Source organism: Meriones unguiculatus, chromosome 1, assembly GCF_030254825.1.
Source record: "Meriones unguiculatus strain TT.TT164.6M chromosome 1, Bangor_MerUng_6.1, whole genome shotgun sequence".
Classification (NCBI taxonomy): domain Eukaryota; kingdom Metazoa; phylum Chordata; class Mammalia; order Rodentia; family Muridae; genus Meriones; species Meriones unguiculatus.
Genome location: NC_083349.1, coordinates 199093902 through 199165546, shown reverse-complemented (window position 1 = coordinate 199165546; position 71645 = coordinate 199093902). Strand labels below are relative to the sequence as shown.

The following is a 71645-nucleotide window of genomic DNA, read 5'->3' as shown; positions in this document are numbered from 1 at the left end:
TCATCCCCTGAGGCCAGGCCAGGCAGCCCTGCCAGGGAAATATGATCCAAAAACTGGCAATAGCGCCCATGTTAAAACACGCCCCTCCACTTGCAAGGCAAGCCACATGAAGACCAGGCCTCCCATTGGCAACATATGTGCAGGAGGGCTATTTAGACCATGAATGCTCTTTAGTTGATGTCTCAGTCTCAGTAAGCCCTCATCGGTCTGGGTTAGTTGTCTCCATTGGTCTTCTTGTGAGGTTCCTATCCCTTCCAGGTCCTTCCATCTTTCCCCCAACACTTCCTCAGGACCCCCAGAGTTCTGCCCCATGCTTGACTTCAAGTCTCAGCATCTGCCTTGATCTGCTGTTGTCTGGAGCCTTTCAGACGACAATCAAGTTAGGCTCCTCTCTACAAGCATAACAGAGTATCATAAATAGTGTTAGGGACTGGCTGTCTACCATAGGGTGGATTTCAGGTTGGGCCAATCATTGGTTGGACATTCCCTCAATTATTGTTCCCTCTTTATCCCTGAACTTCTTTTTAGGTAGGATAATTTTTGCATCAAAAGTTTTGTGGGTGGGTTGTTGTTCCCCTCCCTTCACTAATCTTGCCTGGCTAGGAGATAGTCACCAGTCTTCATGTCTCCCCATTAGGAGTCTCAGCTAGAGTCACACCCATATCCTCCCAGGAGCCTACCCTTAAGATGGAATCTTAGAGTTGTTTTGATTTGCATTTCTCTCATGGCTAAGGACATTGGAGATTCCTCTGTTGTGAATTCTCAGTTTAGCTCTGTACCCGATTTTAAAAATTGGATTATTTGATTTGTTGATGTTTAATTTATTAGGTTCTTTGTATATTTATATATTTTGGATAATAACCCTCTGTCTGATGTAGGGTTCATGAAGAACTTTTCACAATCTGTAAGCTGCCATTTTGTTCTATTGAGAGTGTTCTTTGACTTACAGTAGGTTTTCAGTTTCATGAGGTCCCATTTACTAACTGTTGATCTCAGAGCCTCTGCTTCTGGTGTTTTATTCAGTAAGTTGTCTCCCATGCCAATGAGTTTCAGACTTTTCCCCACTTTGTTTTCTAAAAGGTTTAGGGTCTCTGGTTTTATGTCGAGGCCTTCGATGACTTGGACCTGAGTTTCATGCAGGGTGATACAGGTCTGTTTTCACTTTTCTACATGCAGACATCCAGGTAGACAAGCACCATTTGTTGAATATGCTTTCTTTTTTCCATTGTATAGTTTTGGCTTCTTGTCAAAAATTAAGTGCCCATAGGAGTGTGGAATCATTTCTGGGTTTTCAGTTCGGTTCCATTGATCAAACAGTCTGTTTCTTTGCAGATGCTATGCAGTTTTATTTTATTTTATTTTATTTTTACTATTGCTCTGTAGTATAGCTTGAAATCAGTGATGTTGATATGGCCAGAAGTTCTTTTATTGTGTAGAATTGTTTTGGCTATTATAGGTCTTTTTTTTTTTTTTTTTTCATATGAAGTTAATAGTTGCTCTTTCCAGGTCTGTAAAGAATAGTGTTGGAATTTCAATGGGGATTGCTTTTGGCAGGATGGCCATTTTTACTTTGTTAGTCGTACAGATCCATGAGCATGGAGGTATTTCCATCTTCTAAAATCTTCTTCAATTTCTTTCTTCAAAGACTTGAAGTTCTTGTCATATAGGTCTTTCACTTGCTTGGTTAGAGTTACATCAAGATAGTTTATATTATTTGTTGCTATTGTGAAGGGTGTTGTTTCCCTAATTTCTTTCTCAGCTCTTTTGTTACTTGTATAAAGGAGGGCTACTGACTTTTTTGAGTTAATTTTGTATCTAGACACTTTGCTGAAAGTGTTTGTCAGCTGTAGGAGTTCTCTGATAGAATCTTGGAGGTAGGTCACTTATGTACACTATCATATCATCTATGAATATGAATACTTTGACTTCTTCTCTTCCAATTGTATCCCTTGATTTCCTTTACTTGTCTAATTGTTCTAGCTGGAACTTCAAGTAATATATTGAAGAGATATGGTGAAAGTGGGCAGCCTTATCTTGTCCCTGATTTTAGCTGGGTAGTCTGGGTTGACATATGTGTTCTCTTAGTGTCTGCATGACATCTGTCCAGGCCCTTCTGGCTTTCATAGTCTCTGTTGAGAAATCAGATTGGTGTAATTCTGATTGGTGTGCCTTTCTATGTGACATGGGCCTTTTTCCTGTGCACCTTTTAATATTTTTTTCTTTCTTTGTTCTGTACATTTAGTGTTTTGATTATTGTGTGACAGGAGGATTTTCTTTTCTGGTCCAATCTATTTGGTGTTCTGTAGGTTTCTTGTATGCTTATAGGCATTTCTTTCTTTAGGTTAGGGATGTTTTCTTCTATGATTTTTTTTTCAATTATTTTTTTAAATTTTTTATTTAACTTTTTTTTTCCATATGCAATTGTTCTTTATTTTCTTTTTTTTTTTTTTCAATGCAGTTTATTCAGGAACCTTGAACAATCATCTGACCCTGGGGAAAGCCAGCCCACAGCTTAAATAGCCTCTGGGTAGCCAACCCAGGCGTGCCACGTGGGCAATGCAGATAGGTCCACATACATGGAAGCAAGCCAGATCCTCAGCCTTAGCCAAATGTGGAATTGTTCGTGACAGAGAGCACTCACCATCGGGAAGGTGGAAGGCGGAAACCAGCTCCATCTTTAAGGCACAGCATTCCGCAGCTCTCTACAGTTCCCCCTTTTTGTTTTAGACGCATCAGGCAAGAGTAGAGGTCTGATCTCTGATATTAGAAATAAATTGGGACTTTGTACTGATGCTCGTTTAGGTGTCATCCACCATTAATGCTCAACTAAAAGGAAGCTTGATGGTGTTCAATCAGAGGATTGACCTCGTGCAGGAGCAAATTGATACCCTATGGCAAATCGCTCAACTTGGCTGTCAATGAAAATATGCTGGACTTTGAGTCACTAGCATATAACATGAGAATTTTTCCTGTGCTGCAAATCTGTCTAAACAATTGTCGAGCTATATTTTAGGTAATTGGACTGGAGAATTCGATACTACGATGGAACAGCTGAGAGTGGCCATTGTCACAGTAAATTCTACCAGAGTGGACGCAGGACTAGCCACAGGATTATCATCACAGTAAATTCTACCAGAGTGGACGCAGGACTAGCCACAGGATTATCATCATGGATTGCTGCAGCCATGAATCATCTGAAGGAATGGGCGGGCATGGGAGCGTTAAGCAGGCCTTCTGGTGTTGGTCTCCTTGGTTTGCCTGTGGTATATATGCAAGATTAGAGTCTCACAACAGTGTGATGCAGCCATGATCATTCAGGCCTTTACAGCCATTGAAGCAGGACATTCGCCCCAAGCATGGTTGGATACCATAAAAAGCTAAAATGTTACGCTCAGGATGCGAGGCTAAGCACTGCACTCAGGGTCAGCCGCTTTGGACCCAGAGAAGAACATGTCTGATTGCATGTGGGTTGATACCCCAGGTCCCGCCTCTTCTATGATTTTGTTGAAAGTATTTCTGGTCCTTGGAGTTTGGAGTCTTCTCTTTCTTGTATTCCTATTATTCTTAGGTTTTGTCTTTTCATATTGCCTCAGATTTCTTACATGTTTTATGTCAAGAACTTTTTATATTTAACATTTTCTTTGACTAATGTATCAATTTCTTCAATCTTATCTTCTATGCCTGATATTCTCTCTTCCATCTCTTGTATTCTGTTGTGTCTGAAGTTTTTGTTCTCTTCCCTAGGTTTTCCATCTCCAGGATTGCCTCTTTATTGCTTCTATTTCCATTTTTAGGTCTTACACAGTTTTATTCATGTCCTTCTCCCATTTGGTTGTATTTTCCTGTATTTCTTTAATGGATTTATTAAATTTTTTAACCTGTTTTATTGTATTTTTCTATATTTCTTTAAGAGTTTTTTTTCAATTCCTTCACCTGTTTGATTGTATTTTCCTGCAGTTTTTTTGAGAGATTTATTTTCTTCTTTTAAAGCCTCTATCATTTTCATAACCTCAGATTGAAGATCATTTTCTTGTGCTTCTGGTGTGATAGGATCCTCAGGGCTTAGTGTGGTAGGATATCTGGGGTTTGATAGTGTCATATGGCCCTGGGTTTTGTTACTGGTGTTCTTGTGATGATCTCTAGCCATTTGGTTGATTCTTATTTGCAGGGCTGGTGGTCTCTGAGGTTGTAGGTAAATCTCATGATCTCAGATGGCTGCAATCCTCTGGTCTTCCTGCTGCTCCCTGATCTGTGCTTGTCTCTGGCACTGTATATTGGAGTAGGTCCCGGGACAGGGCATAGGCCCATAGGAACTGGGGTGTGGGGCACGCAGGGGAAGTGGAGCACGGAGAGTCCTGGGTAGACCTTGCCACTGTTGCTGGCAGGCTGTGGCAGGTCAGTAGAGCAGCACTTGCTGCTCCTTGATCCATGCTGGTCTCTGGGCCCACAGATTGGGGTGGTCCTGGAAAATAGTGCAGGCTAGTATTACTGGTTTTTCAAGACAAAGTTTCTCTGTGTAGCCTTAGCTGTCCTAGAATTTGCTCTGTAGACCAGGCTGGTGTCAAACTCAGAGATCTTCCATTCTCTGCCTCCTGAATGCTGGGATTAAAAGCATGTGCCACCACTGCCCAGTTTTATAGCTTACTTTCTTAATATTAATTCTTTTGATATATGTTCTCATATAGCTGTGGCTGGCATGAAACGCTTTATGTGGCCAAAGCTTGAATTTTTCATCCTTCTGCCCTTTCTTCTCAAGTGCTGGCTTTACAGGCATGGACTACCATGCCTGGCTTATGCATTTAAAAAATATTTATTTTATTTTAAATATGTGTATATGTATGTGGGGGCAGACATTGGGCTGTGTGCACCTGAGTATAATGACCCAGTGAGGCAAAAAAGAATATTGGTTCTGCTGGAGCTGGAACTGCAAGCCACTGGGGTGAGTGCTGGGAATCCCGCTCAGGTCCTCTGCAAGTGGAGATTCATGGTGGAGAGTCATCTCTCCAGCCCCTTTTGTTTTTTAATTTTTATTTTATATGTATATAGGTTTTACCTAGTGCCAGAAGAGGATGTCAGATGCCCTGTGACTAGAGTTACAGATGGTGGGTGATGGGAATTGAACCCAGATCCTCTGCAAGGCACTTTTAATCAAAGAACCATCTCTCCAGCCCCCATTTTTAACTGATATAAGTGAAATCTTTTTATTGGGTACCATATGATACTTCAATGCATATGTACATTGCAGTGTTTAAAGCTATCTTCTCCAACATCTGTCATTTATAGTGGAGACTTTCAAAGACCTTTCTCCTGCTTTTGCATAGCAACAAATCAGAGTCTCTTCTCCCATCCAACCATGACTTAGTGCCCACTAAGGAATAAGATCTTCATTTACTGATCTGAGGACTTTATCTGTAAAATATTGATAACTCAACTTTTTTTCAAAAGCTAGCTATCTAACTAGATGGTATTCTCACAAAGCTCTGTAGCATGCAGTGATAAGATGAAAGAGAAAACCACTCAGAATAATCTATAGGGAAATTTGTGCTTTCTCATCAGTCTTGATTTCTGTCATTAGAAAGAGGAAAACTATTTGTATTTATATTTTTACATCTATTTATTTGTGTGTGTGTATCTTGTGCATACACAGATATATGGAGGGCAGAGGACAGCCCATTAGAGTTGGTCTCTCTTACCATCATTTGCGTCCTGGGATGAAACTCAGGCTATCATGACCTTGGGGAAGTGCCTTTCTCCTCTGAGCCATTGGGAAGATCCACTACTTGCATTTTAATTACAAGGTTTATTGATGATATTTAGTGAGTGGGGGAAAAAAAACACTCAAAACACTGTCTCCAAGCTCAAGAACCCACTGAGAGTACAGGGAGGAGAGTGGAAATAAAACTTGTCCTTGTGGAGGGGGCCACAGAGAAAAAGAAACTTCAGCTTGGACTCCTGTTGTCAGGCAAACAAGAAAGAATCCAAATGGCGAAACATCCTTGGTGCCCACAGGCAAGATGGCTAATTAGTCCCACAACCCTCCTCTTGTTATTTCAGAGTTTAACTTTCTTGAATTGGTTCCAATTGATTTATTCCCAAATCCTTCTGCCAAACCCAAGGCTATTTTTCTCTTTAGTGTTTGTGTGTGTGTGTCAGGACAAGACAGGTTGAATAAATTGGTCACAATCCCAGTGGTGAGAAGAGTTAAGCCCTGGGTATCACCTGTGTTCAGGGGCCCTGTGGGAGCTACTAACCCACTTTTAATGAGCCCTGGCATAGAGCTCAATTCCTGCCAGCAGCAGTTTTAAGTTAGTGTCAGAAAGTTAACTCTGAGAATCTGGAAAACATCGTCTGTCAATTACTGGCCTCAAGGGTGGCCTGCTTCTACTCAGGGTTCAGCAATTTAAAAACTGCTTGTTGCCTGTGTCTGATCATAAAGACAACACAGTATCCATCAAATCCACTTCGTAACACAGAGAAAAGACAATAGAGAGTGTTGAGATCACCCATAATCCCATTAATTGCGGTTATTTATTGTGAAATGAATCTAGATATGTCATAGTGTCCATGTGAAGGTCAGAGAAGACAACTTTCCAAGAGTCAGCTCTCTTTTTTTTACCATGTGGAGTCAGAGAATAGAATGCAGGTTGTCAGTTCTGGCAGCAAATGCCTTTACCTGCTGGACCATACCACTGGCCTACACTTTTTTTTTTTTAAGCCAGATCTCACAGATCCCAGATTGGCCTCTAACAGGCTAGGCCACTGAGTCTGGCTTTGAACTCCTGATTCTCCTACCTCTACCACCCAAGTGCTAGATTTATAGCCAGGCTCCACTATTCATAACTCTAGAGACAATTTTAATACCAATGTGGTTTTTAAAGATTATTGTGTGTCTATATAAATATCTACCTGTGTGTATATACAAATACACACACACACACACACACACACAACTGTTCCTTAGGATTCATGCGCAAGCAGTTCCAATACCTGCTTCTAAAAAATAAAATCAGTGGAGTTCAAGTTCCTTTTAAAAACATGTTCCAATTTGTAATAATCTATGCATCATCTCTCATACTAAATAATCTCAAATCATTTATAATATCTGCTGCACAAAATCTTATGCAAAAAACTATTATGCTGTATTGTTGAGGAAATGATGACAAGAGTCTGCAATACTCAATACAGATGTAACCGGGTTGTGTGTGTGCGTGTGTGTGTGTGTCAGGTGTCCTACTCATCACGCTCCACCTTATTTATTTATTTATTTATTTAGGCAGGATCGCTCATTGGACATGGTGCTAGATGGCAGTCAGCAAGTCCTAGCTATGCTCCTGTTTCCATCCATCCTTTACATTTCTGGGTGTTACAAGTGAACTTGACCACACCATTTTCTTTGGAAGGTTCTGGAGATTTGAACTTAGGCCCTCACATTTGTATACCAAGTGTTCTTATCCTCCCAGCCTCAATGCATTTCTTTTCTTCAAATAGTTTCTGTCTGAGGTTGGTTGGATCAGAGAATATGGAACTACAGACGTGAAATTCGTCAAGTGAGCATACATGAGCATATATGATGTGAACGTTATATATGTATATATGCACATACATTTGAAATTAATTTTTAAGTTAGCATACAAAGCAACAACTTTCATCGTGGCCTCTTCATACATATGTGTCATTATTCTTGGTTCTCCTTTGTTACCCTCCCCTCCACCTGAGGCAGGAAGCATAGGAAGCAGTTTAGTCTAGTGGTTCTCAACCTTTTAATGCTGCAACTGTTTAATACAGTTTCTCATGTTGTGGTGATCATAACGTTATTTTTGTTGCTCCTTCACAGCTATAAATTTACTACTGTTATGAATCATAATGTAAATATCTGTGTTTTCTGATGGTCTTAGGCAGCCCAGTGAAGAGGTTGTTTGATATCCCCACTCCCAAAGGGATCACGACCCACAGGTTGAGAATCACTAGTTTAACCTAAGACACAATTTAGTTTGTGTTACACACACTCCCCTTTGGCAGCCTCAGCCCTTTCCTTGCTCATACTATGCATGTACAAATACACCCCTTTCCAAACAATGTGCCCACCAGCCTCAAAACTCTTCAATCCCACATACTCTCAGCTTTGAATAATAAGTTTCCTTGGCCTCAGTAACAAACAAATTTAGAAAATTTCTACTTAAGTGTATTCCCAGCTGTATCAGATATGAAGAGTAGAAGGATCAATCTGGCCTGAATTGGTTTTGGATGCATGAGCAGAAACACAAAACTGTCCAGTCATAACCTTTTAGGGAGGATTCCTCTATTTTCCATCTTATGCGTATGCATAATTGAGCATGAGCACGATTAGAATCAGATGCATTATGGGAAGGGAGCACAGTAGGAAAAAATGACTAAATGAATTAATTTATCAATCAAAGTAGCGACCTACTTAAATTACATTACATTCCCTTAGTAACCAACTCTTTCTGTGGAACCCCATAAAGGGAACCCCAAACAATAATCACTCATGTGGCCTCCTGTCAGCCTTGACAGCATACTCCTCTATACCCTGCACTATTACACATTGTTGAGAAAAAAGACATCTTGCTTCTTTTGCAAACTCACATGAGCCCTTATTTCAGTTCTTTGAACTGAGGTCAAGAACCTGGAAATACTTGGCCCATCCCCCAGCCATCAGTGCCCTATCTTCTCCCTTACTCCTTGTCCATTTCCCAGTGGAGCTCTTTCCCCTCCAGTTAGCGTCCCTTTCTGGTTTTTTGCTACATATTCACCTTAAAATTCAAAGCTCAAGGTCCACTAAAGAGATTTAAACAAGGTTGGGGAAAGGGTGACATGACCCAGATTTCCTTTAAAAGTCATCCTAGGACTAGGGGTGTGGCTCAGTTGATAGAGTGGTTGCTTAGTGTGCACAAAGCCCTGAGTTCAATACCCAACACCACACAGACCACTCTTGGTCACACATATCTGCAATTCCAGCACTTATGAGGCAGAGGCAGAAGGATCCTTAAATACTACATGTTGAGTTCAAGGCTAGCTTCAGACACATGGGCAATTATGTCCCAGTTAAAAGTAAAATAAATCAGCCAGTTAGTGGTGGCACACACCTTTAATCCTTTCACAGACAGGCAGATCTCGGAGTTTGAGGCCAGCCTGGGCTACAGAGTAAGTTCCAGGACAGCCAGGGCTACACGGTGACACCCTGTGTTGAAAAAAAAAACAAAACAAAACCAGTGTGGTAGTTTATGCCTTTAATCCCAGCACTAAGGGAGGCAGAGGCAGGCAGATCGCTGTGAGTTCAAGGTCAGCCTGGTCTACAAAGTGAGTCCAGGACAGCCAAGGCTACACAGAGAAACCCTGTCTCAAAAAAACAAAACAGAAAAAAAGAAATGCAGGAAAAGAAGAGAAGAAGAAAAGAGGAGAGAGAAAAGAAAAGAAAAAGAAATTCTGGTGAGGACTGATGTGATGGGCCCTGGTTGCCAAGACCAGGAATGGCAGGGGACTCACCCTGAAAGGACACTGTGCACACAGCCATTGTCTTGATGCTGGTGTCCTGAGCATGGCAAGAGTAGTGGTGCAGAACAAGAATCTGATGTCACTGGAGAGATGGAAGATTAGAATTTGTGGTGGAGTTGCTATCTCAGATGGTGGCAAAGAAAAGCAAAGTGGTTGTGAGAAATCCCCTAGAACATCGGTTTTCAACCGGTGGATCTCAAACCCTTTGGGGGTTGCATATCAGATATCCTGCATGTCATAAATTTACCTTAAGATTCATAACAGTAACAAAATTACAGCTATGAAATAGCAACAAAAATAATTTTATGGTTGGGGGCAGTCACCACAACATGAGAAACTGTATTAAAGGGTTGCAGCATTAGGAAGGTTGAGAACCACTCCCCTAATTGGAGACTCAAAATGGAAAGGAGACCAGAGATGGATAGCTTGTCAGCAGAGGACATTAGATGTCCAGAGACATGTGAGGACAATGGGATACCCTGGTTTAGGGGTGAGGGAATGTCACTCAATCAGCAAATAGAGAGGTCTCTTCCTCTCCCTCTCTGCTTTCCTTCTTTTTCATCCTTCCTCATCCTGCCTTTCCATTCCCCCTATCCTCCCCCTTTCCTTCTCTTCTACCCTTCTCTCCCTTTCTGTCTCCCCTCTCTCTTCTTTTGAGACAGTGTCATGAACACCCTGGCCTGGCTTGGAGAGGATCTCATTAGCCCAATGTTCAGAGTATGGACTGAGCTTTGCCTCAGGTCAGGTGCTGGAAGAACTGATCTGTGAAAGGACTAAAGAAAGAAGGGGACAGGTTCCCAAGTTTGAACAGGGTGTCAGTAAATAGGAGTAAGGCATTGGAGAGGCATTAGAATTCCAAGAACAGAAGACTGCCTAGGGATGAAAGAACAAAGGGGTTGCTGGAGATGAACCCGAGGGAGGACACAGAACACTGACTTGCCAGACTGGGACCACAGTGTGCTGCCAGCACGACATGGATCAATGATAGCAGAACCTAGGCGCTCGTTCCCAATGGGTTGAAGGGCTTCTGCACCATTGACACCTGTCTCTTGCCTGCCATAACTGCCTGTTCTGAGACAGAGCCCCAGGGAGACTCTGTAAGCCCTTGGCAGCTTCCCAGAACTCCCTTTTCACTCGACCCTTAGCACTTGCGCTGGTTGGTTTTCTCGTCAACTGGACAAAAACTGGAGTTACCTGGGAAGGGAGACCCTCAGTTGTGAATGTCTCCATCAGATTGGCCTGTAGGCAAATCTATGAGGGACATTTTCTTGATTAGTGCTTGATGAGAGAGGAAGCAGGCCACTGTGGGCAGTGCTATTCCCGGGCATATGGTCTTGAGTGGATAAGAAAGCGGGCTGAGCAAGCCACAGGGAGCAAGCCAGTAAGTAGCGTTCCTTCACAGTCTCTGCTTCAGTTCCTGCCTCCAGGTTCCAGCCTTAAACTGCCGCCCTGTTTTCTCTCAGATCTTTGAGGTCCATAACCTGCAGGCCCAATAAACAGTTTCCTCATCAAGTTGTTTTCAGTCTGTTTTATCACAGCAACAGGAAGCAAACTTAACCAGTCCCATCCTAAGACAGGAAAACAGAGAGAATTTTAAATCAGTCAGTCCCACCTTTCCCACGACTAACATTTGGGACCCTCAGGGAGTTTTCTTTTGTGTAGCTGGTGTTGTGTTGGCATCAGGGGTAGAGAGAGAAAAGAGTCCTTGCCTTTGAAGACCTCACAGCTGGTGGGAATGACAGACAGGCGCCCCTGCTGAGGTCTCTTTCCTCATCTCTCTCTATTCCTCCTTCACTCCCTTCTTTCCTTCCTTATTTTTCATCTGATACATATTTCATGTAGCTCAAACTTATTATGTAGTCAAGGGTAACTTTCAACTTCTGATCCTTCTGAGTCCTTGGATTATACCTCTCCCCCCTCTCTCTTGGTTTTTTAGAGATAAGGTCTCAGTAAGTAGCTCTGGCTGTCCTGGAACTAATTATGTAGATCAGGCTGGCCTCAAACTCATAGATATCCTCCTGCCTCTGCCTCCTGAGTGCTGGGATTAAATGTATATGCCACTATGACAGACTACCACTCTCTCTCTCTCTCTCTCTCTCTCTCTCTCTCTCTCTCTCTCTCTCCTTCCCTCCTCCCTCTCCCAAGGTTCCCACTACATAGGTCTCATTGGTCTGGAACTTGGGAACTTGTGATCCTCCTGCCTTACCCTCCCGATTGATGGACTGCAAACATAAGCTCCCATGCTCAGTTCTGCTGTGGTTTTCAGAGATGCTTGCATCACCTCCCAGTCCATCTGACCTAAATGTATCTGTTCCTCATCAAGAGGATTCCCTTATAATTATTTTTCAGCCAGACATGGTGGTGTACACACATCATCTAAGAAAATGGGAGGCTGAGAAAGGAGAATCTTAAATTCAAGGTTAGGCTGGACTACAAAGCAAGGACCTGTTTTAAAAGTAAACCCAAACAAGAACCTAGAAGATGGCAAGGCAGGCAAAGGTGTTTGCTGCTAAGACTGATAACCTGAGTTTGATTACTGAGACACACATGGTAGGAGAGAACCAACTCCATCAAGTTGTCTCCTGACCTCCATCCATGTGCCTTTGCCAACATGTGCACACACCCACAACACCATTCAGAACAAGTAAACAAATAAATAAGTGTAAAACAGAAACAGAGGGCCAGGAGCAGTTTAGCTGACTGTGTGCTTAGTTGCTTGCCTGGGTGGGTGGTGACACTTGTCATTTCAACACTGGAGAGACATGGGCAGAAAGGCCAGAAGCTTAAGGTCATTCTCAATGACACAGTAAATTCCAGGCTAGGCTGTGCAATGTGATACTTGCCTCAATAAACAACAATAACAACAAAGGTTTTAGGTGTGGTAGCACATGACTATAATTCCAAAACTTGGGGCACTGAGACAGGAGGATCACTATGGATTCAAGTCTAGCCCAGAATACAAAATGAGACTCTGTCTCAAAACACCACCACCGCCAAACCTTTTTAGGGGCTGGAGAGATGGATCAGTGGTTAAGATCACTGGCTGCTCTTCCAGAGGATGAACTTTGATTCCCAGCACCCACATGGTGGCTCACAATCATCCAAACTCTGGTTCCAGGGGTCTGACACACTCTTCTGGCTTTTGAGGGCCCTGAATGTGCCAGATGCCTATATACATATAGGCAAGACACCCACACATATAAAATAAAAATATAAGAAAAAGCAAAAACAACATCAATAAGAGCTTGAGATTAGCAGAGCATTTATTGCTGTTACAGAGGACTGGAGTTCAGTTCCCAGGACCCATGCTGTGTGGCTATTAAATGTTCAGAACTTCAACTCCAGGACACACACACACACACTCACACACACACATACACACACACAAACACACAAAGAGACACATACATACATAGACACACAGAGAGGCAGAGAGAGACACACAAAGAGAAAGAGATTTTAAAACTAAAAAAAAAAAATTTAATTAAAATGCAAAAATCACTGTTAGCCATGGATTTCATCAAACAAGATGTTGTGTTTGAGTCACTGGAAAACAAGTAAGTGGGTATAGCATAATTACCATAGAGTGTTGCTAAAAAAAAAAAAAAAAAAAAAAGCAGGTGCCAGTGGGAAGGGGCAGTTGCCAGCAGCTGGTGGCGTGGGCATGGGCCTCACCAGATGGCTGCCTCCAGATAGCTGGAGGGCATATGTGGGCAGTGAAGTTTACCTTGAGAGCCTAGGAGAAGAGTGAATAGTCAGAGTGACTGAAGCTGGATAGAGAACAGCAGAGACACTGTCCGGGCCCCACTATGTCCAGCCTGGAGCCATTTCTGAAGAGGTCCCTGGTGATCCTCCTTTTCCTGGGCCTGACGGAGGCCTGTGTTCCTCGTCAAGGTAAAGCTTCCACCCACTCCTCATATCATTCTCCATGGCATCTTAGGAAGGGGAGGCCATGGAGGCTAGATTCGGTCAACAATTCAGAAGTATACCAGAGGCTTCCTTACATTGGGGGTAGACAGTCCATTATCTTTTCCCTTATGGAGATGGCTGCATGAGTCCTGGATTGTTGGTCCTGAATTTAGAGGTACCGGTGGCTTCATGAGTTTCTTGTTGGTGGCCTTTCCCTTGGAAGTACTAGTGGCTACATTAGTCTCATGCTGGTGGATTTGCCTTTGGAGATATTGATGTCTTAGTAAATCTTGTGTTGGTGGGCCTGCTCTGAAGACCCTAGTAGCTTCATCTGTCCCTTGTGAGTGACATTTCCAAGGAGATGGACATACTGTTTTTCAGCAGTGCCTTTTCACCATGAGAGAGAGAGAGACCACCTGTGTCAGTTAGCATCTCGTTCTCATCTGCTCCTCAGAGTCACAGAATTCCCTGAACTGCTTTGTGTCTTTGCAGAGGTCCCATTTGTGCACTTCTAGAAGTCACCATCCCTTTAGCCAGTGTGCTAATGAGATGGATGCCAGTCTTTTACAGTGTAAAGATGCCAAAGTCTACACTGGAATGACTTTAGTCTTGTCACGAAACTGCACTACTCTTCCCCCTATTAGATCTGCAATACTTTCAAGTTTTAGTTTGTACTCAGTGTTGGAAATAGAATCACAGAAAGGCAGGCATAGCTCCATTTTGATGTGATTCTCATGATAAAGAGATGATCACATCCCAGTAGTGGGCTTTAGGTAAGACCATTCTGGAAAGGTGACTTTTTGAGACCAGACCTTAATAAGAAGCAGGAGCTAGCCAGCTAAAGGATGAGAAATTGTTTCAGGTGGACTGGACTGCATTGCAAAAAGATATTGAGCTAAAAGACACTGAGTTCCTTCAAGGCTCTAAGGACAGTCAGTATGGCAGAAAGATGGCAGATAGAATGAGGGTAAAATGGTAGAATAGAGAGACTGTGGGAACCAGAATATACAGGTAATTGGAGTCATACGAAGGATATGGTTGCCTCCTCACCTTCTTCTCCTTCCTCCCTTTCCTCTTCCTTCCTTCTTTCCTTCCTTTCTATTATTTTCCTATTTTAAAAATTGTATTTTATTTATTTGTTTACTTTTTATTTGTGCATATATTGTGTGCATGTGAAGGTCAGAAGACAACAGCTAGGTGTTGGTTCTCTCCTTCCACCATATGAATCCAGAGATCAAGCTCAGATCATCAGACTTTGGTGGGGACGTAGCTTTACTTGCTGAGGCATCTTACCTTCCTGTGTTCTTCTGTATCATCAGTCTTTTCCTGTCTCTCATGAATTTAAATGAGTCTGGTCAGTTAGTCTCAGAATATCTCCTAGACTGAGTTTCTCTGAGCTTTCCCCATGATTAGACTGAGATTATGCATTTAGGGCAAGAATACATCAAAATCACACTGCTCCTTCACGGTGTTGTGCGCAATTCAAGAGACCCCAAAAGACCACTAGGAGTTGAGTCCATTGCAACTCACATGAAAATCTTTATTCAAGCTTAAGCTCAGGCCGCCAATCTTCCCTGACATAACAGGTTAGAAAGTGAGGCCCCGAGTCTCAGGGAGGCAGAGTTTTTAAAGGGAAAAACAGCAAGCAGGGAGTTCCAAGCCTTGGCATTACATGGAAGGGTAAGTTTGGGGTGGGGGGTTCAGCAATCGAGATGACCTTTAGGCTAATTGTTCCAAGCCACCTGGCCAAACCGACAGATATCTAAGATAGCCTGCTGGATGGAGTGGAGGATCCACTAACACATTTTGTGGCATTTATGACAACTTGACAACCTGTGGGGTGGAGGCCTGATTATAGTTATCTATTTACACATTCTGTGGTATCCACAACAACCTGCAGGGTAGAAGGCATGTGGCCCTTCTCAGAACCCAAAGGTAGGGGTCAAGTCAGTCCAAGGTCAGTCAACTTAAGATAGAGTCTGAGAAACAAAATGGAGCCACCCTTGCCACCCTCAGTTCCTTCAGTGAATGAATTATAACAAAGCAATTGATAATGGTTTGTCTCTTACCTATGATGTTATCTTACCTATAATGTTATGATGATCTCTTCATAAAGAATATTGTCTATCAGTTTTCTCCACTGCCTGTTTCTATTTCCCTTCTTGTAATTGATAAATATATGGGGGAGATAGTGAGACTATACATATGTACTCTTTTTCTTTTCACGTTGGCCAATCTATTTTAACAGCCATCTGTAGATCTTACCTTAAAAGAGACACTACAGTAGCAGTGCCTATCCAACAGAAATTTTCTGTTCTCTTTATCCCTTCTATACATACTAATTGAAATTCCTAAGTAAGAGATTCACTGGGCTTTGGAGATAGACCAGTCATTAAGAGTACGTACTGATCTTGCAGAGGAACTCTGGTTGGTTCCCAGCACTCACACTGGGCAGCTCACAAGGACCTGTAACTCTGGCAATCTGATAGCACTGGGCAATCTGATGGCTCTGACCTCTGCAAGCACCTTCACTCATGTGTACATACCCCTCCACAAGACACATGATTGAAAATTAAAAATGAAAAGAAGAGATTGATTTATTTGAATGTTTACATCGATGTGGATTCATATCTATCTATGTATCAATCATCTTTGGATGGGTGGGATGTGGACAATCACAGCTTCTATTCTAGACATACTAACACTGTAGTACCTGTAAATGTTTGAGGCATCCACATGTTGCTAGTTCCAGAAGAAAACCACATAGAATATTTTGTTTACTCCTCTATCAGTAACTCTTCTCCAATCAGCTTAGCATATGTCTATAGAACAGAGCAGAGCCCAGTTTATATGTGCCTCCTAATCCTTATGCATAGATCAGAGAATGAACCAAGTGAATGTTGGATGGGTAGATGGAGGGATGAATAGGTATATGATAGACAGGTAAATGATAGATGTGCAGTGGATAGATGGATGGAGGAAAGGAAAGAAGAATGAATGGGTATGTGGAAGGATGCATGGATGGATAATGAATAAGTTTATGGGTGGTTAAGTAGATGTACAGTTGTTTAAGTAGATAGTGGGTTAAGTAAATGGGTATAAGAATAAGTGGATGGATGATGGACAAGTATGTGGTGAATAGGTGGATGGATAGATGGATAAATGGGTAGATGAATGATGGACAAGTGTATGGTGAGTGGATGGATGAACAGATCTATGAACAGATGGGTGGGTAGAAATATATATCAATGGGTAATGGATATATTTATGGGTGGGTGAGCATATGGAAAGTTGATGAAATATATATGTGGGTAGATGGATCAAAGGATGGATGGATGAATGAACAGTTGTTGATGAATGGGTAGATATATGAATGGATGAATGAATGGAAATGAATACTGGATAGATTAAGGGTATATGAGTAGATGCAGATGAATAGACAGATGAGTGAATAAGTGGATAATAGAATGGGTGATGGATGATGGCTAGGTATACAATGTATGGGTAGAGGAGTAGGTGGGGAATTGATTGGTAGATGATAGGTACATTGATGGATAGATAAGCAGATGGGCGATAGACAGACAGATGACAATAGATGAATAGACAGGTGTGTGTGTATGAGCAAATTAATGAACCTGAGGAACTTTGACATAATCTGTGTGTATTAGCTAGACTCCAAGGACATGACAGCTGTGGTGGTCTAGATGATTGTAGTGATCTGAGTCTTTGTCTAATTCTCTCCTTGCACCTGCTTCCTGGTCCTGATGGAATCCACATGAATGATGCTTTTGTCTCCAGTTGCAATGGAAGAAAAAAGTAAGAACTGTAGATATCTCATGTTTGTGCTCTCATAGATAGTTCCTTTTAGATTTTGTTGGGTGTGGAGAATCCTGTGGGAATTCTGAGGAAGGGTGGAGCTTCAATCAGTTCTAAAATCTTGGCTTGAGGATCATAAAATAACAATTAAAAAGTAAGCAGCTGCTAGTCATGATGAAATATGTCTGTAATATCAGGTGGAGGCAGAATTTAGAGTTCAAGATCATCTTCAGCTACATAGTAAGTACAAGGCTAGTTTGTGCTACATGAGACCCTGTTTCAAAAAATAGGCTAGTTTAATAGTTTAATATTCTCACATCTGTACCTTCATCTAGTCTATTATGATGTGTTAATTTGACTAAAGTATTTTAAAGTGCAATCTCAAACAGAAGGAGTTGGAATGTTGTGACAACACTGTTTTATCCAGAATTCTCCAAAGAACCAAAAAGAATAGACTAGAGATGATAAATAGAACATAATAAAATGGAAGTAGACTATAATAAAAATAGAAATAAAGTATAATGGAAACATAACAGAAGTGGGTTAGTACCAGGTGACACTTTTAATTCCAGCATGTAGAGAAGAGAGGCAGATGAGTCTCTGTGAGTTCTAGGTCATCCTAGTCCACATAGTGAGATCCTACCTTTATGTAAGTTCCAGGCATCAAACTCAAGGTAAATAAAAAATAGGACAGAATAGGATAATATATGATATATTGGGAAATAGAATTTAAAAATAGATTAGAAATAGAAACAATATAACAGACTATAACTCACTATGATAAGAAATAAAATATATAGAATATTCTAAAATATTCTAGAATAGAATAGAAGACAGGTGGGAAAGGATTTATTGTGAAGGCTGGGAAGGCACACAACAGGCCATCCCAAGCTAGAGAACCAGGAAGGTAGTTTGGCTCAGTCTAAACCTGAAGCTTCAGAAACAAAGACACCAGTGATATAATTCTTAGTCCAAGGTGAAGGTCCATGGATCCAGGGAGCCACTGACATCAACCCTGGAGGCTCAAAGGTGCAGAACCTACTAGAGTTTTGATTTCCAAAGGTAGGAGATGAAGGACATTACAGTTGTAAGAGAGCAAGAATTTTCCCCCTTCCTTCTCCAGCCTGCTAAACAGCATACACCCCTTCTGACACTCTGGGGCCACATAATTATTTGAAGCAAGTGCCAAACCACATAAGCTTCTGTTTCAGAAGAAGAGGAAGGACTGGTGCTGCTGACACACCATGAGCCACTGATGCAATGATATGATTATGGTGGTTTGACCCCCATAGACTCATGTGTTTGAATGCTTGGCACTATTAGGATGTGTGGCCTTTTTGGAGTAGGTGTGGTCTTGTTGGAGGAAGTGTGTCACTGTTGGGGTGGGCTTTGAGGTCTTCTATGCTCAAGCTATGTCCAGTGTGGTACACAGTCTCCTTCTGCTGCCTGTGGATCAAGATGTAAGAGTCTAAGCTATCTCTCCTGCACCATGTCTGCCTGTACACCACCATTTCTCTTGCCATGATGATAATGGACTAAACCTCTGAAACTGTAAGCCAGACCCAATTAAATGCTTTCTTTTATAAAAGTTGCCATGGACATGGAGTCTCTTCACAGCAATGGAAACATTAAGACAGAGATTAAATAATGCTTTCCCAGCTACCCAAGTGTCCCTTAATTCAGTCAACCATCACATCTTTGAAAAGTCCCAGGAATGACTCAATGATCCTTGGCTGGTCCTTTGAGAATTATTTCTTGGTGACACATGGAAGAGAGAAAAGTCTCTGAGATTGTGAGTTCCCAGAGAGCCTGGACCCCTATCTTTATTCCTATGGCCTAGGAAAATTCCTAGTATTTAGCTGGACTGAGTAAATGGAAAGGACTTTTCTGTGCAAATATAAGGTAATGCTATTATTTTTGACTGAACATAGAGAAAAGGAACCAACAGGCATTAGGTACTTAGCATGCCTTGAGCACTTCAAACAAATCATGCAATTGCATTGTCAGATCCAGGTTCTGAAGCCCCACACTGAGCCATTCTTTCTCTGACTCTCTTGAGAAGAGGCCCATATATTTACTTCTGGACCCAGCATGATGGCTCAGTGGGCTAAGACCCTTGCCACCAAGCCTGGCAGCCTGAGTTCAAACCCCCCCCCCAAGGACCCACTGTGGAAGAAGAAAACCAACTTCTACAAGGTATCCTCTGCAATTTATTTTACCTTATTCATCATAATTGTGTGGGGAGCACATCTCCTGGCCTTCAAGGGCATGAGGTATACATGCAATGCACTTATATACATACCCGTAAAACACTTATACACAAAATAAGAATTAATACAGATTTCGCTAAAATGTAGAGGTTAGTGACTGGAGAGATGGCCCAGTGGTTATAAGTACTGACTGTTCCTTAAGACTCAGGTTTGGTTCCCAGCACCCACGTGGAGGCTATGACCATCTATAATTCCAGTTCCAGGGAATCTGATGTCCTCTTTTTGCATCTGAGGGCACTGCATCAAAGTGTGTATAGACAGACATACAGGCAAAGCACCCATATACATAAAATAAAAATAAATAAAAAGCAAAGTGTGGTGACACACACCTATAATCCCATCACTTTGGGAGGCAGAGAGAGGTGGATCTCCCTGAATTCTAGGCCAGCCTAGTCTACAAAGCAAGTCCAGGGCAGCCAAGGCTACACAGAGAAACCCTGTCTTGAAAAAAAAAAACCCAATAAATAAATAAATATCTCAAAAATGTGAGAAAAAAATGGAACAGAGGGCAACTCTGAACCAGCAGATTTGGTTCTCTTCTTCTACCTTTTATAGATTCCAGGCATCAAACTCTAGTCTTCAGGTTTGCAGTGCTTACCCACTAAGGCATCTCATCAGTCCATTATTTTTCAAAAGAAAGTCTTATTCTATAGCCTACACTGGCCTCGAAATTGTGGTAATCATCCTGCTTCAGCCTACCAAGTGCAGAGATTATAGATATAAATTACTATGGTTGGCACTCTTAAAAATATTTTTAAAATATTTATTGTAAGAACTAACTATTGATAATCAAACAGAGTTATAAAAGTGCAAGAAATTGTTTCTGGTTAGTCTAGTAAATGGATGCAGAGCCTGAGCAGCCTGATAATGAATGAATGATGCATACTGAGAGCCTGTGTGAATGTAGCTCTGTATCTACATAGTTATGTATCTGTTTGTCACTAGGCCACATATATGTATATACATATACCTATATATGTAAAGCTAATTTTAAAACCACAACACTAAAGAAGGCATCTTAGTCAGTGTTCTACTGCTGTGAAGAGACTCCATGAATGCAGTAACTCTTATATAGGAAATCATTTAATTGGGACAGGCTTACAGTTCAGAGGTTTAGCCCATTACCTACGTGGCAGGAAGCATGGCAGCACACAGGTGGACATGGTTGGAGAGGTAGCTGAGATTTCTACATTTAGATCAGCAGGCAGTAGGAGGAGCAAGACACTGGGCCTGGCTTGAGCATGTGAAACCTCAAAGCCCACCCCTTAGTGACACACACCCTCCAACAAAGCCACACCTCTTAATAGTACCACTCCTTGAGTGATCAAGTATTCAAATCTATTAGCTTGTAGGGTCATTCTTATTCAAACATCAGAGGATTCTGGACACTTTTGGCAGTGTTACCACTGCATAAAAGCCCCTTGCTCTATAACAATGGACACATAACCATGCCATGAGGAAACAAAAAATACTTGGGGAGACTGAGGTAGTTTGCATTTATATTAACCCTACCCTCTTCTTTGCCTCTATTTCCCATGCTGACTCACTGGGTCCTGGTTTTGGCTCCTCTTCCAGTCAAATGTAAGTCACAATTCTTCTCTATATAATGAACAAGAGTTGTAGTAGGGGTAGGTTCTACTCAGGGAGACAAAAGAAAGGGGCAAACATCAGACCAGGGAGCAGACTCAGAGAACACTCAACTTGAACATGGACATTCAATCTAGGTCTGAAGGTCATGAGGTGGGGATGGGATAGACTTCAAGGCCAGCCATCCTCTCAGATCCTATAGGAATGGTGCTTGCAAGAGAGGAAGAAAGGGTCTTTGTTGGTTTTCATGACTATGGTTTGATATTAATGTCAGTAAGATAATGAGCTGACCCAGTTGGGAACCCCACTCTGTATAGCCAGGGTGGACTCTGTCTTCACTGGTGAGCTTCAGGATAGAGAGGTTTTCTTCTTTGCTAAGAAGTGAGCATTCTGCCCTCCAGGTGAGAACAGAAGGTAACAGTTGGTTGTTATGGAGCCCATATTCTACTAATCTCCCAGAAGTCAAGCAGAACAGGGAGGGTTTACATTCCCCAGGTAACTTGTACCTATAAGCTCTCACTTCTGGAATAAATGTATCTTCAAAGAGATGGAGGAACCAGAGGCTATGTCAAAGCTCTCCATTCTCTTTCCTTACCCTATTTGGGGATCTTCGGAGTACACTGATGCATAAAGGACAACTTAATTGATTCCATATTCCTTCTCAACTTTGGTTGGACAAACGCTCCCATTGGTCCTGGCTCATCCTTCCTGATGCTTGTGTGCCTACAGTGCTGAAAGGTAAAAATCTCTCTGTAGTTTCTTCCCCATCTATATAAGTTGCCTAGAACTGTTCTAGAAACAATATCAGCTGACTTTAAATCAGCATTTCTTTTCCTGTGTCCATAGCCCAGCTTCTAATCTAGGTACTGAAGAGAAATCAAGTAGCTAGTGTTATGAAATATAATGTGTCAAGGGGGTGCCATGCCAAGTTGTGCCCCTAAGAAATTATGCCATGCAGTAGATCTGTCATAAAGGAGATTTATTGGGGGAAGGGAAAGGAATGAGGACCTGGGAAAGAGTAGAGGCAGCCCATGAGGAGGGAAGAAAGGGAGGAGAGAGAGGGAAAGGGAATGAATATGAGAGAGAGAGAGAGAGAGAGAGAGAGAGAGAGAGAGAGAGAGAGAGAGAGAGCATAGGAACAGAGAAAAAGGAGCTGGGGGTGGCTGGAGGTCCTTTTATTGGTCCACACACACACCTGAGCAAGGCTGGCAGGTGAGGGCATAAGCAATTACTAGGTCCCTGAGGGCAGGCCAGCAGAATCACCTGCACACTATAAACATCTAGACTACCTCTTTTGATAGAACTCAAGCACTACTCTTCCACCCATTCCCCAGAATTTAACGTTTTGGTTTTTTTTTTTTTCCGTTAGTCCATATATAACTGGCTTTCATCTTGGTGAGAGTGATTCAAAGCAAACTCAGCTGAGAAACAAAAGAGTAGAGAAAGAATTATTACCTGCAGTAGGCAAGGAGAGCCAATAGTGATTTCCTGAGTGGTGCCCTCCTCCAACAAAGAAGTCCATGCATAGTCAAATAGAAAAGCACTTAATGGAAGGTATAATCCCCAGAATGCTTAGTTGAAGGTCCTTTCTAAGGAAGGGACCATGAAAGACCATTTTGGGCATGTTTAGCTTAAGGTCATGTTAGAAAAGTTAAAGATGGCAGCCAAGGATACATCTGTGCATGTCCATTTTGAGTAACAAACATGGTAGAAAGAAATCTTAAAAACACAAGCAGGCTCAGCTTGTGCTTTTAAGATTACTGATAGGAACATCTCTGCACATGTTCTGTTTGCATCATAAAGACAGTAGACTGGAAGCCTTCTATAGTTCATCTTTAATAATGAAATTTTCTTTGCTTTGTTTTGTTTTTTGAGACAGGGTCTCAGTATATAGCCCTGACTGGCCTGGAGCTCACTATATAGCTCAAGCTGGCTTTGAACTCACAGAGATCCACCTGTCTCTGCCAAGTATTGAGATTAATGGTGTGCACTACCATGTCTGACTAATTACAAAATTTTCACTGAAAAGAAAAGTGAAAGAACACTTTGTAAGTGTTTGTCCCTAAAAATGCCTTCCTTGTTTAATGGCTTATACAAGCTTCAGAATGAGAAAGAAACAAAAGCAAATTGACCAAAGAGAAAACTTTAGATAAACCCTGGATCTAATTTGACCAGACACATTCAGATAGAAAAAGTCACACGGGCTGGAAAGATTGCTCAGTGGTTAGTGCACTTGTTTACCGGAAGCATTAGAAGATGAGCTCGGATTCCCAAAGCCCATAATAAATGCTAGTGAGCATGGTATCCCACATGTAATCTTGACCTCAGAAGATGGAGATTAGGGAGACCCAGATCAAACTGAAACAAGCCTGGTACCTCTGTCCAGTGTCAACAAAGAGCAGCCTTTCTTCTCCTTCCAGCATAGCTATGGACAAGCTGTTTGACTGCCATTCTCAGCTCACTGAATCCTCCCCCAAATCTGTTGCAAAGGGACTCTTGGGAATCTCATGAGACCTGGGGCTTCATCCCCAACTATGCATCACAAACCATTATAAATTTTATTTTCCAACATGTTCCCAGACCCCCAAAGTCTGACCTTGTTTTTGGTTTTCTAATTATGGCTTTGTGTCTATGATGCATCTGACTCAACATTCTGTGCTTCATCTGTAATCTCGATCTCCACGTCACCTCGTCTGGTTCTGATGCCATCAGGAATTGTGGGTAAGTGTCTGAGTCACACTGACAGATGTCATGGACTGGGAAGTTCGATGGAGAACATTGAGCAAGAATGAAGACAGTTGTAATATGGCGCACACCTGGAATCCCAGCACTCGGGAGGCAGACACAGGGTCTCTTTGAGTTCTGGGCCTGCCATACTGGGTTATCTTCTGGCCTCAGGGCATCCAGACACCATTGCACACTGGTGCTGGAAGGAAAGAAGCCTAACCAGACAGGTGAGTTAGCAGGATCTTGGTCCTTGCTGACTGGGAGAAACAGCCTTTTCTGGGAGGTTTTTAGTGAAATAGCTCTCTTTATTTGGGGGAATAAGGGCTATATAAACCTTGGGGAAGTGAGTAGGAGTTTTTTGTGTGACTGTACACCATTGGCTGGAGCTGAGGTGCTGGAAATGCTTCATTTGCATGAAGAGAAATGCCAGTGTGCCAGCTGGACATGTCCTGAAACCTGTCTTCCAGGCTATGTGACTACCTCAAGGTTGGCAGAGGTAGGGGTCGAAAGGCTTTATGCAAGGCATGCATGCTCAGAACAGGAATGAAGTGATCTTACTCCTGCTCGTCTCAAAAAGAGATTTTTCAGGAGTGGGACACAATCTCACTCTTGCTCCAGGTCAGTTCCCAGACTCCCACAGCTCATGGCTCACTTGCTCCACAGAGGCCAGCCTCATCTAAATAGGTTCCAGGACTACAGGCTTGAGAAACTCTCTCTCAAAACAATTAAAAATTATGGACTGCACTCAAGGTTGTCTTTTGATCTCCACACATGCACCATGGTATGTGTACACACATACACACACACGAACACAAACACATGCATATTTTAAAATTTTTTATACTCATCTCATACATTATATCCTACCTGAGTTTCCCCTTCCTCCATTTGTCCCAGTCCCCCCTCCTTCCCCTTCTCCCAGATAACCCCTCCTCTGTTCCCTTAAAAAAAAAAAAGAGCAAGATATCCATTCAACATGGCCTAACAAGAAACAATAAGACTGGACACAAACCCTCATATCAAGGTGTGGTAACCCAGTAGGAGAAAAAGGTCCCAAGTACACAAAGGAGTCAGAGAAAGCTCTCCCACCTCATTTCCATTGTTAGGGGTCTTACAGGAACACCAAGCTACACAACAATAACATACACAAAGGACCTAGCTCAGACCCATGCAGACTCCATGCTTGTCTCTCCAGTCTCTGTGAGCCCCTATGAGCCCAGGTTAATTGATTCTTTGGGCTGTGTTCTTTGGTGTCCTTGACCCCTCTGGTTCCTATAACCCTTCCTCCCCCTCTTCTATGGGATTACCTTGTCTCTGCCTAATGTTGGACTGTGGGTCTCTGCATTTGCTCTTACCAGTTTCTGGATAATGCCTCTCCGGGATTGAACTGTACCAATCTATGAGTGTAGAAGAATATTATTAGGGACCAGTTCACTGACATTTTTTTGCCAGTCATATTTGGTTCTACTGTAGGTCTCTGGGCTAACCAGCCTCTTGTTCTTGGCCACCCAGGCAGTGTGAAACATGGGCTGCATTTCATGGCGTGGGCCATAAGTTGGACCAGTCATGGGTTGGCCACTCCCACTGTACCACCATTGCCCCAGCACATCTTGCAGGCAGACAGGTTGTAGGTTCAAGGTTTTGTGCCTGGGTTGATGTCCCAGTCCCACTGGTAGGATCCTTGTCTGATTATAGAAGAGAACAAATTTGGGCTCTGTATCTCCCATTACTAGGAGGCTTCTCTAGGGTCACCGCCATGGACTGCAGAGGGCTTCCACTGCACTAGGTTTCTACGTCACCCCAAAATGCTTTCTCTCCTTCCGGACCTTCTACCGTATCCCGCCTGACCCCTCCAGTTCTCATCCCCACTTGCCCCAAGTCCACCTGTAAAATCTTTTCTATTTTCTCTTTCCAGGGGGATCCATGTTTATCTTTCTGGGTCTGGGTTACCTCACTCAGGATGATTGTTTCTAGTTTCATTAATTTGCCTGCAAATTTCATGATGTCGTTGTTTTTAATAGTTGAGTAATATCCCATTGTGTAATTTTTTTTATTTATTTACCACATTTCCTTTATCTATTCTTTGGTTAGGGGACATCTAGGTTGTTTCCAGTTTATGGCTATTTAAAATAAGGCTGAAATATGGTGGTCCCTCAGAAAATTGGGAATCAATCTACATCAAGACCAGCTATATATACCACTCTTGGGAATGTACCCAGAGGTTACCCCATCCTACCACGAGGGCCCTTTCTCAACCATGATCATTGCAGCTTTATTTGTAATAGTCACATGTGCAGTTTTAAACGGGGCTGAAAAGAGGGTTCAGGAGGTAGGTGTTTGCTGTTTGATGACCTGACTTCATTTCTGAGACACACAGGGTAAAAGGAGAGAACCAACACCAACAAGTTATTATCTACCCTCCATGCATGCCCTGTGGTACAAGTAACTCCTCACTTTTAAGAAAAAGAACAGGGCAGGGGCTAGAGAGCTGGCTCCGTGGCTCGGAACATCTACTGCTCTTCCAAAGGATCAGAGCTCAGTTCCCAGCAGCCATATCCAGTTGCCCATACTGTCCAGCTTCAAGGGATCTGCCTCCCTCTTCTGGTCTCTGAAGGCACTGCAGTCACATGTGCCTACCCACACTCATACACATAATTAAAAATTAAATCTTAGAGGAAAAAAACCCAAAAGATAGTGGCTTCTCAAACAACATTTGAGGTTGACATTCCACCCCAACACATACACATGTGCATCTACATACAACTGAGCATACACATAGAAAATTGCTAAGTTTTTAGCATGATGATGGAACCCCAAAGATGGAACAAATTCAGAATCTAGTGGGATCATGTACTGCATAACAGCTAGTTGTTGGGTCACATACTCTTTCAGTGATTAGTTGGACACACTCTGGCAGACCCTAATTCTACATACTGATTGCCATAAGCATATCAGTTTGAGGAAGTCCATTCTATGTCTGCACAATGATGAAATTGCTTACTGACTTGATAGTCATACCACACTGAAGGCAAACGATGCTTTATATGACTGATCTAGGACAAAGGGTTGAGAGACTGTTAAGGAAACTCTAAATAAATCAGTGGTTCTCAACCTTTCTAATGCTGCAACTCTTTAAAACAGTTCCTCATGCTGTAGTGACCCGCAACCATAAAATTATTTCATTGCTACTTCATAACTGTAACTTTGCTACTATTATAAATCAAATGTAAATATATGATTTGCAGGATATATGATATGTGACCCTTGTGGGATCATGACCTACACATTGAGAGCCGCTGCTGCAAGTGCTGGTGATACTGCTTGGTGGGTGGGTTCCTTTCTCTATTAGTTAGAGAAGGAAAACAGCTTGGCACATTGTGAAAGTTTAATGGCAAATATTGCAGATTTGTTAGGTAGATAAGTTACCCTGAGGTGCCCACCATCTCTAAGAAGGTTTGGGGTTTTGTTTGGGTTTAGGGTGTCTCACCTGGTGATTCTCCTTCTGTCCTCCTGTTTTCCATTGGTCTGAAGTTGTCTATGTGTCCCCTCTGTAGCAGGAGTTTCTGTCTATGTCCACAAGTGCAGAAATATCTGACTGGCTGACTGGCTGGGGTTAAAGCGTGTGTCCCAACTTCCTTTGCTCTTGGGGTGTTACAGACTCAGAGAGATCCACCTGGTGTGAGGGAAAATGGGTTACATATCAGAGAAATGGAAACTGTTGGGGACAAAAAGCCACCAAGAAATGGAAACCTACTGCCTATTGTTGGGGACAAAAAGCCATTAAGAAAACCAAACTTGGGGCTGGAGAGAAGAGCTCTCGCTGCTCTTCCAAAGGTCCTGAATTCCCAGCAACCACATAATGGCTCATCTATGTATTGAGATCTGGTGCCCTCTTCTGGCAGGCAGGCAGAACACTGTATATATAAAAAAAATAAATCAAAGAAAGAAAGAAGGAAGGAAGGAAGGAAGGAAGGAAGGAAGGAAGGAAGGAAGGAAGGAAGGGAGGAAGGAAGGAAAAAAGAAAGAAAGAAAGAAAGAAAGAAAGAAAGAAAGAAAGAAAGAAAGAAAGAAAGAAAGAAAGAAAGAAAGAAAGAAAGAGAAGAAAAACAAACTGAATTTATTATGGCCCCCTTGTGCCATCATAAATAGCCTTGGCCTCAGTACTAAGGTACCATAGCCATGCTTCCCCCAGAAATGGTTAAGTCTAATGGACTTGGAAAGTCTATTCATTGTGGATTTTCTTTATGTTGTGATTTCTGTGGGTTGACATCATTTGTTTTTTGTCTCCTTCCTCAGGGTTGATGAGCAGACTGTCCCCGGATGGTAAGTGTGAATCTATGTTCTCAGCTCACAAGCAGGGATAAAGACTGGGTGAGGCTAGAAGATGTCTCACATACTGCCCAGTCCCATGCTTTATTTGCTTTTAAATTTAAAGTTAAAAAACCATTTATGCTGGGCGGTGGTGGCACACCCTTCTATTCCCAGCACTCGGGAGGCAAAGGTAGGTGGATCTCTGAATTCAAGACCAGTTTGGTCTATAGAAAGAGCTCACCACAGCCAGGGCTACACAAAGAAACCCTGTCTCAAAAAATAAAACAAAATACTTGCTGACCTGATCCAACCTACAAACAGCGAGCTCCAGGTTTAGTGAGAGACTGTCTCGTGGAAGTAAGATTGAAGATTGAAAAAAATAGAACAGGACACCAATGTCCTCCTCTGGCCTTTGCATGCATGCACACACACACACACACACACACACACACACACACACACACAGAGAGAGAGAGAGAGAGAGAGAGAGAGAGAGAAATTTGGGACAGCGAGATGGGTCAGAATGTGAGAGTGCCTGCCAGCAAGTCTGAAGATCTGAGTTCTGTTCCTGCAACCCACATGGTGGAAAGAGGGAACCAACTCTTGCAAGGTATCATGTGACTTCCACATGCATGCATTGGTACATGTGCCCTTTCAATATAAATTTTGTATCTGTTACTTTTCTCATAGCTGTGACAGAATACCCTAAGCTTAGGAAAGGAAAGGTTTGTTTAGCTTACAGATGGAAGAGTAGCATGGTGGGGAAACCATGGTGTCAGGAAGTCGAAGCAGCTGGTCACATTACATCTACAGCCAGGAAGCAGAGAGTGGTGGCTACAGGCGTTCTGCTCGCTTACTTCTTTTCACTCAGCGTGGGACCCCAGCACACGACATGATACTGCCCAAATTTAGAGTGGGTCTTCCAGCATCAATTAAGCTTATCTAGAAAATTCCTCGCAGACATGCCAGGAAATTCATCTCTAAAGAGTTCCCAGGTCCCATGCATCAGACAATATGAAACCATTACAAATCAAGCTGGGATATGAAATGCTGTCTCAAAAGACCAAGATAAAAACTTATTAAGCTCACTAAATGAGCTAATGGATTTTCATATCTTCCTCTGATTTTTCCTTCTCTCTTGACATCTCTAAGAGGGGGAGCAGATGATGCCATGCTATTATGTATTTTTGTGCTGTGCTGTACTGTGTTGTGCTGTGTGTGTGTGTGTGTGTGTGTGTGTGTGTGTGTGTGTGTGATTGCCCAAGACAGCTTCAGTTTTTAACAGTGATCTCTCATTCTGGAAGCCTGTTTATGAAGGCTGGCTGGTTGTTCTACTTTGGTTCCTTTTTTTTTTTTTTTTTTTTGAGACAAGATCTCTCCAGATGCGATGGGGGTCACCTTTAATACCAATGGTTGGAAAGCAGAAGCAGGTAGATCTCTGAGAGTCACCCTGATCTACAAAGTGAGTTCCAGGACAGTCAGGGCTATGAGAGAGAAAGAGAGAGAAATTCCCAAGCTGGTCTTGAACTTCCAGTGCATCTGCCTCTGCTCCAGAGTCATGAGTGATCTCATATCTGAATATGATTCCTTGTGTGTATGTGAATATATGCACAAAATCATGGGTGTGCACATTAGTGGGTGCATGGTTGTATCAATGCATACAACTGTGGAGTCCAGAGGTCAGTGCTGGATGTCTTCTTCAATCACTGTTTCTTCTCTTCCTCCTTCTTCTTTTGAATGTATTTATTCTTATTTTATGTGTACAGGGTGTTTTGCCAGCATATATGTCTGCGAACCACATGCATGCAGTGCCCACAGGGACCAGAAGAGGGTATCAGATCCTCTGGAGCTGGAGTTACGGGAAATTGTGAGCTGCCCTGTGGGTGCTGGGAATCAGAACTTCAGTGTATGGCAAAAGCAGCCAGTGTTCTCAACTGCTGAGCCATCTCTCCAAATCTTCCTGATTTTGTTTTTATGATAAGAAAAGGACAGAAGAGGGTCACACAGCTAGGAGGTGAATGAACCAAGAACACAGATTTGTTTAGCAACACCTCCCTTGCTGTTAGAATGGAGTCCAGGATATTTAAAGTTACTCGCATGTCTTTGCATCATCCATAATCATGTCTCTCAGTCCTTTTACAGCCACGCTCTTTCCAGGTAGGACAATATCATCACTCTTCCCCATGTCTGGGATAATTTTTCCCTTTCCCTTCCAAGATCTTTTCCACTCAGCTAACCTGCTCATCTTTCAGGTTTCAGACAAAACATTATATCCTCCTCCAAGACATCTCCCCTGGTAACCACTCCAGGTCAGCAACCACCATCCATCCCTTTATAAGTTCCTATCATGCCCTGCAGGTCGACCAATACACTACTCCCACCTCTGACCCACTTCAGAGGCTTTTGACTCCCCCCTCATCTATAAGCTCCTGAAAACCAATGGAATTTGTTCATTGGGGTATATATTATCTCATGTAAACCTTGCTTATGCCCAGGATACAGTAGCTATTCCATAAATGTTTTTTAGGAGAAAGAATGGTTGCAGACTCCAGTCCCTGTCAGTTGAGAGAGTTGAGTTACCTGATATCTGATTGTATTCTCATCTCTTGTCTCTGACCAGTCAGGCAAAGTTATTAATAAATCACTCTCTCTTTATCTCTCCCTCCCTCCCTCTTCCACCCCCACCTTCACCTCCACTCTTCTCTCTCCCTCTCTCTGTACCTCCGTTGAACATGGCTGCATTCATTCTTCCTTCCAGACAGGACAGAAGAAGAAAGTAAGTACTGTGAAAGCTTATGACACCAACACCCCCCCTATCCCTGCCCCATATTGCCTGGGATTGAACTCAGGACTTCATGTGTTCTAGGCAGGTACTCTACCACTGGACCACAGCCCAGGCCCTCACTGGGAAATTTTAGACAAGCTATACCCTGAGAATAAAAAAAGCTATAGTGTTTTAACTTTGTATTTTCTTTCTCTATTTTTTTTGTTTGTTTGATTGCTTTGTTTTGTTTTTGAGAAAGGGTTTCCTTTGTGAAGCATTGGTTGTCCTGTAGACTCTGTAGATCAGGCTGGCCCCAAACTCCAAGAGATCCACCTGTCTCTACCTCCCTCCCGAGTGCTGGGATTAAAGGTGAGTGCCACCACTGCCTGGCCTTTAACTTCCTATTTTCAAAATAGTTCTTACTGCACTGCCCAGGATAGTCATGAACTCAATTCTGTCTCAAAATAAAAAGTAAAAAGAGGGTATAGTTCAGTAGTAGAGCACCTGCCTAGAATCCTCCAGGGATGGGCTGGAGTTTTGCTCAGCAGTAGAGTTCTTTCTTAGCATGGATAAAACTATACTGAATCCCCAGTACCACAATAAAATAGTTGGCTAGAGCAAGTAATTTACAACTTAGTCAGAGAAAAACCAGAAGCAGTTTGGGGAACTCTGCACAGACAGAATGGTAGGCTGGAAGACAGGTGATGAAGGGACAGTAATACAGAGAGAATGATGAGTGGGTCACAGCAATTCCATTAATTTACATGGTCCAAGCCATCACAACATAAGTATATTGGATTGTACACATAAGTATATTGGATGTTTCTGATTGGCTGAGCCAGAATCTGCTTTTCATTAGTCTACTTCAGCTTGGGTTTTCTTTAATTGAAATGCCTGAGGCTGGAAGTGTTTCCAATTTCAGACATTTTCAGAATTGTGAACATTTACAGCATCTCTTACCCTGACCATCTAGATCTCAAACTGACAAGTGGTGACTCCCTTGTAATTCCAGCTCTTGAGAGACAGAGGCAGAGGGGTTGGCTGGATCCCAACTACAAAATGAGCTGCATGATAGCCTTGGTCTGAGGAGTGAGAAGACCCTTTCTCAAAAATTAAAAACAGGGCTGGAGAGATGGCTCAGCAGTTAAGAGCACTGTCTGCTCTTCCAGAGGTCCTGAGTTCAATTCCCAGCAACCACATGGTGGGTCACAACCATCTATACTGGGATTTGATGCCCTCTTCTGGCATGCAAGTGATCTACAGATAGAGCATCCATATATGTAAAATAAATAAATAAATAAAATCTTTTTAAAAATTAGATGGAGACTGGAGAGATGAGTCAGCTGTTAGGAACACTTTCTGTTCTCCTAGAAGATCTGTTAGGTTCCATCCACTAAGCAGCTTATAATTGCTTGTAACTCCATCTGACTTCCAAGGGCATATACATGGAATATGCTTGCACAGACGTAGACACATAAACAGAAGTGAAATAAACCTTAGAAAAACAATAAAACCAAATAAAAGTGAAACTATTTGAGCATCACTTTGGCACTCGAGAGGCTTGTGACTGGACCATTTTGGGATGAGAGATGTTCAGCCTGTGCAAGTGTACATGCAAAATAGCTCTAGATTTTGCTGATGTTCGTAGACAGAGGCAAGGCTGTGACTAGGAGAGTGGTAGCTTTATCGGCTCAGGAGCTCTGCAGACTGGTTTTCTCTCTAAGTTAGTTCAACAGAACCCAACACTTTTTAAAATATTTTATGAAGGAAAATTGGAAAGTACCAGGGACAGAAGGTACTAATTCATTCTACTCTCTTGCCCATTCTTTTCCAACTGACTCCTTGATTCTGCTTCCAATGCGCCCTCCAGTGAAAAGTAAGTTATTTGTCTCTTATTGTTGATGTCATTTGGTGTCTGTTGTTTGGGGAAAGAGTCTCAAGTAGCTTAGGCTAGCCTCAAATTTCATATATAACCAAGGATGACCTCAAATTCTTGATCCTCTTGCCTCAGCTTTCTGAGTGCTGGGATTACAGGTGTATGTCACCATGCCTAGCAAAAGAAATAGTTTTTTATAGTTTTTTCCTTTTTGTGGGTAACTTGAGTGTTTTCAGATGTTTGGAAGGAAGAACAAGAAAGAAGGGAGCCAGGCATGGTGGTATATGCTTATGATCCCAGCACTCTGGAGGCTGAAGAAGGAGGATTAGCAGTTTAAGGCTAGCCTTGGTTACATATCAAGTTTGAGGTTAGCCTGGGCTACATGAGGTTCTGTCTCAAAAGAAAGAAAGAAAGAAAGAAAGAGAGAGAGAGAGAGAGAGAGAGAGAGAGAGAGAGAGAGAGAGAAAGAAAGAAAGAAAGAAAGAAAGAAAGAAAGAAAGAAAGAACAAGAGGGGTAAGGAAAGGGAGGAGATGGGAGGGAAAGGAAGAGGAAAGGAGGGGAGGGAGGAGAAGAGAAAGCTGTTTTTAGAAGAATTTACCTCACTTAAGGGGAGACTCCAGGTGGCATTCAAGCTCTAACCACTTCCAGGGGCTGCATGGTGGGGTCTGGGACTGGACTCAGCAGGATTTGAGCAGATTCTCAAACTGCACCACTGCCTTAGAGCATGGGATAGCAGGAGTTGTATATGTTTATAGGTAGAAAAATAAAACAAAATAAAAAGCCAGGAGCCAGGCTTTCCCTCCTGAAAGAGAGAAAGGTAGAAATGCTTTTTTGGTGCCCTCTAAATAGCTGGAGCACGAATCCCTTGGGAAAACTAGGGCCAGAGGGCTTCAGGCACAAGGATGAATGTCTTAAGGCAGGCAGGTAATAGGCAATCCAGCATCTCTGTACACAGCCTCACCTGTGCCCTGGACTGGATATTTCCATGTCCTTTGTGGGGAGGGCCTCTGCTGAGGATGTTCCAGGTGGGATGGGAGAGGGACAGGCACCATTAACCCTTTTTCCTCTCGGATCTTCACTTCCACTGGTACCCAACACCTCTACCTGGATTTTCCTCTCCTCGATGCTCCTGTTTCAACAGTATTGAAACGTAAGTTTACATTTTTCTTCCTTTCACTTGTTGCTCGTAATTCCCACCAGGAGGCCCACCATCAGTGCAGAGACCGTCGGGGGTAGAGTGGGAATGCATTACTCTCATTTTCAAAAAGGCAAGTATGGGAACAGCAAGGTGGCTCAGAGGGTAAAAGAGCTTGCAGCTAAGCCTGAGTTTGATCTCCAGTGGAAAGAGAGAATTGACTCCTAGCAGTTGTCTTCTGACCTCCTCATGCACACATACACACACACACACACACACACACACACACACACACAAATAAATCTGACTCACATTCACCTGTAACTCCAGATCCCTGGGGCCTAATGCCTTTTTCTGGCCTCTGCAGGCACTTGCATTTATGTGGCACACATGCACAACCCCTCCCCTCCCTCACACACACACATGCAGAGAGAGACATATACACATACATACAAATAAAAACAATTATTTTTTAACATTGGAGGCGGTGGAGAGATGGCTCAGTGGTAAGGATGTCTGCTCTTCCAGAAGACTTGGGCTCAATTTCCAGCACTCACATGGCAGCTTAAAACTATCTGTAACTCCAGTTCTAAGGGACCCAATACCTTCCAGGGGCACCAATTATATATGTGGTGTGCAGACACATACATACACATAAAATAAATAAATAAAAATGTAAAGGTACAAATACATTTAAAATGCCTTACCTATCCCCTCTGTCCTTCATCACCATCAGATTCTCTTCTGACCTCCAGGTCTCTGGGCCAGCCCTTTTCAGCTCTGCTCTAAGGCCCACTGTCCTGGGCCCTCAGCTTCTTTGGTCCCTACCTTCCACCAACTAATGTTGTGATTTATTTCTCCTTTCTGTGGTCTCCTCTCTCATGGATCCTGAACTCATCACTACCGCCTGCCTCCTGGATGGACCATAGAGATCCTTGGTAAGCAGCTCACTCTGTGTGGACTTGTGTAACAAGCTGCTTTCTTGTGAATCAGAGTGTGTAGGGAGGTAGGAACCTGAGATGTAGTGCCAATGGGCTCAGGACTCCCTGAACCTTCAGGACCTGAATTCAGTTACCAGCACCTATGCTGGGACTGGTGGTGCTCACCTATAATCCTGGTGATTAGAAGGCACCAACTGGTGGATCTCTGGGGCTTACTGGCCAGCCAATACAGCCTACTTGGTGAGCTCAAGGCCAATGAGAGACTCTGTTTCTAAAAATAAGACAGACAGCCCTGAAAAATGTCAACTGGGGTTGACCTCTGGCATGCATGCATGCCTATGCACATGGAAGACACACACAGAGAGACACACACACACACACACACACACACACACAGAGAGAGAGAGAGAGAGAGAGAGAGAGAGAGAGAGAGAGAGAGAGAGAGAAGCAGGCTAGTGGGATGCTTCAGCAGACAGTGGCATTTGCTGCCAAGCCTGACAGCCTGAGTTTGAGCCCGAGGTCCTACATGGTGGAAGGACAGAACTGGCTCCTGCAAGTTATCTTCTGACATCTGTGTGCTTGTTATAAATATGCTTTGCCCATAGTAACATATGTAAGCATATACACACACATGATGATGATGATGATGATGATATGAGAGGGGCCAGGCTGAGCATAATCCCAAAGGCAAAGGAAGGCATATCTCTGTGAGTTTGAGTCCAGCCTGGGCTACATACATCATAGTAAGTTCCAGGTCAGCCAGAATTAACACAATGAGACTGTACCCCCCAATAGAAAGTGTTAAAGAATATATTATAGACTTGACAAGCCCTCCCAGTGAGAAATCACTGCACAACTTCGAGATTAATAAGGAAAAACTCTTTAAATGAGTCTGAGTGGTTCTGGCTAATGCACAGAAGGGAACCAGCTCTAAACAGAAAACCCTGTTTTCTTATTTAGTTTCACCACCCCAAGTTATATTTTGAGCAATTAAACATGTTTTACAGAGAGAAAGAAAAGCCAAATTTTAGTTGTTTGGACAGATTGGGGGCAGTTACAGGGTAAAATATTGTCATAGTTATCCTGAGATTGACTAGGGCTGCTTTACCAGGCAGCTGTCAAATGAGGTTATCCTGTCTGCCTGGCAGAATCATGCTCTTCTGGATAAAAGAATCAGAGAGCTCCTTTAGCTAATTTCTGCTTTGTATAGTTTAATATTTTCTAAGAAAGTTTAGGAAACTCCCAGTTTCTCCTATATCAAAAGCAAGCAAAGAAGCAGGCAGGCAGGCAGGCAGACAAGCAAGCAAGCAAGCAAGCAAGGAGGCAGGCAGGCAAGCAAACAAACAAAAGACAGACAGGCAGATAAGGAGGCAGGCAGGCTGGTAAGCAAGCAAAAAGGCAGGCAAGCAGGCAAGCAGGCCAGAATTCTGCAGGGCTTGCTAGGAGTAAGGGGTTTGGGTCAGCCTGTGGGCCCTGTTGACCTGGGTTCTATGTGGCTACCTTTGTGATTCTATTTGCATTTCTTTATTGTCTTAGGTCTGCTGAGCCTCCAAGTGCTGAATGGTGAGTTGGTGGCTTCATCATTTTTTGTTTTAGATAGAGAGAGCTATTAGTTTTGGGGGTTGGAAGAGCCTTTAGATGTCACTGAACCCTATATTCCTCAACCTTACTGTCATTAGCAGCATAACCATATGACTTCATGTATTCAAGCAACGTTCCATTCACTGCGATGAGTTGTGTTGTAGGTGTTGAGACAGAACAGGAAATCTGATGTGTGAAATATGTACGCAGGTGTAGCTGGCAAGCTGACTGAGGTGGTACAGGCCTATAGTGCCAGCATTCGGGAGGTGGACACAGGAGGATCAGAAGTTTATGAGTTCAAGGCCAGTCTGAACTACATGAGGCCCTGTCACAAACAAACAGCTGGAAAAATGGCTCAGTGAGAAAAGGCACTTGTCAAAGCTAATGACCTGAGTACAATCCCTGGGATGCAAGTAGAGCAGTGGCGAGAGAGAATCGATTCTGCTCTGACCTCAACGTGTGCACTCTGATACACACTTTCATTCCACTCATACACTGCACCACCACCACCACACAATCCCCCATGTAACCCCCATGTGCATACCACAACCAACACCACCACAATACCCCTACACACACACCATACCACACACACATACACACACACACATCTTACACCACACACACATACACACACACCACCACACATACCTCATACTACACACACACACACACACACACACACTATTACCACCACCACTACACATACCCCAACATATACAAACACACATACCACACCACACACTTGAATACCACACGCATACACCAAATAAATAAATGTAATTTTAAAAAACAGAACCAGCCAACCTAATGTGGCTGGTATCCTGATGAGGAGGGAATGAGGTGATCAAGAAGCAGGCTCAGAGTCTGAAGAACACTGCTGGCCTATGAGTGGCAGAGAGCAGGGACATGCAAGCTCCATGTGGGTCAGGCTGATGAATTCTCAGCGGGTGGTAGAGGGAAGTGACAAAGTGAGCAAAGACTGGAAAGAACAGAGCAGACCCACATACCTGTGCATACTGCATGTATTTACGTGCGTGAGTGTGTATCTGTGGGCAGGACACTTCACACAGACGAACAGCCAAGTGGCAGTAGAGTGCCTGAGTGAAGGGACACTGACGGCCCAGAAGCATTGTTTGCAGCTGGATTTCCAGCCAGTCCCTAATTTTCCTTTATTTTTCTTCCTTTTCCTTTGCTCTTCTCCTCCCTCTCCTCCTCTACTGTCATGTTTTTCCTTCTTAGAAGAAACAAGCAACTGCAAAGAAGAAGGTGGGTAGGGCTGAGTGCTTGATCCTCCTGTGGGCCATTAGCACCTTCCCTCTGAGTGAGGTGTAATGTAGTACCTGAGAAAAGTTCAGAGTTCAGATGAGTCAGCGTCTGAGTCTTCTGGAGCATCCATAGCCCTCAGCCACCCTCTCCCTTCTGCTCTGTTCCTCTGTGTCGAGGTGCCTGACACACCAAGGTAAGAAGTGGCATTCTGCTTCTGCAGACCTCTGAAACCTCCCTTCCCCCCCACCTCTGAAAATGACTGGGTAAGTTGAGTGACAGGTGTATGTGGCAAGAAACAGAAGCAAGCCTCAGGGGTGGAGGAGACGGTGGAGAGATTGTGTTAAAGGATCTTAGATTAAGCTGTGGGATAGAACTCTGTAGCATGCTTACCTAGTAGGCACAAAGGCCTGGATCTGCTCCCAGGACCACACACAATGGGTATGTGTCCCTCTGGGTGCAGTGGTTCACACTTACTGAAATTCCAGTGCTCAGGAAGATCACAAGTCCAAGGCCAACGAGGGCAACTTATGAAGGTCCAAGGCCTTCTTGAAGTTCATGAGAACCCCTCTTCAACCAGGTGTGGTGGCACACATTTTTAATCCCAGCTTTCAGGGAGGCAAGTGCACGTGGATCACTGTGAGTTCGACACCAGTCTGGTCTACAAGGTCCATGACAGCCAAGGCTACACAGAGAAACCCTGTCTCAAAACCAAAACACAAACACAAAACAAACAAACAAACAAACAAAAAACCCAAAAAACAAACAAAAACAAAAACCCCACAAAACAGAAAACTAAAACAAAACAAAACAAACAACAGCAACAAAAAGAAACAACAACAACAAAAAACACCCACAAAACAGAGAACTAATGTCAGAAAAAAGTGGTAGGATAGCTGGATATCATGGTCAGATGTCAGTAGGGACACAGAGGCACAAGAATCTCAGGTTACAGGCTGGATTGGACTGAGTAGCCAATTAGAGGCCAGCTTAGGATAGTGCAACTTTATCTCAAAAATGAAACAAAAACGAACAATAATAACAACAAACCACTAGTCATGGATCATTTAGACCTGTGGTTCTCAACCTTCCTAATGCTGTGACCCTTTCATACAGCTCATGCTGTAGTGACCCACAACCATAAAATCATTTTTGTCACTACTTCATAACTGTAATTTTGCTACTGTTATGGTTCATAATATAAATATCTGTGTTTTCTGATGGTCTTTGGGGGTCCCTGTGAATGGGTCATTTGATTCCCAAAGGGAATCCTACAGGTTGAGAACTTCTGATTTAAGATATAGAGAAAAGTTCAAGGTTAGCCAAGGCTACATAGCCAGTTGGAGGCTAGAGCTATCAGCAATGTCACTGAGGAATTATGATTTATAACAAGCATTGAAAGTCTGGAACTGAGAATATGCAGCTGCAGTTAAGAGGTAAGTTCCTGGGTTGCTGAGTTAGCTGAGAAGGAAAAGGTACTTGCTTCCAAGCCTGAGGATTTGAATTTGATCCTGAGTAGAGGTGAACCAACCCCTGGGAGTTGTGTGTTGACTAGAACCACCAAGCAATGATTTTTAGGAGATTATGAGAACTCCATGGAGCCCCGATATGAAGGAGAACAGGTCCCACAAGATGGTTCCACGGGTAAATGTGTCTTTGGAGCAGTTTGATGAGCTATAGTCAATCAGAACCATGTAAAGGTTGGGGAACAAAACTGACTCCACAACAATACAACAAATACAGAGAGAAACTGGTGAGGTTCCCACAGAGTGACAGGTGGTGTGCTAAGAGGGTTTTTCCAGTGTTCAGGTTAGAATCAGTGCAAAAGGGCAAATAATTCACCTGGGAGAAATGACCCACATGGGGGAATATGGCTACAGTGTCGAATGTAAATAAAAATTCCAACCCAGGAGACAACAGAGGCACAAGTTTGGAGTGCCAAAGGGGCAGGGGCTTCGGTATTATCTGTCGTTCTCGGCATTTGCCTTTAGTGAAGTCTTCTCCAGCCACCACCACGGCCAAGGCGCTTGTGAGGAGCAGTGGATGGAGCTTTTGGAGGTGTGCCTATATGATGGTGACCTTCCTCTTCGTGTCCTACAATAAGGGAGATTGGGTAAGAAGGATGCTCTCTACCAATGGAGGGAGGAAGGTGAAGAGAGAGAGGGATGGAGTGGAAAGGGAGAGAAGGAAAAGGCATCATAGGAGGCAGGAGTCTACACAGAGCTGAGCAGGGGAAGGTAGGAGGGAAGACCATGGCCTCCTTCCTTTCTTCTCACTTTTTACTTGTGTGTGTGTGTACACAATCACGTGGAGGTTATTGGACAGCTTTAGGAAATCAGTTCTCTCCTCCTACTGTTTTAGAATTAATATGCCTCCCCCCAGTGAGAAATCACTAGCACACTTCTTTTATTAATAAAGGAAATTTGAATAATTGTATATGTACAAGTCTAGCTAATGCCCAAAGAGGACCTGGCCATGAATAAGAGATTTTACTAACTTATATACACCTTAGGTGTATGCATTTCACATTGTACCAGACATAGGGTACACTTTGAACAATTTAAACAGAGACTGGAGATTGCAAGTCTGGCCACTTAGGCAGATGAGAGATTTACATAGCCAGGATATTGCCAGAATTGTTTCTTAAGTATATTAGTGTTGATTTCTTCGAGTGGTTGTTACCCACCTGCCAAAATTAAGTTTTTACTGATAAGAGCAGAGATCTTAAGGCAGACCAGGACTTAAAGATGGTAGTGACCCTGCCTGCCAATATCATATTCTTTAATGTGGGGGCTGTTTGTAAGTCTGGGCTGCCTCCTTTTGTTATGAGAATAGAGCCTAATTGGAGGTCAATCCTGGTTAACAAACATTAGCAAACGTTCTCAACAACCCTAAGCTTTAAATATGGCACAGAATGAAATTTGTGTACCAACCTGGTGAGTACACTGCTTATCTCTCCCAGCCATGCTCCATCAGCTAAATTCTACTTTGTGTAACCTAACAAGCCTTTGAATAAATCTGCTATAGCACTGGCTTTACTACTTCAGTTTACTGACATCGTTCAGTCTCAGAGACCAAGCTCAAATTGGGCTTGGCCACAAGTTGCTTTTCTCAAAGAGCCACGTCACTCACTAAGAACTCTGTTTCCTGTGAAATGCCACTTTGTCGTTCTCTCTCTCTCTCTCTTTCTCTCTCTTTCTCTGAAGACTCTTTGGTTTTTTGAGATAGAGTTTGTCTGTGTACCCTTGACTGTTGTGTAGACAAGGTTGGCCACAAACTCACAGAGATCCACCTGTCTCTGCTTCCCAGAGTGCTGAGATTAAAGGCATGTGACATCACATCTGGCTACAGATTTATTTATATGAATGCTCTGTCTGCATGTACATCTGAAAGTTAGCAGAGGGCATCAGGACCCCATTGTATAGCCACCATGTGGTTGCTAGGAGTCGAACTAAGGACCTATGAAAAAGCAGACAGTGCTCTTAACCACTGAGCCATCTCTACATCTCACTCAGGGGAGACTTAAGGACCAAGTCCCCCCATCTCTGCCTGTTGAGTCTTCTTGCTGACTCAAGGACAGGGTCTCTATTGTATGCCAGGATGACCTTGGATGACCAGGATGAAGATCTGCTGGCTTCCTCCTCCTAAGTGCTGGTGTTATGGGCAAGAACTGCCTCATCTAGTTTAGGGGATGCTTAGATCGACCCAGGGCTTCATGCATGCCAAGCTAGCACTCCACCAGCTGAGCCACACACCTAGCCCATCAGAATTGGGAAATGAAACCTGCTCGGGACACTGAGTGTAGAGTGAATTTGCAGTGGGAAGCAGAGAGACAGGCACAGGTCAGGCCAGGGGCCATGGGTGGCTGCAGACATAAGGAAAATCCTGCTAGATCTGCTAGACCAGTGGTTCTCAACCACCATAATGCTGTAACACTTTAATACAGCTCCTCATGCTGTGGTGATCCCCCCAACCATAAAATATTTTTTGTTGCTACTTTATAACTGTAAGTTTGCTACTGTTATAAATGATAATGTAAACATCTATGTTTTCCAATGGACTTAGGGGATCCAGGGATGTCCTGACCAACAGGTTGAGAATGGCTGGGTTATACTCTTTACCCGAATGCTGCTCATGGATTGGGTTTGAGGACTGAAGGAAATAGGGAACCCAGATATTGATCTGGAAGCTCTGGTTCTCTCCTGGGTCTTCCACACGACTCTGAACAGTGTCTGGAGACTTTTTATTTTATTTTCTGACCTGAAGGTGCCCATAAAATTTAGTCAGAGACAACCTTCCTGTTCCACATGCAGTGTAAGTGACCCAGGTCAAAAGGTCATCAGCATTTGGGTTAGAAACACTGAGTGGGAGGTGGCAGGACATATGAAAAGTGAACAGGCTGGAAGCTGAGGCAGAACTCTGAAACAGATAGGCTGACCAATCCTCAATACCCCAAAAGGGAAGGAAGAAGGAGGTGGGAAGGAAGGTTGTTGGCTATTTTGTTTTTGTTTTGTTCTGTTTTTTAATTTTGTTTTTCTTTGTTTCATGTTCATTTCGTCATCACTGTGGTCTTCCCCAGTGTTACTGCCACTATTGTAACCCAGACCTGGATTTGAGGTATTGCATGGCAGGGAAGAGGATTTCAACTTTTGCCACGGGTCAAGTTTAAAGTTTAGCTTTAAAATTCTTGTTTGGTTGGTTGGTTTTGTTTTTGAGACAAGGTTTCATTGTGTAGCCCTGGCTGTCCTGGAACCTTTAGACTTCTTTAATTACATTTTGTTATTATTATTTGGGTTTGTGTGCATGAGCGTGTGTCTGTGTACTTGTGCCATGGCACACATAGGGAGGTTATAGGACAGCTTGAGGGACAATTCCCTCCCTTCTACCACATGGGGCTCAAGGACAGAACTTAGTTTTCAGTCTTAACCTGTGGAGCCATCTGGCTGTGTCCAGGAAGCTGGTTTTAGATACCTAATGTCCAAGGTAGGGTTTGGAAGCTCAAAGTTGGAGTTGCAGAAGTGCACAGAAGGTCCCAAGTTTACTCTTTACTGCAGGAGAAATGACGTGTGTATTCCCCCTCCTTTGCACGATATGTAAATTAAAATGTAATTCTAAGCGGAGTTTTGCTTTGTTTTGTTGTTAAAGAAGAGAGCTAGGGAGATGGTTCAGAGTTAGGGTCTTGCAGAGGACCCAAATTCAATTCCTAGCAACCACACTGTGGCACTTGCACTGCCTGTAATTAACTACAGCCACAGGGGACCAAATGCCCTTTTCTGGCCTGCAAGGGTACCTGCATTCACATGGACATGCCCACCCTCCCCCCACATAAGCATAATTAAAAATAAAATAAGGGCAAGAGAGATGGCTCAGCAGCACTCACACAGTGGCTCACAACCATCTGATCCAGGAGACCTGACATCCTCTTCTCACCTCCATGGACACTGCATGCATGTGGTGCACTTAATATGCACATGGACAAATACACACGTAAAACAAAAGTAAATCTTTTAAAATAGTTTTTAAAATATGGGTGGTGGTGGTGCATGACTTTAGTTTCAGCACTCGGGGTTGGGGTAGGCAACAGAGGTACACAGTTGAAGGCCATGGTGGGAGCCAATCGCCGTGAGTTCTGAGGGAGGTGACGACAGCAGGTGCCTTTGGGGAGGGGTGTGGTGCCAGATGGAGATAACATGAAGGCTCGGGGGTCTCGAATATAGCCCTATTGGATGGTTGGGGTGCTATGAGGCGAGGGGTCTGAGAACATATGAACATGTAAACAAGTGTCCAACTGTGTTTCTCCTCCTTTCACTTCTTCTTTAGAGACGACCCCTGCTGTTCTTTCTAGTAAACCCGCTCCATCTTACTCAGCCTTGATGTGCCCTTCCATGCATTTCATCTCCCGAGGAAGCTCTTCCTCCTCGGGCCTGTCAATCCAGGAGGCCCGCAGAAAGCCTCTCTGAGGACCATGCCGTGAGAGGGCCAGGAGAGCAGCTGAGTGAGCCTCTGCAGGGGTTTCCCCAACACCTTCTCTTCTGGACCATTTTCAGCCTTGCTTTGCCATTTCTCTAATTAAATGTACACTAATGTATTGGCTAAGTGTTTCTTCCATTCAAGGAAACACAGCAAGTTAACAAGGGGTGGAGGAGATGCTAGGAATCATCTATAATTTTCAAATAAAAAATTCATTACATTTTGATTCGGTGTGTATTGAGTGAGCACATTGTGATCCTCTGTGTATTAGCAGCAGCATCTTTATCCACTAATCCATCTTGCTGGCCCCAAATACAATTCAAGAGCAGAAAGGTCAATCTCTCTCCTTTTGCTTTCAGATGTTGGCCAAAGCCTGAGTGTACTTTTAGACTCCCTGACACTTTGGGCTTCCTTAATCTCTTCCTAAAGCTTCTCTCTCCTGTATTACAGCAGCATGGCTTTCATCCTTTCATTCTTCATTCTCTGCCTCCCTTCCAGCTTGCCTGTCCTGGGGTTTTCCTTCTAAACTGTAATAAATGGTCCTGAAGCTTCCACTTGCATCAACATTTCACACTTGAGCTTCTGTCTGTGGCCCTTCTTAGCTTATGCTATTAATGAGACTAATAACCCCAAGATGGACCCTGACTTCCCCCTCCTTCTGTATCATATGATGTCTCTGCAGGGACTCCCTATGATTTCTGTTAACACTTATTTCCTGTCTTTTGTTTTTGTTTTTCAAAACAGGGTTTCTCTGTGTAGCACTGCTGTGCTGGAACTCACTCTGTAGACCAGGCTGGCCTAGAATTCAGAGATCTGCTTGCCTCTGCTTCCAAGTGCTGGGATTAAAGGCATGTGTTTATTTACTGTCTTTTAATTCTTTAATTGGCAGAGAAAATGAACCCATATTCCTGTACCCCTAGATAGTATCAAGGTGGATGCAGGAGAATCAAGAGTTGAAGACCATTCTTGACTACAGAGTGAGTTCCAGGCCAGCCTGGAATGCATGGGAATTTGTCTCAAAACAAAAACAAGAGGATGGCGCAGCAGTTAAGAACACTTCAATTCCCAGCATCCAAATGGCTGTCAGTAACTCTAGTTCTAGAGGATCTAATACCCTCTTTTGCTCTGCTGGGTCTGCACAATATGGTGTACTTAAATTTGTGAAGGCAAAACACACATTAAAAAATAAAAAAATAAAATTTTCAAAAAAAGAAGAAAGGAGTCAAGGCTCTATACCGGTTCTACGAAGTACTGTATCCTTGGCAACCACACTAATTGGACTCTTAATAAGTGTGCATCACTTGTTAAGTTACTGCTTAGATGAGAGGAACAAGGATGCTCATTAGATAAGGCAGTGTCCCAGTTTGCCTAAAGAGTCATATCTGAAGGAGAAAAAAAGTGAGTGCAACATACTGGTGCACTCTGCTCACTTACTATAAAGCAGGCAGCCAGGCCCAACGTGAGGGTTTGCATGTACAGATTGTTGCACAAATGCTTTCCCACCTCACCCCGCCATGCTGCCCAGGGCCTGTATGAAGATCATGAGAATCCTTGTAGGATGCTGGTTCAATTTGGGCCAAGCCCAGATGTTATGTTCACATCTGCTGTCTTATGACGTCCAGCGCCTCAACAGAATGCAAAACTACAACTCCCACAAACCTGCATACCCAGCCTTTCCCTCTGTTTCCTCTTTCCTAACAAATTACACCCCAAGAATATCTGAAAGGTGTTTTTAATCTCCCAAATCATTTCTTGATTCAGACGCTTCTGCTAACAAACTCTGTTTTACTGACAAGCAGACCTCCCGCCTGTATGATTCTTTGACACTACAATCCCAGAGATCGCTGGGCCGCACCAAGTCTACAAGTTGGGTTGCCTTGGAAACGGCGAAATGCTAGCCCGCGGGAAGGGTGTTGGGAGTGGGAGTAGGAGAAAGACAGTGCGTCTGGCAGAAGCAGGATTCCGATTGGTGGAGAGGCTATTTGTTAGCTTCCTTTTTCTTTTTCATTTCTTCTTCTTCTTCTTCTTCTTCTTCTTCTTCTTCTTCTTCTTCTTCTTCTTCTTCTTCTTCTTCTTCTAATTAGTATACACATTCTACGTTTATTTATGTCATTTTTCATACATTTTTTCCCCATGGTGTTACTCTTTACCGCGCCCCCGGCCTTCTCCCCAGACCCCTCTCCCACCCTTGTATACTTCTATAGATAGGCGAAAGGACACGTTTCAGAAGGGAACAAGTTCATTGAAACGCTCCCTCTCCTTATTTCTCTTGGGTCCTTAAAGTCTGGGTCAGCTGGGCAGTGTCGCAGCTTTGAGCATACAAGGCATGTTCCCGAGGGTCCAAGGGGTCTCCTGAGTGTTAAGTTTCAAACCCAGGACAAGGGCTGAGGTGCCTACTTAAGATAGCAAAGTGGAGCTGGCCGTCATGTTCTCCCAGCATCTCTCAGTCCCTACTTATTACAAGGTCCTCCTGGCTTACCCCGCCCCCTATCTTAAACTTTTCCAGGCCAGGGGCTGGGCTGCCCTTTCCCCAGATGTCCTTCCTTATAGAATCCAACCATTTTGGTTACTGGGTCCTTTCACCTACTCTCTGTATCCTTCTGCTTTCCTGGTCTGGCCCTCCTCTCTTCCCTTCTCCCTCTCCTCACATGGCTTAAGGTCATGTTCATTCTGGACTCTGATGTCCCTGACTCTGACTATGTCTCCCTTTTATCTACAATAACCCTTCTCCTCTATTGTACCTAGGAACAGCCATGTCCTTTCCTTCTTCTCTTATTCATTGGGAAGTGAATACAATCTTTTGTGTCCCCTCCTCACCTCTCCGGTCTCCAAGATAATGGCCTGTCTCATTCGCTGGTGACATCATAGTTCCTCCTGGAGAGATGGAGAGAGTTGGAAAGGGTTGTGAGAATCTGAACTGCACTTCATCTTTGGGTCATTCCACTATGTACCACCATTCTTGGGTTGTGGCCCTTTCACTCTCTCTTGGTTTCCCCTTTAGAGAAATGATGTGTAGAAGTTAAGCTCTGTGACCCCACTTTCTAGTTCTGGGGCTTCAGGTAAAGTACATAGAGCCTCCGTTTTCCACCTTTGAAATGAAATTGCAGTCTTTGCTCAGTAGTGTTGTTGAGAGAACTACAAGACCTTAAGAACGGTGCTCCTCATACAGTGACTGCTCAGATGTCACAGCTGATGCTCATCACTGCCTTGACTGAGGATCTAAAGAAATCACTTCCTTTCTTCCTCTGGACCTTGGTGTGTTCACACTCAGCTTGGTGCAGCTGCCTTGCTTTCTCCTGTGCACACAACACTGCTAAGAGATGGTGTTTGGTGTCAAGTCTGTCCTTATCCTGGTGATTGTTGTGTGAGTCATTCCTTGTCCTTTACTCAGAGTTTCAAGTCTTAACCCCACCCCCTTTCGCTCCTAGGTGAGATGTGAGATTGCTCCGGAAGTGCTTGGAGTTATAATTTCACAAGGTAATAATTTGATATCATTAGGGTTGCTCAAGGACAGGCCTTTCCCTTTTAAGTGAGATTTCTGAGATTCCTAGGAAATTTCAGGTTGACAGCTTGGGAGGGAGCAAGACCTTAATTAAACAGTGTTGAATTGCGCGAGAATTCCTGCTGGCCAGCTAAAGAGGGGCTTTAATCAGACTCCAAGGTGGACCGCTCCTCTTCTTTCCCACGTGTCCATCATCTTTCCCCTGGCTTTCTGAACGGCCACAGAAGAAAACCTGTCCTCTCCTCTCAGGGTCTCCAGACAGGCGACAACGAGGGCTGAAAGGCCCTTCCTTCATGTTCTGGGCGTGGCCACCCACAGTCCCTTTCCAGTCGCGGAGGCTGGAGGTGAAAGCTCGCGATTGCGCGCGGCGCGAGGCGCGTGGAAGCCCACTGTCCAGGTGTCCGCGCGCGCTGTGCAGATTAGTGAGGACTGTGGCCTGCGCTGTCTCCGCGCTTTCACCCCTCGGCGCGCCAGGGGCGCGGCTCCGCGCTCCTGGGGAAGCCCGGGGGCGGAGCCTCACTGGCCTACAAGTTGCTCTCGGGGCGGAGGCGAGCTGCCCGGAGGGGACCCCCGCGGGTCCGGAAGGCGAGTGCGCAGGCGCGGGGCCTCAGTTGCTGTCAGGCTCTGAGGCAGCTGTGAGGCGGAGGACGCAGGAGAGAAGCAGGTGACTTCTGTGCAAATGATTGGTGTCGTGTGTGTGTGTGTGTGTGTGTGTGTGTGTGTGTGTGTGTGTGTGTGTGTGTGTTAGTGACCTGTTTGCGTGGGTAGTGCACTCCCGAGCTCTTGTGATCTGAGGTGATTCGGGTGCATGCCGTGCAACTTCGTGTTGGCTTGGCATGTCTTGTGGAGCGGACACGGAGTGAGGATCCTTCAGGCCACTCCACGTGTGCATGTGTGTGTGTGAGAGAGAGAGAAGAGAGAGGGAGGGACTGACATAATGACTAGGCCTGTGAGCCCCAAGAAACAGGTTGCTTATAACAGTTCTGAGCATCTCAGTTGTATTGTGTGCGAGTGTGACAGACTGATGGAGCTGTCTGTCATAATCTGGGGGCGCTAGGCCGGTGGGGCCTAGGAACAGGTGGTGAGTGTACAGGAACTGATTAGTGGCGTAGTGGGAAAAGGAAGTCACCGCAGATTGGAGGGGCCACGAGTGTAGGTGTGAGCACTCAGTTCTGAGCATCTCTATTGTTGCTAGCTGTGTGTGTGTGTGTGTGTGAGAGAGAGAGAGAGAGACAGAGACAGAGACAGAGACGGAGATTGACGAAGCTGTTTTATCAGTCTAGAGATACTGTACACCACCATATTGACAGTGGCTTTGTACCAGTGTGTGATTGATTGTGCTTAGCTCATTTGTTACTGTGGCAACAGGCTGCTCTAGAGGAGGAGCCATGATGGCCTACTCTGGGAAACTGAACCTGTTAAGGATGAGACTTTGCCTCTATACAAAAGGATAAATAGCACCCGTCAGAGTTTTGATGGAAAGGCTAAATAACAGGTGAAATGTCCTGTGTAATGCCTGGGATGGTCGGAGTGCAGTGTAGGGTCTGGCCTTTGTTGTAGAGCTGAGAGTGGGGGTTTAGTGTTTGTTATTGACCTATGTACTGGTAGGGTTGCAGTGGTGAATCCCAAAGGAATTTATGTGCATGCATTCAGAATTTGGCCACCTTCCACCTCTAACAGCGGTCCTGGTTTGAGCAGTGTGCATCCCCCACCGTTTTTATCCCTAAGCAAGCACCTGCCTTCACGGTATCTGCCCAAGTATGTTTCTGAGGGGAAAGCACAGCCTACCCTGACTTGTGGAACGTGTTAGGTGTCTTCCTCATCAGAGTAGCTTGGCTCGAGGGAGAAAATGGAGGGGAGTGGGATGGGATGGGCACAGAAGGCCCACCTTTAATGCTAGCACACATTAGCACTTGGGAGACAGAGGCAGGTGGATCTCTGTGAGTTCAAGTCTAGCTTGATCTACAAATAGAATTCTAGGACAGGGCTACACTGTGGGACTTTGTCTCAAAAGAAAAAAAAAGAGGCATGGCAAGTGTATCACAGAGTGCTTTCGGAGGGACCTTCTGAATGGCTGCCGCCATCATCATCATTTCATCAGTTTTTTTCAGTGTTGGTCACTGAGACAGAAGAAGCAAATCCATTCATTGGGTCTATAATCTAAAAAGGAAGAAACAGGAGGTAATGTTGCTGCTGTGACAAAATGTCCCAGATTTAACAGCTCCAAAGCTTTATCTGAACTAAGGACTTACTCATCTTTTAAACAATAAATCTAATCAGGGAAAAGGTGAGAGGAACTGAGCAGGAAGACACTAACCAGAATAGAGTCTCCATCCTGAATTAGTCAACATCCCTGCTGTTAATGTGCAGGCCTTCCCTCAGGGGCCTAGCACTTGCTTACATCATGACCTGCTGCTGCCACGGGTGGGCAGGATAGAAGGACTGCCCACCACCCCAGCTCACTCTCTGTTCCCACAGTCTCTCTCTCCCCTTTCTGTCCTCTGCGTCCCCCCTTCTTCTCTGCACTCATGGCTCACTTGCTGTCTCTACCCTTTCCCAGGTCCTCACTCGTCTCCCTTCCCCCAGTAGACCCACTTTATACCAGATATGTTGCATGGCATAATTTCTCAGGGGCACATGTTGGCCCGGGTTTGCCATAGTACCCTTTCACAACATTACATTTCATAACACCTGTTGTCCAATGTAAATGACAAGTGTGACAACTAAATAGTAGAAAGAACTTGGGAACTGTACTTAAAAAATCAAAATCAGCCATTTTAACAATCACTAATTTCAGCCATGTAGTGATTTGTTTGTTTGTTTTGGCTTTTTGAGGCAGTTTCTCTGTGTAATAGCCCTGGCTGTCCTGGACTCACTATGTAGACCAGGCTGGCCTCAAACTCACAGAGATCCAACCACCTGCCTCTGCCTCCTGAGTGCTGGGATTATAGGCATGTTGCTACCACACCCAACCTCAGCCTCAGGAAGTGATTTTTTAAATTCTGGATGGAGACTCTTGTAGACAGATGGGTAAAGGGAGTTCCTTAGTCTATGCTGGCCACATTTTAACCCATGTTTTTATATAGATGCCTAATGACAATACCACACCGCATGCTATCTCCATGGCCACGCAGCCATCTCCAAATTTTGTTAAGTAGGAAGACTGATTAGTCTCTCTCCTGCTCAGTTCCTCTCACCTTTCCCCCAGTTTATCTCATACAGAAACTGCTCACCATCCAATTCCTGATCTGGTTCCACCAGTCTTCCTTGCCTAACACTGTCTTAGCACACAGCCTAATTTTTTTGTGTGTGGGGGGAGAGTTGGAGTTCTGTTTTGTTATAGACAGAGTTTCTCTGTGTAGCCCTGGCTGGGATTAAAGGTGTGTGCCACACACACTCCCAGCCCCTCTCCCCACCTACTCCGGCTACCCACAACCTTCTTATATCACTCTACACATCAAGCCCATGCCTGGCACAGGGCCTTGGTTCTATGTGGAAAGCTGACATCCTTGTGGTTCACATGCTCACCACACTCAGACCTCGAAGAGGCCTTTCCTGACTACTGTGTCATTTTCTGGTCTTCTCTGCTGGTCTTTGTTTTACCCCCTAGGGTATGCATGCACCACCATGCCCAGTTTATGTTATGCTGGATGTGGAACCCAGGGCTTAGTGCATGCTAGGCAATCTCACTCTACCAACTGAGCTATATTCCCAGCCCCAGCACATGCTTTTTGTTATGCAGCTTCTCTGGGTGTGGTAGCTCTGGGAGTAGGGCAGTGAATGAAACAGTAATGATCACTACTCTTGACCCGAAATCACTGCATGCCCTGTGGACTTGTCTTTTCTGCCTGAACAAATAGTACATGAGAACAGGAACTTTCCTGCTTTAACTTTCATTGGATTGCCTGGCACCTGCCATCACCAGCTTGTCAGATGGATGGGCAGATATCTGCACTTGACCAGGAACCTACTGTGATCATAGGAACAGACAGTGTTGTGTGATTCCCTTCCTGCCCAAAAGGGGAGATGGGGCTAACAATGTTCCAGGTGCCTTGGCCTGTGGAGAGGTGATTGGGTACTGAGGACTTCAGGACCACTTCAAAAGCCATTGAGCTTCATGATCTCTCTTTTCTGCCAGTGCTCTGCCTCAGCCTCTGAATGTGGGCCATCAAAGGTGGGAGAAAGGATGCCTATAGTACAAGGGAAACCAAAATCCAAGGTAAGTGTCACACCCCCACCTCCATCCCCACCCCCACTCTGGAATAGTCTATCTGTCTTATAAGATGTGAATATCTTCTTTCTGGAGGTTTCCTGCCTATAAGGAGACTGATATGTGACACCTGATGTTCTCCCATGCCCACTCTTTTCAGTGTTCACATGACCATTCACAGTCCATTCACATTTGTAGGGGATCTGCAGTACTCAGAGATGCCCTCCCCAGAAAGACTATGAGAGTTCTGTAGTTTCTTTCACTGGGAGTGGATGCCCAGGTGGGGCCCACTCAGCCAAAGAGGTTAGGCGTGTATGTGCCAGATCAATTCATTTGTATCACTTTGTTTTTCCTTAAAACCAATTCTCACATGAAGAGGTTTGCCTGGTTAAGATGTAAGATAAGGAACTCTATTGCCTGTTTTTGGATCACTTCCCCCTGGCATAGCTGACTTGCCTGGCCTCAGTGGATAAAATACGCTCAGTAGTGATGTGACTCGATGTGCTGGGGAGGGTTGATATTGGGGAAACGTTTTCCCTTTTCTGAGGGAAAAGGGAGATGAGAAGGAGGAAGAGGTGGGAGGGTTCATCCTTGGGATCTAAAGTAAACAAATAAAAGACAAATAAAAAAAGAATAAGCAAACTAAAAAAAAAAAAACAAAAAAAAAAAGATGTAAGATAAGGAATATAGTTTAGAAATGGAAAAGTGAGGTTCACCAGCCTTATGGCTAACCTGCTTCTCCTGGAAGATGATCAGATGACTGCACAACAACTCAAGGGCAGTTTCTTAGAAGAAACACATTTTCTTAGTCTGGGGATATTGTTCAGTTACTCCACTGCTTGCTTAAGATTGAAACCTGAGTTCAGTCCCCTAAGCCCCATAAACTGAATGTGTTGGTAAAGGATGCTTATGACCTCATCATGTAGGAGATAGAGACAGGAAGACTGGAGAGGTCAAGGTCATCTTTGGCTACATCAAGAGTTCTCTGCCAGCCCTGGATACACAAGGTCCTGTTTTAAACTAACAAAATACATTTCATCAGTTAAATGTATTTGTTCTCTCTTGCTGCCCCAATAACTGTATGTCAGCATACATTTCCTGTTACTTCTGACTTGGTCAGGATTCAGCCACAACATGGTTCAGTTGGGTCCTTAGCTTGGGTTTCCCAGGACCAAAATCAAATTGTTGATTCACTATATTTTCATTAGAGGCTTAGGTCCTCTTCCAGGTCTGTTTGTTATTAACGGATTTCAGTTTGTTTTCACATTTTGTACATATGCTCCCTTTCCTCATTTTCATGGGAGCAACACCAATAGTCAAGCAACCCAGAGCAAGACCTAGGTACTGTATGTAAGTTAAGTTTTCCTGGAGCTGAGGAAGATGGCAGTAAAGTGCTTGCCACTCAAGCAGGAGGATCAAGTTATGATCCCCATTTTTAAAAAACTGGGTGCTGGCCAGTGAGAAGATCAGCAGGTAAAGGTACCACCAATTCTGACCACCTGAGGTTGATTGTGGAAGAAGAGAATCAGCTTATTCTCCAAGTTGTCCTCTGACGTCCACTCTGCACCATGGCACATGCTCCCTACCTCCCCACATACAAACATAAATAGGTAAATAAATGTTCAAAAAGTCTAGGTTCAATAATATACACCTGTAAGCTCTCTTCTGGGGAGGTGGAGAGGGGAGATCCCTTGATCCCTTGATCTCACTGTCTGACCAGTCTGTTGGAATTGGTGAATTCCAGATTCAGTGAGAGACCCTGTCTCAAAGAACAAGGCGCAGAACAGTTGAGGAATTTACTGATTGTCAAACCTCTGTCCTTCATGTGCATTAGCATACATTTACATTACACATATACATACCCAAATGAACACACACACAACATATTTCTGTGTTGTGATGAACCATTGATGAACAGTTTTTAGTTTGAAAGGAGCTAGACTGCATGATTGAATCCCAGCTCTGTTATTTAGGAATTGTGTGAACTGCAATAATTTACCTCACCATTTTAGTTCTTAGTTTTCTCATTGTTACATATCACTACAATCCTCTTGTCAGTGTCTTACTACTACTACAGCCTTACTACTAAGGCTGGATACTGAGTGAACCGGTATAGTTAGGTCCTTCGAGAAAAATGCCTTGACACTATAACCAGTAAGTCCAGATTGCTGGTTTTTTTTTAATGAAGCATTATCTTTAATAACAGATGTATTATCTTATTACACTGTTATGTTATTTGAGTAACTCCACTCTTTTGGTCTCAGAACCCCTGTCACTTTACCTCTCCCAAAGTCACCATTTTCTCCAGCTATGCAGAAAGAACTTTTGAAGCTCATGATTGAATAGACTTGTAATTTTTTTAATTTCAGGCACCAGTGACTTTTGGGGACTTAGCCATCTACTTCTCTCAAGAGGAATGGGAATGGCTGAGTCCCGTTCAGAAGGATTTATACAGAGATGTCATGTTGGAGAATTATCAGAATCTGGTCTCACTTGGTAAGGTGTCCTGTGTATGTCTGTGTGTCTATGTGTCTGTGTGTGTGTCATAATCTAGAACCAATCTATAAAGGGCATATATCAGTAAGGGTCTATTCAGGAAAAGGGAAGAAACTTAAGTTGTGTGCATTTTTAAAATTGGGGTTTTGTGCATGTGTGTGTGGGTGTATCTGTTTCTAAATTACACAGTCTTTTTGTTTGTTTGTTTATTTGTTTTTATTGTAGTCACAGAGTTAGACATCAGTTACTGTGATCAATTTTGGAAAATTTTCATTACTCTCCAAAGAAACCCTGTGATTAAGAGCAATTCATTTCCCATATCTCTCCATCCTCTGAGTGGTCAGTCCCTACCCCTCGTTCTCTCTCTTTGGACTTGCTAATCTGAGTCTTATATAGAAATGGAATTATAACTGTCTGGCCTTTTCTCACTTAGGATAATGTTTTGAGGTTCATCCTTGTTGCATCACATATCAGTGCTTTGTTCTGAGTTATTGTTGAATAATTACATTGTATAGCTAAACTTCATTTCATTTATCTTTCATTAACCAGTGGGTATTTATGTTGTTCTACTTTTAATAAATTACTTCTGTAAACATTCATGAACAGGTTTTTGAGGTGTCTGTTTTTATTTCTCTTGGTTATATATTTATAAATAAAATTGGTAGGTTATTTAGAAAGTACTTTTATGATTCATATATTTTATTGTATGTGTATGAGTGTTTTGCCTGCATGTATGTATATGCACTCTGTGTATGCCTATGGAAGCCAGAAGAAGGTATTAGATCCCATGGAACTTGAGTCACCAGCAGTTGTGAGTCACCACTGGGTGCTAGGGACCAAGTCTAGGCCTTCTGCAAGAACAGCCATTGATCTTAACCTCTAAGTCATCGCCTCAGCATCCCCCCACCCTATGTCACAGAGAAGCTTATAGAGATGCAGCTACCATCTCAAAGGCTATGGAGAGAATGGGGAGTTTGATAACTTTTTTAAGACTGGGAGGAAGAATCCACAAAGCTAGAATTCAGATTTCTGAGACAGAAGGGGGTGTATTGTCTGGTTTGCTTAGATGAGTTGAGTTCGTTGAATGGAGGGGTAGGTTTAAAAGAAAACTGGAAATTGAAATAGAACCCCAACTGGCAAAGCTGGCAAAGGAGACATTTAGATTGCAGAGCTTAAGGCCATGTGAGATTAAATTCTTTGCCTTTGTAAATCCTCAGTGGGTCTAAGCTGCTGCTGCTGTGTGTGTAGCAATTATAGTTATTTTAACATATAGTAATGTATACATTACTTGCTTTTTACTTAATACACATACTTTCACTAGCCTCAGAACCTTGAATGGAGGTCCAACATAGCAGTGGATCATGGAATGATGGTAATTTAGAGCTGCCCTATGTTCAGAAACCTAATTTATTTTATAGGTAAACAACAATACTGTATATAACTTTGTTTTCATTTTTTCTGTGTTAAAAATTTTTAAACCAACTCTCATATTTCACCATTCAGCCGAGAATCGTCTGACATCAGAGGAAAGAGGTTACCCCAACACCAAACAGTTCTTGAATATCTGGCTAACATTGCAGTCCTGACACTGCCTACCTGGGTCAGTGTGAAATCCACAGATAGAGGGCTCAGTGTCACAAGACCATCCGTACCTCAGATACCATTCACAAATTCAGGGAGTTTCCAACTAACTGTAGGTTGGGGGGACCCTAAAACTGCCCATCTTCCAGGTTTGAGAGAACTCAGGTATATGTTTAAGTTTACTAGTTTAACATAAAAGACACTGTAGAGGCTGCAGATGATGAGATATGTCAAGAGATTCTGGGGAAAGAGTGGAGTATCTCCATGCCCTAAGAATGCTACTCCCTACCTGTTCAAGCAACCTCAATGTTCTCTGAACCCTTCCTGTGGGCTTATAAAAGCTTCATCCTATTGGTTTGATTGATCATTCTCTAGTGTCTTACAAGCTCTCTTGTGAAGTTAGGACAGGACGAAGGCCAAAGCTCCAATCACTGTTAATTTCTCTGGTTAATCCTTAGGCGCCCATGTGCTCTTGCTATCTCATTGGCATATGGAAAACACCACTTTATGACCTTTGTGCCAGGAATCATGAATCTAACATTTCTCAGAAATAACCATGTCCTTAGAACATTGGTGGCACACACCTTTAATCCCAGCACTCGGGAGGCAGAGGCAGGCCCATCTCTTTGAGTTCAAGACCAGCCTGGTCTACAGAGCGAGTTCCAGGACAGCCAGGGTTATACAGTGAAACCCTGTCTTGAACTGCCCCCTCCAAAAAAGAAAAAAAAAGAAAAATCACCATGTCTACTCTCATTCCTATCCTACTTCCATTCTGTAGCTGCCCCTCACATTCTGTGTATTCCCACTGTGATGATAAACCCACAATTTATTAACACTAGCTTGGCTGATTTCAGTGGTGTCCCATATAATGATTGGTTCCCATATTTGTCCCATGTGCAGGTCTTGCCTCCCGGAGACCAAATATCATCACCTTGTTGGAGAAAGGTAAAGCACCATGTGTGGCCGAGCCATCAAGATGGCGCCGGGGCCCTGGTGAGTGACTGAGAACCAATGCCTAAGTCTTACTATTCAAGCTGTGAAAGACACCAAAGGAGTATATACTCTGGGCTATTGGTAAACAACAGAAATTTATCTTACACAATCCTAAGAGTTGGAAATCCTAAGAGGAAGACTCTAGAAGATATAGTATGTGGTGAAGACCCACTTCCAGATTCATAGATAGTGCCTTGACGTAGGGTAGGAGGGTTGAGGGAGCACTAATCTTAGCCAGAGGACTCCAACCCTAAATCCTGATTGAGTCCCAAGAGCCCTCATCATGTATGCTAGTACTCCATGAAATATTATAAAAGTCAGATATTTCCTGTGGTTGAGGAAGTTCTTTAAAGGTTGCTCTGGGGAAAAGGCTCCTATGGTCTCCTCCCAGCCATGCATCTCCTGTCTCAGGGTGTCTTCATATAAGTGTTTTCTCTCTCTCTCTCTCTCTCTCTCTCTCTCTCTCTCTCTCTCTCTCTCTCTCCTTTCTCACTCCTTCCTTCTCCCTCCTTCAGTGTTCTCTCCCTGTCTTTTTCTCACTTTAAAAGAAGCTCCTTGGCTAGATGAGGTGGTGCACACCTTTAATCCCAGCACTCAGAGCGGCAGAGGCAAGGTGGATCTCTGTGAGTTTGAGACCAGCCTGGTCTACAAAGCAAACCCAAAACAGCCAAGGCTATATAGAAAAATCCTGTCTCAACAAACAAATACATCAATAAATAAAAGAAGCTCCTCTCCAGGTTTTCTTTCTTTCTTTCTTTCTTTCTTTCTTTCTTTCTTTCTTTCTTTCTTTCTTTCTTTCTTTCTTTCTTTCTTTCTTTAAGGCTCTCCTTCCCTTTAAGACCCCAGATCACATTTGACTCTTCCATACATTAAACCTTTTATTATCCAATACTCTCCTTCATGCCTCAAGGCCTGATCTTGGTCTCTCAACCTTTCCTACTAATAAACCTCAGTTCATAGTGGGCATTTAAGTTTCAGCTTCATTTCCTGAAACAATAGTATCTGCTTCATATTTGTATTAAACCGTCAGGAGGAGGCTTTCTCTTTGAGATGTTACTTGAGAGCTCCTTACTACACTTGACAAAGCCTCACACCTGAACAGGTCAGTTCTCAGTATATGTCCTTAGGGTGAGAATAACCAACATTTAGTCTGTACTTGGTGTCATGTGTGCTTTGAGGCACAGGTTCATCCCAGCAATGCTGTAGAAGGTGGAAATAGTACTGTTGCTTTAGCGATGAATGGGGCACTGCTGTCCAAAGAATCCTAGTCACTTGGCAGACCTAGAACCGGAAGTCAGTCTGCCTTTGTATCAAGAAGCTCGGGTCTTCACTCTCCTTCCGTCTAACACCCTATGACTGTTTTCTTATTTCCCATCAGAAAAGGTATCAGCTGATCTCTGTGATGACAACACTCATTGTGATAATGCTCTTACATGCATGATGTCATCCCTTAAGAAGTACTCATCTCTTCTGTAACTTTTTTTTTACTCCCTTCCGTGACTTGTTCCCTTTGTGGATAAATTCCTCTTTGGTTGTTCCAGTTAAACATCACTTATTTTGAATCTTTTGTTTGTTTGTTTTGTTTTTCAAGACAGAGTTTCTCTCTGTAGCCTGGACTCTTTGTAGACCAGGCTTGCCTTGAACTCATAGAGATCTGCCTGCCTCTGCCTCCCTGAATGTTGGGATTACAGACACAGGACACTGCACCTGGCCTAATTTGAGTCTTTAAAATGGCACTCACTGACTTTTTCTGTAGATCATCATACCAGGAGCTAGGTATGAGCTATAAACAAAGGCCACTGATGAGCAACCTTCAGTGACTGCCAACTTCTAAGTGTGTGTCACTTTCCAGTCACTGACAAATACAAGTGTAAATACAGCATAAAAAGACAAAGAAGTATATTTTGGTTCGTGGTTTCAGAGGATTCATTCCAGGGTTGACTGGGGCCATTGTGTTTAGAAATGTAGAGCAAGGACAACACAACAGCATGGTAGCTAAAAAGAGGAGAGAACAGGACAGGGCTGTGGATGAGGGATATCTTTTCCAGGCACATCTCTAATGACCTACTTCTTCCATCTAGATCCAACTTCTTGCTTTCCACCACTTCTCAATAATGCCAATAAGGAATCCATCAAGAGATTAATCTGCTGGGCATTGGTGGCGCCCACCTTTAATCCCAGCACTGGGAGGCAGAAGCAAGTGGATTTCTGTGAGTTCAAGGTCATCCTGGGCTACACAGAGAAACTGTCTCAAAAAAATCAGAGAGAGAGAGAGAGAGATACGAGATGTCAGCACAATGAAAATGGAAGGTTCCATTTTCATCTTGACATGAGAAGAAATGTTTTGTTTGTTTTTGTTTTGTTTTTGTTTTTGTTTTTCTGAAGGGCTTGGGGACAGCTCAGTGGCAGAACACTTGCCTAGAGCCTGGGCTCAATCAATAGTGCCTATGAAAATAAAAATTGTCTCATTAAATTGATGACAACCAGTTAATTGAGTTCTTGCTGTGTCCAGGTTCTTTGCTAAGGCCTGTAAGTTAATTTCTCATTTACTCTTTCCAGTACTTGTGGAATCTCTGTTGTTCCTATTTGAGAGGATTACAACACAGGTTAAATAACTTGCTTAGATCTGTTGAGGAACCAAGGGGTGAGAATCGGAGCCCTGGCGGTTTGAATTTTGACTCTATATATAGATCTAAAAGGCCAATGTGTTGTTATACAGCTTTAGTCCCAACACTCAGGAGGCTAACGCAGGTGGATCTAACACACTTTTGAGTTCGGGCTAACCAGAGTTACATGGTGAGACTCTGTCTCAAAAAGACAAAACAAAACAAAAAACCCCAAAACTAAAACAAAAATCTTTCCCCCATTCTATAAAGAAGCATATTTTATTTCTTATTTTCTGTTTGATTATAGAAAGTTGGGACTTTTTAAACTTTTTTCTCTTTTTCCATTTTTTTCTCTCTGTCTGCCTGCCTCTCTGTCTCTCTCTTTCTCTTTGTGTGTGTATTGCATACACATGTGCATGCATTGTACATGTACATGCATGCATGTTTGCATGTGTGTAGGCATGTGTGTAGGTGCATTTGGTGACCTGAGGTTAGAGTCAAGAATCATCCTCCATCAATCTTCCAGAGTCTGTCAATTAGACTTAAATCCACAGCATTATAGCTAGTCTTGCTAGCCACACTGCCGAGGGATCACCCATCTACAAACCTGAGGCTGGAATTACAGACAGGCCACAGTGACAACCTATAATTTACTTGGATTCTGGGAATCCAAATTCTGTTTCTTAAGATTATACGGCAAGTGTTTTAATCACTGAGTCATATCTCCAGCATAAGGTTTTGTTTTGTTTCTTAACTCTGTGTGTGCATTCATGAGAGTGTCTTGGTGGATAGGCACATGGATGCCTTGTGAACATCAGATGACAATGCATGGGATTTGATTCTCTCTTTCCATAAATCAAGCTAAGGTCCTCAGACTTAGAAGCAAGTTCATTTACTAGATGTGCTATCTCTAAGGCATTTTTACATGGTTGAACACATTGACCCTATCTCGTAATTTCTCTTGTTCTGTGTACACCTTCATCTGCCTTCTAGAATTTTGAATACATCCTGTTTTATTTTAGTTTGTTTTTTTAATGCTTTTATTATTTGTGTGTGTTTTATGTTCTATTGTATGGGCATGTGCATGCCACAGTGTTTGTATGGAGGTCAGAGGACAATGTTGAGGAAATGGGTCTCTCCTTCCAAGTTTGTGTAGGTTTCAGGGATGTAACTCAGGCCTTCAGGCTTGTATGACATCACTGGGATTAACGTTAGCATATGCTGTGGTTTAGATTCCCGTCTTGGAAACAGGGAGATGAACTGAAGGAATATTCAATACAAGAAAAGGAGAGGTCATCAGTAAATGAAGACACAAAGAAAAAGATAAGTGTCTATAGAGACATCTTACTGGTTAAGAAAGCTTACTGTTATTCCAGAGGAGCTGGGTTTGGGTCTCAGCACCTTCATTGGGTGGGCACCCATAACTCTGGCTCCAGGAGATCCAACATGCCCTCTTCATGTACCTACACTTATATAAACATGCCCACACACAGACACACACATATACATAAAAAACAAAAACTTAAAGGAAAACCAATAGGATTGGAACCAGGAAGGAGTCTAGGAAAAATCCCAGAAAACTTGTGTTTATTTTTGTTGTTGTTATTGTTGATTTTTTTTTTCCTGAGATGGTTTCTCTGTGTAGCCTTCGCTGTCCCGGACTTGCTTTGTATACTAGGCTGGCCTCCAACTCACAGAGATCTGCCTGCCTCTGCCTCCCTCAGTGCTGAGATTACAGGTGTGTGCCACTTTGCCTTGTTTGGTTTTATTGGTGCCTATGGATAGAGAGGAGACAGCTGTGCCCATAGGCAAAGGCAGTTTATAAAGGTACAAGGGGGAAACCACGTGTTAGGATGAGGTGTTTAAATTTGATTGGGAATGTTAGTTAAAATAGCCAAAAGGGCCTTTTGATTGCTGGACTTCAAAATGTTGATAGCTGGACCTTGGTAGCCTCAGGAGGAGGAAGTTGTTATGGGGTCCACTTAAATCCAATATAACTTAAACTCCAGGACAATGCAGGTGACAAAAATTATTGTACTCAGGCTGCAAGACAGACTCAGGAGCTGAACTATGACCCTGAAGGAACATTGTACAGCATATTTTAAATAAACCGTAAAGAAAGGGGGAGCAGGGTAGCCTGTAGCATTGTCCAATCATATTTTGACATAAGGATTGAGCAAGGAAGTTTCCATCAGTCAGGATAGGAGTAGGCTCCTGGGCCTGGGAACATGAACTTAACTGACTTTGCCAGCAAGATGGTGAAGTTGTCCTTGAAATGGCTGGACTCAGACAACTGTCTCCTTATAACAGAAACTGTTCAGCTATTGGGAAATCCCCAGCTCTCTTAGGACCTTGAATTTGGTTTCTCTCTATGATTAAATGGAGTCCTGAAAACAAAATGACAGTACTTAGAATAAATTTCTTTTGCTTGCTTCCAACATAAGGGGCCAAATAAGGAAACAGACCTTAATGGCTAGCTGTAGGCATGTTAATCTAACAGTTTACAAGAAAGAGGGAATGAGGGAAGGGCCAAAGCCATGTTTGCCATGTTCAGGCTGGCTATAACCCTTCATCCATAATTTGGTGTATGTTTATTTTATACTCACATAGCATATTCCACATCATACCAGCCATATTTTACGTACCCAATCAGTACATATGACTAATTGCTACAATGATGGATAGCACAGTTCTAAAGCATATGCTGTGTTGATTGTGGCCCAATAAACTAAGGTCGATAGTCAATCTACTTTGTAAGTACTTTATTATTTAGAAAAAAATTCTTTTAAAGATACTTTTTAAAAATTTTTTGAGATAGTGTTTTGTTCTGTTCATTTGCAGCTCACCGTGTATGCTGAGCTGACTTTGAATTCAGGATCTTCCTGCCTCAGCCTCCTAATTGCTAGGATTACAGATATAACACCAACCACATTTATCAGCACAAGAAATTATTTTGAGCCATTTTGGACCAATGTGTTCTGCTCCATTTTGACCATTTTACTAAATAATAGATTCATTCTCTTTAGCTTAATATGTTACTTTTTTTCTTAGAGTTTCACCCCATTTCTCTAAGCTTAAAGTTTTTATAGTTTTAAATGTCTACTCAGTCTTAATTGTTAGTGTATTTGTGGTTTTAAGGATTTGATATTCAAGAATATGCTTTTAGAATTTATAACTTTTCAGCGGTGATCATTCAGTTTGAAAGTATAATCCAGCCAAGCAGATGCCTTTAATCTCAGTACTCGTGAGGCAGAGGCCAGTGGATCTCTGTGAGTTCTAGGCCAGCCTGGATTACAGAGCAAGTTTCAGGACAACCAGGGATACACTGAGAAACCCTGTCATGAAAAAGAAAGAAATATAGTAAGCTTATTCTTAAAAAAAAAAATAGAGTGCAATCTGTTTTTTTCTACAAATTTACAAAGTTTGATGTCAACATAATCCAGTTTTAGATGATTTTCATCACACAGGTAATACCTCTCTTACCATTTACAGTTAATTTCTATTTCTACTTTATTCTCATGTAACACTTAGCATTTCCATGGAAATATTCCTCCTTTTATGGACATTTCATATAGTAAAATGTAATTAACTAATGAACAATCTATGAAGTTAAATGTGGTATATGGCATAAAATATATCACATACATAAAAACTTGATTTATTCACTTTCAAACTCAAAACTTTCCTGAATTTCATTTACAACATTTCTGGAAAGCCCTGTCTCCAGTTGCTGTGATTAAACACCCAGAAAAAAAGGAACTTAAAGGAGAAAGGATTTATTGGTTCATAATTCTAGGTTATACTCCATTGAGGGAAAGTTAAGGCAGCAGGAACTTGAAGCAACCCACTTTATCTAGTTAAGAGCAGAGAAATGAATTAATATATGCATTGCTCAGCTGGATTTCTCATTTTTATTTACTCTGGAACCCCAAGCCCAGGTAATGGTGCTGCCTACCATGGATTAAGGTAGTTAGGACATTCTCAGAGACCCTCCTTCCTAGATGATTCTGGATTTTGTCACATTGATGATTAAAGTAATTATCACAAGATCTTAGTATAGTAATGGAGACTATATAGTAAGACATTGTTCTTGTTAGCATGAGTTGTTATAATCACTAATTTAATGGCTCCCTTTTTATTATACAAGCTTTATTTCTTGTATTAGAAGAACTAATTCTGTCTTTCAGAATCAGGATCTAAGTGTGATACCAAGAAGTTACCTTCAAATCAGTGTAACAAATCTGGGCAAAGCATCTGTAAGAAACCAGTTTCTTCACAACAAAATGTTCCCACAGGGAAGATAAAGCGTGACAAAACTTCATTCCCAGGAAAACCCAAGAAAGAACATTCAGACAAGAAGTCTTTAAAGTGTAATGATTGTGGAAAAACCTTTTTTCGGCGTTTATCCCTTAAACTTCATCAAGACTTTCACACTGGAGAGAGGTCTTATGAATGCAGTAATTGTGGACAAGTTTTCAGGCAGATCTTATCCCTTATCCTTCATCAGAGCATGCACAATCGGAATAAAAACTATGAATGTGATAAATGTGGGGAAATTTTTAATAAAAAATTAACTCTTATGATACACAGCAGAATTCATAATAGAAAGGAAAATTTTTACAACGGGAAGTCCTCAGGTTCATGCCCACCTCTCAGTGTACACCATAATAATCACATTGTTGAGAGTATCTACCAGTGCAGAAAATGTGGAAAAGCCTTCAGCCGGATGTCATCCCTTTTGCTTCATAAGAGAATTCACAGTAGAAAGAAAATACAAAAATACAATAAATATGGGAGTGGCTTCAAAAAGAAGCAAGTCCTTGTACATAAAAGAATTTGTATTGGAAAGAAAACTCATGAAAGTAAGAAGGCCTTAATTCAGAGTCTCAGGAAGAGAACTCACCATTTAGAAAATCCTTTTACGTGTAGGAAATGTGGGAAGTCCTTTAGTAGGGTCTCATCCTTAATGCTTCATCAGAGAATTCACACTTCAGGGAAACGCTACAAATGTGATAAATGTCAGAAAGACTTTAGACGTCCTTCGACTCTTATTCTGCACTTAAGAACTCATAATGGGGAAAAGCAGTATAAGTGCAATAAATGTGAGAAAGTCTGGAGTCGGCATTCATCCCTTATTCAACACCAGAAAATTCATAAAAGGAAAAAGAAACTCATTGCATGCAAAGAATGTGGAAAGATGTTTGGTGGAATTAAAAACCTTAAAGTACATCTGAACATTCATTCAGAAGAAAAACCTTTCAAGTGCGATAAATGTAGTAAAGTTTTTGGTCGCCAGTCATTTCTTACTGAACATCAAAGAATTCATACTGGAGAAAAGCCTTATCAGTGTGAAGAATGTGGGAAAGCATTCAGTCATCGGATATCTCTTACCCGACATAAGAGAATTCACAGCGAAGACAGACCTTATGAATGTGAGCAGTGTGGGAAAGCCTTCAGCCAGGGTGCTCATCTTGTGCAGCATGAAAGAATTCACACTGGAGAGAAGCCTTATGCATGCAAAACATGTAAAAAGTCCTTTACTCAGCGCATATCCCTCATTCTACATGAGAGAAGTCATACTGGGGAGAAACCCTATGAATGTAATGAATGTGGGAAAGCATTCAGTAGTGGCTCGGACCTTATTCGACATCAAAGAAGTCATTCTTCAGAGAAACCATATGAATGTAGCACATGTGGTAAGGCATATAGTCGGAGCTCATCTCTGATTCGACATCAGAGCACACATTCAGAGGAAAAATCCTAAAGTTGTTGCTAAATCTGCCAAAACTAAAAAGGATATCAAAGAAGTGTTCGTGGAGATTGTGTGGAAGTGTTCTTGACTTACGATGGATCTGTGTCCCAATAAACTTGTCATTAGTTGAAACATTTGAAACAAATACATGTTTAATATATCTAACCTACCAGATGTGATTGTTTAGCCACACAGTCTAATGTGGAGTCCCAATTGCTCACTTTCCTGATTGTGTGGCTTCTTTGAAGCTATGACTTGATCCTGCTGCCTAACATCTTGTGAGTTATCATACTGCGTATTATTAGCCTAGGGAAAGATCACAATTTGACATAATTTTTAACTGAATGGATATGACTTCTTCACCATCATAATGCTGAAAAATAGTAAATCAGAAATCATTAATTTGAGAAACTATCTGCCCATAACCTATTTTGTGTATATGGGGCCATTTTATGGTATTCTCCCTTTGAAAGCCAAAGAACAAAAGTAGTTGATGGATTTTGAAATGAAGATCTGAAATCAGCTGAGGTATGATGAGAATACTGGATCAGGGTTTGTAAGTGAAGGTGCTTTTCAGTTGGCATTTTATTTCCAGTGTAGCTTTGAGGACATTTCACTGGATACATGAAATGAAATGGAACTGCAAATTCTGTTTCTCTGGATTATGCTTTGAGCCTGAGTTGAGGTCCCAGGAAAATAGTGTGGAGTCTAACAGACCAAACAGAAAACAGGGTGCTTCTTTCTCCTGACAGATATGTGTTGCAGTAAGAAAAAAAAAAAGGAGTGAGCTTTAGGTGGTTAAAAATGGTATTTACAGAGGGTGTGGAGCAGTAGTTAATACCACATTGCCTCCATGCATATGAAGATACACTGAAAATTTAGTATGACTCTGACAGGCTGGGGATTGCTCAGGAGATACTAAAGAGTGAGGAACATCAGAGCAGGGGGATGTTTTTTTTTTTTTACTTTTTTATTTGAAAATAAATTGTCTATATTTATATAAGTAAACAGTGTTTCCATACAATAATGCTAGTTGGCATACAAAAAGTAACTATTGAGATATGTGTTTGTGATTTTATGTTCTGAATATTTGTGTCACCCCCAAACTCAAATGTTGAAGCCCTAAACTCTCAATGTGATATTTGGAAATGAGATTACTGAGGTCATGTTGTAGGTGGGCCTTTTTGTTATGTTTATTGATCAAAGACACCAAAGGGCTTGATCTGTTTCTGTCTCATGTGAGAACACAGGGAGACATCTGCAAACCAAGAAAAAGCCCTCACCAAACCTGACCAGTTTGAAACCTTGACCTTGGAGTTCCAGCCTATGGAGGAACTGTAAGAATTTAACTTCTCTTAAGTCAGCCTGTGATACAGTGTCATGGCAGCTCAAACTGGTTAATACATGGAAAAACTCAGTTAAGTACTGGATGTTTTCCTATGGGCTGTCCAGCACATTCAATGTATTTTTCTGTCCTTCTTTCCAGCTTGTGTAAGTTATAAAAGAAATGAAAAATGAAGTCTGAGTTCTTTTCTGTGATTAAAGTATATACAATCAGGCTCTTTTTACGAGTTTTCCTTCTGCAAATCCTATTTAGGAGAATACCTGTTTCGTTTCTTCTTGTTTTGTTGTTTTTTGTTTGTTTTGGGGGGTTGTTTTGTTTGTTTGTTTTTCAAGACAAGGCTTCTCTGTGTAGCCCTGTCCTGGAATTCCATCTGCAGACAATGCTAGGCTTGAACTCACAAAGATCTACCTGCTTCTGCTTCCTGGGTGCTGGGATTAAAGGTAAGTGCCACTATATCTGGCTAGAGAATACCTATTTCTTTTAAGAAACATTTATATTATTTGATCACATGGTTCTAATTTTGACCACAAATGTTGTAGTTTCAATATAAAATGTCCACTATAGATTCATCATCCTCAGCTGGCAGGAGGCTCTGGGAATTTTAGGTGAGGCCTTACTGAAGGAACTAGGGCATGGGGGTGTTTTGGGGGGCTGACTCTTGTCCCATACTCTAAGAACTTTTTTTTGGTGGTGGTGGGGGGCTGGGTGCAGTGGCACATGCCTGTAATCCCAGCACTCAGGGAAGCAGAGGCAGGCAGATCTTACCTGGTCTACCAAGGCTACACAGAAAAATTTAAAGTTTTATTTTATATGGATGAATATATGGGCGCAAATGGCAGAGACCCACAGCTAAACATTAGGTGGAGCTTGAGGATCCCCACTTTTAGAAAATGGTGAGGATGGATTGTAGGAGCCAGAGGAGTTGACAGGAGAACATGGCCCATAGAATCAACTAAGTGGGACTCATAAGGGCTCATAGAGACTGAAGTGGCAATCAAGGAGCTTGCGTAGATCCATGCTAGGCCCTCTGCAATTATGTTGTGGCTGTGTAGTGGTTTTTGTGGGACTCCTAACAGTGAGAGGTGGAATATCTCTGACTCTTTTTCCTGCTCTTGAGATTCTTGTTCTCCTACTGGGTTACCTTGCCCAGCCCCTGATATGAGTGTGTCTAGTCCTATTGCATCTTGTTAGGTCATATTCGGTTGATATCCCTGAGAGGCCTGCTCATTTCTGAAGGGAAACAGGAGCAGTGTATCTAGAGAGAAGGGATGTGGGAGGGTGGGGGAGGCATGACTCGGAGGAGTGGAGGGAGGTGGAAGCTTCAGTCAGGTTGTAATGTATGAGAGAAGAATAAATAAAAAAATTAAAAGGTTTAAAATATTTTATGTGTATGAAAGTTTTGCCTGCATTTATGCCTGGTGCTCAGAGGCCAGTAGAAGGAATCGGATTCCCTGAACTGGAGTTATGGTTGTGATTTACCATGTGGGTTCTAGAAATTAAACCTCTGCAATTAATAAGTGCTCCAATCTGCTGAGCCATTTCTCCTTCCCCCTCCTCTTTTAAGTCAACCAGTCTGTAGTATCTTTTTATGACATCTCACGATGACTCATACATTGGAGAGCTTTACCAGAACCTTCTCTATTCCTCCCTTTTCCCATCTCTTTTCTGATTACCAGGTGAGAGCTCTGCCCTGCCTGCTCCGCTCACCCTTCTATGAAGGACTAAAACCAAAATAAATTGTACCTTGTTTTGCTCAAGGATTTTGTTTCAGCAATAAAGTGTCTAATACAAGTAAAGAACAAATGAACAAAACTTAGAGAAGTTAAACTCAGAAGCAAGGTAAAGGTAGCTGACATGATGTTGAAATGTTGAATTTTTGATATGTAAAATAAAATCACTGCAGCAAATGGATGAAGAGTAGCACAGAGAAGACTCAAAGAAAGGCAGGCTTTTCTCTTGCCCTTTCTACACCCCTCACCACTGCTCAAATCTTTATGCTTTGTTATGTCCTCTTGTATCTGCTGAGAAGCTCCACATCAACAGTATCCCTTGGAAGATGTCATCTGGGATGTGGCTCACTAGTAGACAACATGTATTCTACTATGCTGTTTGCTGTGATAAAACACTGACTAAAAACAACTCAGGAAGGAAGACTTTTTTTAGATTACACCCCTGAGGCACAGTCCATCACTGAGAAGTCAGGGTAGGAACCTGAAAGGCAGAAACTGGCTGTTTCCTGGCTGGTTCTCAGGCTCATGCTTAGCTAGGTACCACATATACCTTAGGACAACCTGCCTAGAGAATGGTGGTACCCACAGACCTCAATTTACAATCAAGACAAACCCCCACAGACATGCCCAAGGTTTGATTTGGGCAATTCCTCAACTGAGACTCCTCAAATGACTCTGATGGACCTGAGTTCAATCCCTTGGACCCACATGGTGAAAAGAGATAACCAATTCCTTCAGTTTGTCCTCATACACTTGTGTGCACACACAAGCATGCACACACAGACGCACGTGCGCGCACGCATGCACACACACACTAAAATGAACTCTTTTAAAAAGTATATAAGATTGAACTACCAGCAATACACCTTAAATGCATCAATCAAATGTAAAATGTGGTGTGTGTGTGTGTCTGTGTGTGTGTGTGTGTGTTGTGTGTTAGGAGGTATAGTGGTATAAGCACTCAAAAAGCTGAAACCAAGGACTAAGGGATAAAAATTATTATAGAGTAATTGCCTAGCATGTGGTGAGGCCCTGGGTTCAATTACTAATGAAAAAAAAAAGTTATAATAAAGTGGTCAGTTCCAAGAACACATAATCTCAAATGGACATAAACTGAGTTATAGAGGTGCAAGTTAAATAAAGTTAAGGGGCCAATAGAAGGAGAAGGAGAGATAGATCTGAAGCATGTAAGCACTGGGATGGCTTAGCAACCAGGATCCCTGCTTGGCTAGAGCTACCCGCATACCTTTTCCAAAAAAGTGTTTAGCAGTCTCACAGGTGGTTAAGCTATCTGCATGGCACACCCCTCTCCAAACTCAAGCATGAAGACCTAGATTCAGATCTCCAGCAGGCATGTAAAAGTCAGGCATGGAAGCACATATATGTAACCCCAGTTCTGAGAGGTAGAGACATGGGGATCTGGGGGGTTCCTGCTGGTCAGATAAAATAGCTGAAAAGGTTAGCTCCAGATTCACTGAGAGTCATTCGCAAAAAGGAAAAGTGGGGCCAGGCATAGTACATGCCTTCAATCCCAGAACTCAAATGCCAGAAGTTGGCATAATGGCAGATCATTATGAGTTTAAAACTAGCCTGGACTACTGCATAGATTGTTCCTAGCTGACAAAACAAAAACAACAAAAAGAAGAGGCCTGGAGAGATGAGATGGCTCTGTGATTAAGAGCACTTGGTACTCTTGCAAAAGATCCAGCTTCAGTTCCCAGTGTCCATGTGGTGGCTGATAGCTGCAACTGTAGTTCTAAAGAATATGACGGCATCTTCTGGCCTCCAAAGGTACAAGGCACACAGGTGTATGTTGTATACAGACAAACATGCAGGCAAAGCCACCCAAACACATACAAATGAAATCAACAAGGCTGGGGCAATAACTCTGGTAAAGCACTTTCCACAAAAGCCTGGAAACTGCAATTCGATCCCCCAGAACCTAGGTTAGGTCTGATAGTGTAGCACCCATGTCGTGATCCCTACTCTTTTAAGTAACCCCTCATCCATACTCCTGTTAGAACTCCAATAAAAACTCATTGTGGGGCTGGAGAGATTCCCAGCACCCTCCTGGTGGCTCAAAATCATCTATAACTCTAGTTTCTATCCCCTCTAGTTTCAGGGGATCTAATACCCCCTCCTGGCTTCTCAGCACTAGGTATACAAAACACTAATATACCTACAGAACCAAAAGATCTGGGCACAGGGGTCTTTTCTGAGACTGATACTCCAAACAAGGACCATTCATGGAGATAACCTAGATCTCCTGCACAGATGTAGCCCATGGCAGTGCAGTGTCCAAGAGGGTTCCCCAGTAATAGGAACAGGAACTGTTTCTGACATGAAGTCAGGAGCTGACTCTGTGATCACCTCAACCTGAGGGGGGAGCAGCCTTACCAGGCCACAAAGGAAGACAATACAGCCAGTCCTGTAGAGACCTGATAGACTAGGGTCAGATGAAAGGAGAGGAGGACCTCCCCTATCATTGGACTGAGGGAGGAGAAGAGGGAGGGAGAATGGAATTGGGAGGGGCTGGGGGACGGGGCTACAGCTGAGATACAAAGTAAATAAACTGTAATTAATAAAAATAAAATTAAAAAAACCCTCATTGGTTTACCAAGTTGGACTTTGATGCAATCATTACTTTGGTCTGTAGTGGGTTCCCTTTTTGGGAAGAGTAGGGGTGTGGTGTGTGTATAGGGGTTAGTGTGATGGATGTTGCATCTCCCCAGGAAAGCCCAACATGGCTCTGCAGGGTGGTTCCTAGAAATTAGCATAATTATCACTTGAAGAAGCAATGTTGTCCCTATAATATTAGGTAGCTAGTTAGGCATTAGCAGGCTTGAAGTTGTTGAAGGTGAACCTATCCATCAGTAGCAGCAACCAGGAAACAAAATGCAGTACTCTGATTATTAATCCAAACAGTGGGATTGGAGTCCTATCTCTGGCCCTAAAAGACATGACATTCTGAATTCCCCAGAATTGCTGGTAAGGAACAAAAATATACCATTGTGTTTTCTCCCCTAAGTGTTAATACAAAACTGGGCACAGTGGCACAGGCCTGTAAGCCCAGCACTTGGGGAGGCAGAGACAGGTGGAGCTCTGTGAGTTCGAGGACAGCCTAGTCTACAAAGCGAGTCCAGGACAGCCAAGGCTACACAGAGAAGTCCTGTCTCAAAAAACAAACAAACAAATAACAACAGCAGCAAAAGAAAGAAAAAAAATAATTAATCTAAATGGGCCTGTCTATCACCCAGGTAGTAAAGTTCTCCTGAGGAAAACTTTCAATAGAAATAGTATTTTTTTTAAAAAAAAAGTCTGCCTAGATTTCTGTGGCTACTGTCCACGTTCACTCACAATGGTCCCTTTGAAAATGCTGTACTTTACCTTTTAATAAACACCTATTATCTACACTATGTTGTTTGTGTCTTATCTGAATTCTTTCAATGGAGATCATATAGACTGGGATGCTAAGGGGAAGCTGGAGTTACAGCTTGGTAGCACTTAAGCTGATTATTCTTGATCCAGAGTACAACCTCAGCATCATATGGGGTTAATTTTCATCCTGTCAGAAATGTGTGTGTGTTTGTGTGTGTGTAGAGGAAGTATATGTGTACCAGAGGGAAAATGTGTTTGAGGTTGATGTCAAGTGATCTCAATTGTGCTCCACTTTTAAAAAAGATTACTATATGCATGCATGAATGCATGGTGTGAAGGAAATGTGCTATGATGCACATATGGAGGACAGAGGACAACTGTGGGA

General features: G+C 42.8%; 2 protein-coding genes across 3 annotated transcripts; both read left to right on the top strand.

Moving 5' to 3' along the window:
* Positions 1-13235: 13235 nt before the first annotated feature.
* On the top strand, positions 13236-47797 carry Eddm13 (epididymal protein 13). The gene is made up of 16 exons (XM_060387085.1): positions 13236-13407; positions 17221-17238; positions 21084-21089; positions 21825-21833; positions 23808-23816; positions 28119-28145; positions 30386-30442; positions 30892-30909; positions 32768-32773; positions 33916-33924; positions 34839-34847; positions 36387-36413; positions 37674-37700; positions 39689-39810; positions 42277-42314; positions 47419-47797. The coding sequence occupies exons 1-16, from the start codon at positions 13323-13325 to the stop codon at positions 47795-47797; spliced, it is 846 nt and encodes a 281-aa protein (XP_060243068.1). The 5' UTR covers positions 13236-13322.
* Znf667 (zinc finger protein 667) lies at positions 47478-66350 on the top strand. Of its 2 annotated transcripts, XM_060375817.1 has the most exons (6): positions 47478-47833; positions 49271-49350; positions 51308-51388; positions 53749-53875; positions 56357-56449; positions 63243-66350. In XM_060375817.1, the coding sequence occupies exons 3-6, from the start codon at positions 51356-51358 to the stop codon at positions 64817-64819; spliced, it is 1830 nt and encodes a 609-aa protein (XP_060231800.1). In that variant the 5' UTR covers positions 47478-47833; positions 49271-49350; positions 51308-51355; the 3' UTR covers positions 64820-66350. The 2 variants fall into 2 exon arrangements, with proteins under 2 accessions (XP_060231800.1, XP_021510060.2); XM_021654385.2 differs by lacking the exon at positions 49271-49350.
* The last annotated feature ends 5295 nt before the right edge of the window (positions 66351-71645 follow it).

Excerpts from the sequence above, each read along its gene's own strand:
- Eddm13 (XM_060387085.1), top strand. The coding sequence starts at position 13,323 with ATGTCCAGCCTGGAGCCATTTCTGAAGAGGTCCCTGGTGATCCTCCTT. Across the intron at positions 28,146-30,385 it reads GAGCAGACTGTCCCCGGATG|GTTTCAGACAAAACATTATA; the intron begins GTAAGTGTGAAT and ends CTCATCTTTCAG. Across the intron at positions 37,701-39,688 it reads AAGCAACTGCAAAGAAGAAG|TGAAGTCTTCTCCAGCCACC; the intron begins GTGGGTAGGGCT and ends ATTTGCCTTTAG.
- Znf667 (XM_021654385.2), top strand. The coding sequence starts at position 51,356 with ATGCCTATAGTACAAGGGAAACCAAAATCCAAG. Across the intron at positions 51,389-53,748 it reads AAGGGAAACCAAAATCCAAG|GCACCAGTGACTTTTGGGGA; the intron begins GTAAGTGTCACA and ends TTTTAATTTCAG. Across the intron at positions 53,876-56,356 it reads TCAGAATCTGGTCTCACTTG|GTCTTGCCTCCCGGAGACCA; the intron begins GTAAGGTGTCCT and ends TCCCATGTGCAG.